The 72,089-nt window shown below is 36.7% G+C and overlaps 1 protein-coding gene across 1 annotated transcript; it reads right to left on the bottom strand.

Annotated features, from left to right (window-relative positions):
- Positions 1-51,182: 51,182 nt before the first annotated feature.
- LOC149545457 (RAN GTPase-activating protein 2-like) lies at positions 51,183-64,419 on the bottom strand. Its single transcript, XM_089790667.1, has 2 exons — positions 62,886-64,419; positions 51,183-52,470 (listed from the first exon to the last, which is right to left on the bottom strand). Exon 1 carries the CDS (start codon positions 64,417-64,419, stop codon positions 62,998-63,000), a length of 1,422 nt encoding a protein of 473 aa, XP_089646793.1. The 3' UTR covers positions 51,183-52,470; positions 62,886-62,997.
- Between the last annotated feature and the right edge of the window lie 7,670 nt (positions 64,420-72,089).

Here is a 72,089-nt window from a genome sequence, read left to right as displayed (position 1 = left end):
ACAAACCCCAAGCTCTGATACCACTTGATGCAAGGTGGGATAGGGAAAACTAGGGCCAATGGCACACCCAACTCTCTAAACCACCCTACAAGAGTTAACACAATAGAAGAAAACACAAATTATAGCAACCAAAGGAGGAAGAAGAGTGAAATATTTGCATTGATTCTTCAAATATTTAACATACATGGCTAGTTGTAAGGCCTTCTAGGTTACAGCTAGATACAAATACATTCAAATCCAAGATCTAGCAACAAATTTGCACTTTCTAGTTCTACTCTCAAATCATCTCTTCAAAATTGCCCTAAAATTATCCTAGCTCTAAGCCTAGATACTCTATTTATACTAGCCAAAATGGCTTATAGATCATTCTATAACATAGAGAAGCCACAAGTCAGCACTTAGTAAATATTAAATAAAAATAAACCTATCATTAAATTCTTGAAGAGCCACAAGTTGGCTTGCATCAGCAATTAAATGTCAAGAAATCAATGTCCAAGAAAAATTGCAATATCTCCTAGCTTTGATTGAGTTAGAACTTGTGCTTTGAATTGTGGGTAGATATTTAGGTCCTCTACAACTCTTTAATTTTTCAAAGGCTAATTCATCAAGGAAAAGTATGCATCCATCCTGAAAGTTGAGCCAAAAAATTGTCGTGCAGAATCGCCAAAAATTGATACTTTGAGAGAATTACCATATCTCCTAACTTATAAGGAGTTAGAACTTGCACCTTGGATCATAGATATTAATCTAGGCCCTCTTCAATACTTGAAGTGTGAAACCTTTTTTTAATTATGGAAAATTAGTTACATAGTATGTAATAGGTACCCAAAAACCAAAAATCACAGTTTCAGTAGAACACAATTTCATAGCAAGATAAAACTAGAAAAAGATGCAGGATAGCAGTGCAACCCAGGATGCTCCTGCATTAGTTGATTAGCTAGGCTGATTAAAAATTCTTATAGAACTATCATCAGATTAGGTACAATAAAATGAACAATTAGTTGTTCCTAGCTAGTAGGATCAAATACAGTTTTCCAAGGTGATAAAATTGCATATGCAGATGCATCACTTGAATTCCAAGCATGAACCACATTCCCCAATTTATAATGAATGGTTGAATATAAAGGCTCCATATATTGGCCCAAAAATGGAAGCCAAGGATGTAACCATGCATTTATTGGTAGATTTAATGTCATTGTTAATGGTTATTATATTTCTCACACACAAACACACACACACACACACACACACACACACACACACACACACACACACACACACACACACATATTGCCCATTAACTCTAGATTGTGCACGACCTTGAGCTAATTCACTTAGTATGGGTTGAGTGAGTTTTATTGTTTAATTATTTGCATTCTGGAATATGTATGCAGCTGGATCAATATTTCTATTGTGCTAAGATGTAATAAGCACCTTGAAAAAGATCTCTCTGTATAGATACATACATACATACATGTAAATGTATGTATGTATATATGTATGTATGTACATAGGTATATATATGTATGCATATATGTATGTATGTATGTATATGTATGTATATGTATGTATATATGTATGTTTGTATGTATGTATGTATGTATGTATGTATCGTGTGGAGATCTAGGATTTTTTTGTCATGCCCTTGTGATCATTGCATTTTGTTGTCATGCCCTTGTGATATATGCATCTTGTTCTCATGCACTTCTAATCTCTACATCTCATTCATTTTATTGTACCTAATATAATGATAGTTCTATAGAAATTTTTTGTCATACCCTTGTGATCTCTACATTCCAAGTATCTACTATTGTTGTTGATTTGGGCATCACTATATGATCTAGAATGTTATGAAGTTCTAAAGCTGGTAGTAACTTCTCCCGTGTCTCTAGAAAATGTAGCATAGGTTTAGGGTCCCTTGGCTCCCATGAATTTGTAGCAGTTATTCTCATTACTGGAAGAATAACTTCAATGAAGATTTGAGTGTAAGGAGTTGAAGAAGCAAGTTTTGCTTCTATGTAAATGCCATAGTCATGAGGCTCGTTCCCTTGTAGAAGTCATAACCCAGTTAAATATATGTATATATCAACCCAGCTAATTAGAAACTAGACCCATTTAACTAGGTTATGGCTTGTTTCTTTCTAAAAATATTTTTTATGATATGTCTTTGTAAAATTTCCTACGAACTCTACCCATTTTCCTAGTCTGCATTATTTTTGTGGAGGATCTTGAGGTAAGTCACTTAGCATCTTAAAAAGGATATCCTTTTATATACATACATACATACATACATAGATGTATGTATGTATGTATGTATGTATGTATGTATGTATGTATGTATGTATGTATGTATGTGTATATGTATGTATATATGTATATATGTGTGTATGTGTGTATGTATGTATGTATGTATGTGCCCTTTTGATTGTTGCATTTCATTGTTGTGCCCTTGCGATCTCTGCATCTCATTGTCATGCCCTTGTGATCTTTGCATCTTGTTGTTGTGTCCTTATGATATTTATATATGTATGTATGTATGTATGTATGTATGTATGTATGTATGTATGTACATATATACATATGTATATATGTGTGTATGTATGCATATATGTATGTATATAAATAGAGAGATCTTGGCACAACAAAATAATAATAAAACTCACTCAACAGGTAGGGCATGGCCACAAATGCGATGGCAACGCCTATTAGTAAGTAGATTCCTCTTTTTCTCTCTCATTGTTCATGTATTTATTTCACTTGAACTATTAATTTTTTAGGGGAGATTTTCTAATATTGGATTCATTTATGCAGGAGGTGATGAGGACATTCCTAGATGTACCTGTGTGATGAATTTCTTGTGAGCAATGAAGATGTTCAAATGCATGGACAGTAGGTGGAGCTGAAAAACACAACAAGTTTGCATTTTTGTTAGAGGTCTTTAATTAGGTATTAAATAACTATAATTGTGTTGTATTTTATTAGCTCCACCTACTGTCCATGCATTTGAACACAACATGCATTCTCAATTCAAAGTGGTAGAATCTTATTTTGGATGTGATGGAAAAATGGCATGCACTAGAAGATAGGAAAATAATCTCACTTTTGCAGGTATGGAACCTTTTTTTGTAATTTAAACATTGATCCTTTCTTAAAGATTTTAGATGTTAATGGGGAATTTAGATGTTCGGGGGGGAGGCAAATGAGCTTCCACCTTCATGTGGTTGGCCCTGATTAGTAGAGAATATTAAACTATTCTTGAAACCAAGTGAAGCTCAATATTAACCTATGATACTGTGTGAGTGAGCTATGAGAGCATCATAGCTATTCAATATTTGGTGTCAATTTTTTTTATTAATATAGCACTATGTCACAATTACAATGGCCACTTCAATGGGTAGATAGTATTCCTACCACCTTCTCATCTCTATTACAAGGGACATTTCTAATGGCTAGCTATGGGGTCCATGACATTACTGATACAAAGACGTCGCAATTGCAATGGTGTATTTGATAGAATTCCATTGCAATTGCGACAATGAAAATGAACTCTTTGTAAGAGATTTCAAGTCAATTTATGACAACTTTTTTCATTGCAATTGCAATGGTCTCCCTTTTGTGCAAATTGTGACAACAAAAGTTTGATGCCTGTTTTATAGGAACCAATTCCTCTTGATGTCGATTGGGCGAAAAGAGGATGCCATAATTGCAATAGCCTATCATCACAATTAGGGCCCAAATGTAGTAGTGTTGTGTCAAATAATTAATACTAGCACTTGCATCTGAAGGACAAAGGGGTACATTGATAGTGACAAAAGGTGCAAGTCGAGATAAGAAGGTTGGCCACATATTTTTTGTCAAATATTTAATATGATATTAAAGGAAATGTACAAGAGATAAATAAAATAAACATTAATAAAATGAAATAGTTAAATTCATATACATTTATTATATACAAAAAGAAATGTAGAAAAGGAAAACAAAAAACAAAGTTAGTTTAATTGGTATGTGCTTTGCCACAAAGTAAACTATTTTTGAAGCAAAATAATTTTGGCAACTACAAACATTTTTGTTTGTAAGTTTAATATAATATATATAGTACAAGGTAATGGATAGTTTATTTTTGGAACAAGAAGAAATGGATTTCAATAGCATGTTGTTGCACAAAAAGGAATGATTTTTTCCACAAAACCACCAAATAAAAAAAGTGGTCAATGACTAATTTCAAGTAGCAAAAGTTTGTCCCAAAAGAATTTCCCATTCCCCCAAGAAAATATCCCAAAACCTCCTAGAACACTGGCTATTAGCATAAATTTTCTTTGCACTATTATCTAAATTTTTTAAATGAATCTAAAAAATGAAAAGATGATTTTTGAATTGTTCAAGAAAGTAGCTATTGTTAGAATATATAGTCTACTGATATAACTAAGAGGAATTGTTCAAGAAAGTAGCTATTGTTAGAATATATAGTCTACTGATATAACTAAGAGGGGGGGTGAATCAGTTATCCAACTATTATCACATTTATCAACCTTGATAATCCTTAAGCATTTGATCAACATAACCATAAACCATAGCAATAAACTCATACACAATAACACCAAATATGTTAACTAGGGAAACCCTTGATTAGAAGGAAACCCCAGTGGCAATGGTACCCACAAGATGATGTACTAATATAAATGTTCCTTGTTATTGGATGGACCCTATTAGGAGTCTATTACAAAATTCAGTAAATATGAGTCCTTGTTAGGAGACTTGTGAATCCATGTTAGGAGATTTCAACCCTATTAGGAGTTGTGAAAGACAGTTGTACCCACTACCCAAATAGCTTCAAGGTTGATAGCAATGAACCCACTATCCAAATGATCTCTATATTATTCCTTGCAAAATAATAGAACTAAATTGTACTTTTTTCCTCTATCTCTATCTTTTCAACCAGACTTTTGCTCCTTCTAATCTTGTAACCAGATCACAAACTGCATGTCCAATAATCCCTTGGATCGCTTACACACATGTAGTCAACACTCTACTCCTTTTTGCACTTCGCAAGTTATACACTTGATACACACATCAAATACATTTACAATCAAGGAAAAAATCTTTCCTTTATACCATATCTTCATAATAATTCCTTGAGTTGACCTACAGGCTTTCCCAATTAATTTAAATAAGATATATAATTAATTACAATTATAATAGAATCGTCAGCTAACAGTCTATTGCAAAACTTCACACATGCGACTCTAGGTCTTGGCACTTGGTGATGTCACCACCTAACTATCCTCTATCATTGGTTGACTACACATCACCAAACATTAGAAGCTGCCAAACAAATGTTGTGTTTTTGCATTGCTCTCAGTAAATCAAACATAACTATCATACATCTTTGACTTAGACTTCATCCTCTTAACCATGTCATTAGGACACTCTAAAGAACATGTCCTTAATTGTGCATCACTTAACTCTTACTTAGTTACCATGCAACATAAGATATCTGACTTCTATTCCTCTAATCATCTATAGAAACCATACTATATTGTCATCAATGAAAAATACAGTCATGAATGCAACATTTCAATGCTCTCTAATGCTCAAGATACTCCCCAAATGTAGTATCATCAGCATTCATGCTAAAAATCTCCCCCTTTTGCATTGATGGCAACATAGATGAAAAACATCTAAGTTCCAAGAATACCAAATAGAACTCTTTTGTTGATGTTGCTCCTTATCTTCTTTAGGATCGGCAATAGTTGTTCACAGTAAACATCTTACAATACTTTCTAGCTACATATCTCCCCCATAAAGACATCCTTCTGTGAAGGCATATTTCTGTCTACACACTTATATTTCTTTCTACATACTTACATGAATCTTTATAAATCTCCCTAAAGAGATAACTCTAACCATTGACATCTCAACAAGTGCTTCTCTCACATTCTCTCTCCCCAATGCTCAGGATATATTTTCATGTACATAATCTCTCCCCCATTGACATTAATATCAAAGGTGTCAATACAAGTACAAAATACCAATTGTTATAATATACTTCTTCCAACTCTTCAATCAGCTCAAGAGTCCAAAGACACTATTCAATACCAAATACCAAATACCAAGAGTCTTCAATGACTCATCACATCATTGATACTCCCTTATATAGGAAGCATCAATATTATGTACAGTCTAACGATAGTGCTTTGTACCACTGGACTAATGCACTCTCTGCAACATCTACTTTGAAGTAGGCAGGGGCATAACCCCTTAGTATACCTCTCAAGTACTCAAAAGTATCTTTAGGCAAAGGCTTCATAACGATGTTTGCAATCTAATCTTTAGTACTCACATACTCTAATCTAATTTCCTTCTCTACTACCTTTTCTCTCAACACATGATATTTAATAGATATATGCTTAGTCTTAGAATGCAATATAGGATTCTTAGACACACTCACTATACTTGTGTTATCATAGTAAATGATAATAGGTTCCTCCATCTCAATCTTGATATCCATGAACATTTACTTCAACCACATAACTTGGTTACAGTTATTTGTTGTTGCAACATAATTTACCTCATCTATGCTCTGAGTGTTGTTTAGTGTGCAGCCTGATTAGTCCCCAAGTGGGAGATTGTTAGATTATGGTGACTGATTAGAAAATTATTGTACATACTTCATAAATAGTGGGGTTCGAGGCATGGCCCTGAAAAAAAAATTTGGGCCATGGCCAACATGGTAGCTGACATATTATGGCCAACATATGGCTAACATGTTGTAACCCTAAAATGAATAGAATACTTGTATAAAAGGGTTTAGGGTTAGGTATTTTTATTATGTTGTGATGCAAAATTGCTTCTTGCGATGGTATTGAGCTATAAGGGATTACAAATTGTAATCAATTGTAATCACTGGATTGTAATAAGATCGGACTTGCTATTTGCTAGATGTAGCCCAGGGATTGGGTGAACCACATTAAATCTTGGTGCCTTGTGTTCATTTCTGTTTGATCTATTATTTTTTGTTATTGATTATATTTTCATATAGTTTTTATTTCTGTCTGTGGTTTATCCTAACACTGAGATATACAATCTTTCTTCTTTCTTAACCAAGAAACCAATCTTTCTCCAAGAAAGAATGTTCCACCACTGGTGTTATTCATGTCATCCATACCACCTACCCAATCTGCATTAGTATATGCATACAAAGTAAAATCACTTGATTTGTCATACCAAATTCCATAATCAAATGTTCCCTTCAAAAATTTGATAGTTCTCTCCACTACTGCATAATGATACTCCTTAGGATCAGCTTGAAATATAGCTAAACTCCCAACTGCATTTTCTATATCTGGTCTGGTGTGAGTTAGATACTGCAATCCTCCAATCATGGATCCATACTTCTTCTAGTCAACTATAGGTGTCTTGTCTTTGCTAGATAACTTGTGACCAGTTATCGTAGGTGTACTAATAGGCTTGCAACTCTCTAATCCAAACCTCTTCAACAAATCTTTCAAGTACTTAGCTTGTGAAATGAAAATACCATCACTATTTTGTACAATCTACAATCCTAGGAAGAACTTCATATCTCCTATCACACTCATTTCAAACTCATTCTTCATCTTTACACTAGATTCATTCTCAACTCTATTCTTAAATATCTTAAACTTCTCAAAAGCTTTAGATGTCTCTTTAAGAAATTCTACCCGCATCATCCTAGTGAAATCATCAAAAAAATCATAAAGTACCTTTCACCATAGAATCCTCTGGTTCTTGTAGGACCACTCAGATCTATGTGAACAATCTCCATTTTTTCTATAGTAGAGAACTTCTTGCTAGGAAAAGAAACTTTCCTTTGCTTAGCCAAAATACATTCCTTGCAAATAACATTAGTAGGCTTAATAATATTAGATATATCTCTTACTGAAAATGTACTACTAACCTTCACAATATTATCAAAGTCTATATGACAAAATCTTCTATGCCACAACCAACTGTTATCAACCTTTGCTACCAAACATGTCATTTCAGTAGGATTCAACTAAAATACATTACCTCTAGATCTAGTTCCAGTTCTAATCATATTACCATCTTTGACTTTGATGATGCAAGTCTTCTCTGTGAATTGCAATAGATATCCCTTATCTACCAATTCTCCAACACTCAACAAATTATGCTTCAATCCATCAACAAAACAAACATCATCAGTGTCAATTTTACCATCAAGGGTAATGGATCCAATCCCTGTAATATGATAGCTTGCATTGCTACCAACTCTACAAATACCTCCATCATAATTTATGACTTAACAAATTTATTCATATCACTCATAACATGATGTGAACATCCACTGTTAATTATCCAATTAGATCTCTTCTCAACTTGGGTAACTATATCTCTTTCTTCTCTAATTTCTCTATCAAGATCATCTTCCTTGGTAGCCACAAATCCTAATTCATCATCACTCTCATTTTGAACTTTCACATCAAATTCTTCTTCTTCATTAGCATACAAACAATCTCTATCTCTTCTAGATTTGAACTTTCCCTTATATTGTTTCTCTCTTTTAGGACACTTAGATGCATATTGACCAAATTCATTACAAGTCCAACATTTAAAGATTTTCTTACCATCTTTTTCTCTTCTCACAAGAAGGGCTACAACTTCTTCAATCTTTCTATCCTCATCAAATATGTTGCTACAAGAAAAATCTATGCTAGTGCTTGTGCTCCTTGATAGGTTAGGTTGAACATTCAATGCACAGAAAGCTATCTCAACTCTAGCTAGACCTCCAAATTGTCTCAGATCTACTTTTGAAGACTCAAATCTTCCAAACAAAGTTTCCTTTGTAAAATCTTTAGTGTAGGGCATTACTAACTGAATCATCTAAGTGACTTGCTTGAATGTTGGTGTCAAACTTTTCAAGATCTTCCACATGACTTCATCATCTTTCTTAGTTCCACCAAGTGACCGAATACCTGCAACAATTTTTGATATTTTGTTAGTATATCTTCTTAAAAATTCATCTTCCATAATCTTAGCATCTTGAAATGCACATATCCAATTATGTAATCTCATACTCTTTGTATGTTTATGACCTTCATAAGTATCTTCTAATGATTTCCAAATTTCATGAGATTTTTGAAAATTCTTTACCTTATTGTACTCATTATCAAGAATTGCTCACAATAGTGCTTCTCTGACTCTCATGTTACACATGAACAAGTCTCTCTCTGCTTCACTACACTCCTTGATCTTCTCTTCATCTACAATTATCCTCTCACTCTTTGTCAAGATCTAGTAGCCTAGACCCACACACAATAGATGAGTCTTCATCTTCTCCTTCCCACTGTCATAGTTGGCCCCATCAAATCTAGGACTATCCTTTCTAAAAACATTCACCATTGATCTCCCAAAGTTGTAAAGTTTTTCCTTCAAGGACCTAAAGCTCTAATACCAATTGTTAGAACATATAGTCCACTAATATAACTGAGGGGGGGGGTGAATCAGTAATATAGCTATTATCACATTTATCAACCTTAATAATCCTTAACCATGTGATCAACATAAACATAGACCATAGAAATAAACTCATATACAATAACACTAGATATGTTAACTAGGGAAACCCTTGATCAAAGTGAAAACCCTAGTGGGGATGGTACCCACAAGATGATGTACTAATATAAATATTCCTTGTTAGAGGATGTACCGTTTTAGGAGTCTATTACAATATTCAGTACATATGAGTCCTTGTTAGGAGACTTTGAATCCCTGTTAGGTGTTGTGCCAATCCTATTAGGAGTTGTGGAAGACAACTAGACCCACTGCCCAAATAGCTTCAAGGTTAAGACCAATGAACCCACTATCTAAATGATCTCTATATTATTCCTTGTAGAATAATAGAACTAAATTGTGCTTCCTTCCTCTATATATGTCCTATTAACCAGACTTCTACTTCTTCTGATCTTGTAACCAAATTATGAACTACGCATCCAATGACCCCTTGGATCACTTACATGCATTCAATCAATACTCTACTCCTCTTCAAACTTTTCAAGTTATACACTTGATACACACATCAGTTACATTTACAATCAGGGAAAACATCTTTCCTTTATACCATATCTTCATAATAATTACTTGAGTCAACCTGTAGACTTTCCCAATTAATTACAATAAGATATATAATTAATTATAATTATAATAGCATTGTTTCCTTAACAGTCTATTGCAAAAATTCACACGTGTGACTCCAGGTCTTGTACACTTGCTAACATCACCACTTGACTATCCTCTATCACTCATTGACTACACATTACCTCATTATATCTTGGCTAAAACATATAGTGCAAACATTAGAAGTTGCCAAACAAATGCTTCATTTCTGTGCTACTCTTAGTAAATCAAACATAAATGTCATACATCTTTAACTCAGACTTGGTCCTCTTAACGATGTCATTAGGACACTCTCAAGAATATGTCCTTAACTGGCATCACTTAACTCTTACTCAGTTACTACACAACATAAGATCTCTGACTACTATTATTCCAGTCATCTATAGATACCATACTATGTTTTCATCAATGACAAACACAGTCATGAATGCAACATGTCAATGTTCTCCAATGCTCAAGATACTCCCCCAATGCAGTATCATCAGCATTCATGCTAATAGCTATAAGTTCCATCATTTATCCTCGGCCATGATATATAATATATTTGTTCACTGAGATGAAAATTGGTGATTGATCCCTAGCATATTTAGAACACTATATATGTCTAGAGCACTTTAATACTTTAATTATGAAGTAGAAGTTGTTGAACATAATTAAACATCAAGGTAAGAATAGTTTATAAGGTTGAAATATCTTTTATGCCTTCATTATTATTGTTGCTATATCAAGATACAAATATGATTTCATGTTACATTTTAACTTGGGTGCTAGTTAGCTTCTTTATTTCTTAAAATGAAAGGTTTTTCACTCTATTCCATCACCATTCATCTAAATCTCTTCTCCAATTTTTTAGTTGAACAATTATCTGAGCTCCATATTGAGGTTGTAGAGTGGCCATAGTGACAAGTTCATAAATAAAATATGGGGACACAAAAAATGAGAATTACTACAAAATCATTGCCAGGACTACCTTAGCTTAAATTATAGAAAAAAATTGGACTAAACAAGTTCTAGGTCCCAATCCAAATGGCATGAATGCCAATGGATTTTTAGAAGCCTTAGTAGCACCACCAACAAAGCATTGAGGCTTGAACTCCTCTACATCATTCCCCATAGTTGCAAGTCATTGTGGATTGCAAGAATTGGAACAAAAAGTTTTTTTCTGGTTAGAATATTGAAGTCTCCCAGCTTCATTTCCTTGTAAGTGTGCCTACTTATCTATATGGTGGGGGTATACAATATCAAATTAAAATTATTCACTTCTATCATTCCATGAATATATATCTTTTTCAAAAGGTGACAACCATTTATAGATTGTAATGATGTTGCAAGCATCTATGAATTTCATAATTCCATTTGAAGAGAGACATTTCTTTTGAATTTGACTTCCCAGTATCTATTATATAATTTGATTTCCCATACTTATTTTGAGAACTTTCAAAGAAATGTATATCTTCAAATATTGTAAACCATAGCTACTTGTAGAGTTAGCCAATTTTGTTTCAGATTACAAATAAAACTTGGTGCACTAATCTTGCAATTTTTAATTAGTTCACATTGCAAGTGTGGGGAACATCTTTTCCATAGATTTTGAAGACTTCTTTTCTAGATGCTTCTTGCCACTCTTGATGCATCCTAAGCAAAAAATGGTTCATGTTAAAAGTGAAGATGGTGTTTCATGGCCAATGAAGAAGAAAAATTTGCACTCCTCAATAATCTCTTCAACTAGCATGTATTCATTTTGGAGGCTTCCTATCTCCTCCTTAATTGTAACTACCATGGTACCCAATAGATCATTACCATATATTACAGAATGGCACCCAATTCCACTCCCACTTCTACTTTAGCCTCTACTCCCACTTCCACTTCTTCCTTATCTTTTTCTCCCACTTTGTCTAATCGCTTTGGTAGTGATGTTGTTGATTGTGTTTTATAGGCTTCTCTTGCCCTTTCTTAGGTAGTCTTTGATGCAAAGTTTGGCCCTTTGCCCATGGCGGGGGGCGGACCTTCTATAGCTTTATAGGATAGGGCTTCTCCTATTCCTGGGGGGGAGATTTGTTCCCTAGGAGTTGTGGGTGGTTCTGTCATTTCCTATGTAGATATGATAGCCTATGAGGCTAGTCATGGTGGTCAAGTTATGCGTTTGGGGCCCTGTGTTGTTGTGCTTGTTGTTGTAAGGGGCTTTTTCATTGTGAAATTTGCTACTACTGATGATCAAAATGCCAACCTTCAGCATGGTTTCTCTTGGGAGTAGAGGTTCCCCTTGATGGCTAAACCTTGGTATGTGGATTTTGATTCATTGATTGAATCCTTTAACATGATTCCCCTATGGGTAAGGTTTCCCAATATTCCCCTTCACTTATGGTTGGATTCTATCTTGGAGGCTATTGGGGAGGCCCTTGGGGACTTTTCACTAGTTGATACTACATCTTTCAATGTGTTTTGGATGACATATGCTTACATTCTTGTGGAGATAGAGGTCTCCAAGGGGCTCCCAAAAATGATTAACTTGGCCTCTCCTAATGGCTCTTGGATTCAACTTCTTGATTTTGAGGGTATTCCCTTGAGATGTAGGAAATTCCATAAGATTGGCCACCTCGCAGCGCATTTCTCCTCTAGAAAGGTTAGATCGAAGAAGTCACGTTCTTTGTGGGTGGGGGTTTTGGATGAACACTACACTGTTCTAAAAGCTCCCTCTATTGTGGATGGGTTGGTTGATTCTTCTCAAGATTCTTTGGTGGTAGATTCTATTGTTGTTCCTTAAGATTTAAATGTTTCCCCTATGGCAGTGACCAATACTGATGCCCCTCCTTCAAATTTTGCTATTGTTGATTTGATTGTTACTCCTCATGTGGCTCTATCTCTAGAGGCAGTTGTTGCACCTCTTTCATGTTGTGGTAGCACTTCTTATCCAACTAAGAAGGTTTTGTGGGTTCTTTTTGGTGTGGATGACTTTGTTTGGCAAAAGGCTGGTAGGAAGGTGGAGGATGGATGGACAATAGTAAAAGGAAAAAAGGTCAAGCCCTCCAATCCATCATTTGATATTTCTTTACATTCTCAAAAGATAGGACCCAAATGTAAATCTTGAGGCTCAAATTTCTCTAATAGCTCACCTAGTCTTTTTGAGGTTGTCCCTTTTTGTTTTGGTTCTCCTAGTCTCTTTGATCTATTGTATTGTAGTTTGACATGGTTTTGGATTAAATGTCTTCCTTTGTAACCATGGGGTTTCAGGATCTCGTTTAAAACCTATTTAGGTGGTAGTAGAGCATTGTGTTATCTATGAGGCCAGCTAGTCACCTTGTTTTGGTAGGCGACTTGTTTCACCTTAGGTTTTTTTTTAATTATGTTTTAGCTTCATTAAAAATTATTTGATCTGTAAAGGGTTTCAAGCACCCTTCAAAACCTATTTTCCTTAATCAAAAATAGATCATTACCATATATTTCATATTCACCCATGCTTAGTGTTTTCTCTCACCCTTTAATCAACCCTGTCAATGACCTATTTATCTATCTTTGTAGTTTCCAAAGTCATCTATTTTTCTTTATGGGAAAGAGTCTCAATCAATGCATGACCAAACGTGTTGTGATGTGAAGCCTAATTAGACTCAGAGGTTTATTTGGTGCATTTTTCTGGCCATATTATTTCTACAAGGGTTTGGGGGTAGCACCCTCAATATGGGGTCAAGGGGTAGCACCTCTGTGGGGTCTTGGGGCAGTGCCCTAGATGCACTCCCTATCATAGTATAGGGTGGGATCGAGGAGCAACCCCCCTGTGGGTCTTTTTGAAGGCAACTCCCTCAAAGCCAAAAATGACCTTATATTGTAAAATGTGTCAACTACTATTTTCCTATTATTTTGTAAGTGGCAAAAATATTTTATAAAAAGTCTTAGGGTTAGGAATTTTCATAATGTGTGATGTGAAAGTCAGTTCTTGCGATGGTATTCAGTTGTAAGGGATTACAGATTGTAATCAAGTTGTAATCACTGGATCATAATAATATTGGACTTTTTGTTGGTGGATGTAGACCAAGGATTGGGTGAACCATGTTAAACCTTGGTGTCTTGTGTTCTCTTTTATACGATCTACTATTTTTTGATATTGGTTATATTTGCATGTAACTATTATTTCTATATGTAGTTTAATCCTAACAAAAGGCCATTTAGATAAATGTATATTCATTCAATTTAGAGCTTAATTCAAGTACAAAATTGAGAATATACTCAGTAGGAATAGTTGGGTGTAAGGAAAACACAAAAATCCACAAAATGAGTTTATGGTGGTTGGTAATGGTTTCACTTCTACACTTGGAATTTTGAGTTTTTTAATATTCAAATGCAATATGGTCCATAATGTAATCATTTTGAAGGTAATAAACAACTCAAGTGGTTTGTGATAAAATGAAATACTCTCTAGTGTTAAAATTTTCAACTAATTTTAGCTGACACAAACATAATTTGGGGGCACTATTATAGGAAATAGGAAAGGTCATATCCATCATGTGGGAATTGTCAAGTGTTGAGTTCTATCCAAAGTGGCAAGATTTGGGGAAAACAACTAAAAACACTCGATAATATCCCAAACCACTCACCTCAAATTTCCGCACAAATTTTGTCTTATTGTGAACAATTCGAATGAGTGAAATGGGCAATGTATGCAAGATAAATTTACCATATTACAACAATAGGTTTTTAATAAAGGATGAACCAGGAGAAAACCCATATAGCTAATGATTAAATCCAATCTAAACAAAAAGAATATCTACAAAATTGAGTCTCTAGAGCTAATAAAATACCATATGCATGCAACAGAGATTTGGAAATATTAATTTTTATGTGATAAATTAGAAATTTGTTATGCACTTACTTGGTATAACCTATAGATATAGGAGGAATCACTAACAGTAACACATGTTGGATTCATAGCTAGAAACACTACGATTTTATGGGTTGAGTTGGATATTTTTCCCACATGATTAGGCATAAGGAAGTGAGCAATAAAGATGACCTGACTATGACCACATTTTATCTATGAAAAGAACAACAACCATGATAAATACAGTCTTGATAAAATCCATGGACATAAATAAATTATTAAATTCCTCTCTGTGATAATCAAACTCCTTTAAAAATTGCAAGAATGAGCGATGTGCTCTCCATATTTTGCCCTATTTGTATCCATGAAAGATATGATTTGGTTGCATATTTTCCTATTTCACGCTATTTGTATCTATCAAAGATTTGATTTGATTGCATTTAATTTAAAACTCTGATTTGATCCATATAAGATTTGGTCTGATAGGATTAAAAAAATTCTTGATCACTAAAAAAATTGGCTGATAACTGAAAACCACTAATCAACTTACCACCAGTATTCTCTATGTCGGACAAGTTTTAATTGAAGTTCCCACCTATAATAGCATATCGGCTAATAACAAATGTGGGGCAAAGTTGACAAGTAATCTGCCAAATGCTTCTCTTTCTATCGGTTGCCAAGACCCCTTAAGGATGCATAACAATTGAAACTAGCCCCTTCTTTAATTGTATCCATGGTGTGAAGGGAAAGTAAATGGGTAGGGAAGCTAGTCATCCATTTTAAATTTGAGTACCCAAATATTAATATCTTTTAACATTAAGAAATATAACTAATCTCATGGTAGATTAAATGAGTTGGAACAATGGATACAATGGATACACTAAATTTGGTATAATAACAAATGGTAATAAAAATTTAAAAGAGAATAATTTTCGAATGAAAAAAAAATTCTAGAAGTTTTATATGGTTGCAAAGTACATGGAAAATGTATCTGAGTTACAAGAAAAAGACATGCTCAAGGAATAAGTGGAATAGGTTCAGAGCTGGAAAGTACATGGAAATTTTTTCTCAATTACAAGGACAATGATGAAGCAAATCTAACTGGTTTTCTATGTTGTCAACCTAGACAATGATGCTAGCTTCTGGCAAAAAACATGTCTAGATTTGGTAAGGAGTTATTCAATCGTCACTGCTGCAAAAAGAATTGATAATCTTCTCAAATATACCTTTCCTATTCCTTCCTCTTTTTGAAACATGGGCTCTACTTTTCCATCTATTGTGCTGCTAACATTCTCAAATACTCCCATGCATCCCAACCCTATACTCATTGTTTACATTTTCTAAGAAATCCTCTCTTTCACTATCCATCTCAAATCAAGGTTTCTCTCAGTCTAATATCATTAATGGTAATGTGCAAATCTTAAGTCTTTATACATGAGACGTATGGCATACAATCCTATATCCCCAACCAACCCATTACCATACCATGTTGACTAGAAAAGTTGGAAATCCATTTCAAGAAAGAAACTAGACCATATCTATTGCATTGGGAAACATAAAAAAGACAATGTGTAGGCTACTAACATCAATGGACTTCACATAAGAAAAGATGGAACTTTTGCAAAAAAGAGTCAATCTCTTGGTGTTTTAGATTCAATGGCAGTAAAAGGACCAGCATATCCTTCAAAGCTAACAGAGAAACCAAAACCAGTAAGAGGACATCATTGAACAAGCAACAAATTTTTTTTATATAATTCAGCTACTCATTGTAATTGTGATGGCCTGTTATGATGGATAGTCATCATTCCCACTACACAATTGTTGCAAACCTATCACAATTGCAATGACCTATTCTGACGGATAGTCATTGCTCCCAAAACATAGTTGTCGCAATTGTGACGGAAGACTAGAAGATTAAGATGTAATTGTGATGGTCTACTATTGCAATTGTGGCAACATCAAGATGAACTCTTGCCACTTCCTTCTTCAAAGTTATGCTTCTCACAATTTGGGATAGCAAAAGTCTAACGCTTGTCTAATGAGAGCCAATTCATGGTATTGTTACTTGGGCGACAGGTGGTCATCACAATTTGGACCCAAATGTACTAGGGTGTGCTATTTGAGATAATTAGTTGTACAAAAATTCAATAGATGAAACATTTATAAGATGTGTGGATAATCCCTAGTAGGAGAGATTGCTTAGAGCATTCCATAATGAAGCTTGTGGAGGGCACTACTTTTCAATCATTACATTGTACAAAATTTTGAGGCAGTACTATTATTGGTCAGGTATGTTTAAGGATGCTTACAAATGGGTGGCCCAATGTGAGAAACACAAGATGCTTACTGGTAAATCACAACTGGCTGCACTACAATTAAGACCAGTGGTGACTAAAGGTCCATTTCAGCAGAGGGGAAATTACTTTATTGGTCCCATCATTTCTTCTTATGCTACTAGGAATTTGTGTTGGTAGTGGGCCAGCATCCCTTGTAGGGTTTGTGACATGGCTTAACTACCTCATGTGGTTCTATAAGACTATTGTTTGTATCGAGCATTAATAGGTCAATCTTTTGGTGCAACGACAACCCTATCCTTTATAACAATTGGTATCAGAGCTCGATCATAGGTTCAAAACCTACAAGTCATAGCGAGTGACGCTGGGAGGGGGATTATTGGCAGTGGGCTAGCATCCCTCACAAGGTTTGTGACATGGCTTAACCACCTCCTATGGTTCTATAAAACTTTTGGTTGTATCGAGCATTAACAGGTCAATCTTTTGGTGCAACGGCAATCCTATACTTTCTAACAATTTGTATATCATTACAACAACTTATTACTTCACAAAATTGGTGGAAGTAAATCCTACAAAGAAAAACACTTCTAAAGTAGTTTATGAATTTATCAAAGAGAACATTCTTGTTAGATTTGGTGTTCCACTAAAGCTAGTAATGGGCAATGCTACATATTTTTCTTCAATAGAAATTATTGATTTTTCCTATGATAATGGCATCCAGCTAAGTCATTCTCGCTATTTCTCTCAAGGAAACGGCCAGATAGAATCAAGCAATAAGAACCTAATTAACATCATGAGGAAGCTTGTTTTTGATAATCAAATAAATTGGCACAAGAAACTACATGAAGCACTATGGGCAGATAGGGCGACACCTAAAAGAGTTATTGGTATTTCGCCCTTTGAGCTAGTATATGGAGTTGAGGCCAATCTTCCACTTCTATTGGAGCTATCAGTATGTAAATTGCAATAGGCAGTTGAAGATCCAATTTTGTAAAATGGCCTAGAAAAGAGAATCCTATACCTTACCAAGCTAGAGGAAGAACATGAGAAGTTGGTAGATCACATCACTAAGCATCAGAAGCATGTGAAGAGCTTCTTTGATAAAAGGACAAGACCAAGAAAGTTTTTGGAGGATTATTTTGTCTTATTGTGGGACAAGAGACGAGAACCAAAAGGTATGCATCACAAGTTTGAGTCTCTCTATAAAGGGCCTTTTAAAATTGTCCAAGTCAATCAAAATAATTCATTCAAGATGGCCTATCCCACAAGAGAAGTCCTTCTATATTCCTACAATGGCCAAGACCTAAAATTGTATCAGTTTCATAATTGAAAGCAGGTGACCCCTGCATTGTTAGTGGTTAGTCTACATAGGATTTCTTCTCTGATGTGTGTGTGTTTTTTTAATATGTTTACTGCTTTCCTAGCTTAGTCGCTTTCCTTCTTTCTTAGTTTAGGTTTTTCTTTTTTTGTGTACTTAGTTTAGTTGTTTTTCATGTGTTTGTCATTCTAATTGTATAAAACCAAAGATATTAGGTCCCTACTTAGGCATTTGCACGCCTAAGTCCCTAGTTAGGAGCCAATTGTTGCTAGACTTTCATTCCACCCCTTTAAGCTCCTAGATTGGTGTATATTTATAGAAAATTTGGTCTAAGTTTATGTCTATTTATCCCCTAGGTGGTTCTCTTCTCATCAAACACTCTATGGCTTTCCTTATGCAAATTTTTGAGAATTCACTCCTTTGTTACCTCCCTAAGTCTTTGTGTGAAACTATTGTAAATCATGTGTGACATGGTCTTAGATGACTTAGGATTGGGTGGGTGTCTATTCAAGCATCTTTCTGATGAGAAGAAAGTCATTAAATTGGTTCTGCAGCATCAAGTTTCCTCCAAGCATTTGTTTCAATCGGAATCTTGTTATTTTTTTGTTCTCCCATTGCAGGGGAAGTTCACCAATTAAGTTCCTGAATATAACAACAAATATGACATCTACAAGTGTAATTTCAAGTTAAATCAAGGTGGAAATACTAGTGGAGTATGAAATCAAAGCAATAGAACACTCATATTATAGTGGCCAAGTGAAACATTTAATCTATACATGAAGATGGAGCCTCACCTATTTGCTTACTCTCCTTGTGGAAGCAAAAGCCTTTGAAAGTCTTTTGGGCTCATAAGAACGAGGAAGATAAAGATCATTTTGATCTTATGGCCCTTGTTGTGTGGTTGGGGATTTTGAGATTGTGAGAAGATGTCTCCATGAAGAGAGCATGGTGAAAGGGGCAGAGGTGTTCCCCCTAAGGTTAAAGCCCTCCAGAGACAAGTTTAGGCATTGCAAGAGGAGATCCATAGAGGGATGAATCTTTCCCATAAGGGATGAAAGTGAGGAGGAAAATTTAAAAATATGGAAATGTTGTTGAAGAAGGGGAAGAAGAATTGGATTTACTTTAGTGGCAAATATTCACCAAATGGCGAATCTTACTCATCAAGGACCCTAAATTTGGCAAAAAAAATTACACTTTTGGGGTGGCAATGTCACCTGCACTTTATGAAAACTGGGTCCCATGCTCAAACCAATCACCAATAATGATACATAATCATTTTTATTTTGACTATGACTTCATCAATGGATTGTAATCTTTCCACATGCTAAATTAAGTCTTTTCACCCATAATTTTTTAGGCTTGTCTCTTATTCGATGGTCACATTTACCAATATATGGTAAAACTTTAAGTTAGGTTAGATGATGAGTACATATACTTGGCACGTGTCTCTATTCTAGAGACTTCCCAAGTAAGTTTTTATCCTTTTAAGATTTGGCCTAAAATGGATTTGATTGTGGGCAGGTGTTATTACTCCAGAGATTTTGTCTAAAACTTGTAGTCCTTGAACATTTAGGCCTAAAATAGGATTTATACCATCGATTTGCAATCATCTACTGGTCATTAAAATGAGTTACTATGTTTTAGATGATATAAAATATGGTTTCTAGGTATTCAAACTTTTGGTCATGATTTTCTTCAATAATTAAAGATTCACGAAGGTTTTACAAAAATTTTATATGATGGAAAAAAATTCACCAATGAAATTTAAAATTTTCCAAGTTTGAAATAAACATTGCCAATAGAAATTTATTTTTTCACCCTAAAATAATGTTGGATTTGCCAAGATTTAACACTTTTTTTCCAAGGGGGGTTTCTTAAAGTTATTCTTGAAGAAGGAGAAATCCTGAACTAGGTAGAGGAGGATCTTTTGAGGGCCATTGCCAAGCTAGGCAAAAGACTTAAACTTGAGGTTGACACATTTTCAAGAAATCAAAACCCAGATGAGTTGATCAACTAGATCAACTTTCTAGAGGAATATTTTGAGTATGAGGATATTGCGGACCCTGATAGGGTTAAGTTTGAGAAGGCCAGAATGAAGGGTCATGCCAAAATTTGGTGGCAAGAGATTCAATTATAGAGAAATAAAAGAGAGATGGATAAAATCACAATATGGGATCTCATGGTAGACAAACTTAAGAAGTAGTTCATTCATGTTGACTACGAGGTTGATTTGTTCAAGAAGATGCAAAGGTTAAAGCAAACACGAAAATCGGTCCAGGAATATACAGAAAAGCTTTACTTATTCCTTATTAGGATGGGTATGTGGAAGCAAACAAGAAGGTTTCCCATTACCATAATGGGTTAAGACCTATCATTCAAGAGGAGCTTAGTCTAGTTAAAGGACCAGCATTGAAGATGCATACTAGTTTGCCTTGCAAGTTGAGAAGCTAAGCAAAAAAATTGATGGAAAGCAACGAGGGAGTAGTTAAGGATGAAGGGATGGTGGTAGGTCTTTCAGAGGTTGAAATGAGGACTAGAAGAAAAATGAAGATATGGATACAAGCCAAAATCAAAGGAATGAGTGTTTCAACCGCTCTCGTAGTCAAAACTTTGCAGACCAAAGAGGAAGAGAGGACATGGACAAGGTTTGGGAAGAGAAGGCTTTCGTGGTACATATTTTCACTGTAATGGAGAAGGCCATCGTGCCTATGAGTTCCCTCAATGTCAAGGAAGGAAAGATAAGAGAGATGATGGTCAAGCAAGGGTTGTTCATGTGGATGATGATGATAAGTCATTGTATTCAAATGATGTAGAAAGAGGAGAGGTTTTGGTTAATGAAAGTGTCTTGTTGAGCAATGAGACTGAACCTAGACAAAGGAGGAGTTTGTTTTGTACCAGATATAAGTGTAAGGGTAAATGTTGTGATGTGATTATTGATGGTGGGAGCACTGACAACTTAGTGTCAAAGGAGATAGTCTCAAAGCTAAAGCTCATGAGGGAGAAACACCCCAATCCATATTGAATTGTCAAGATGCAAGATGATCATAAGGTCCTGGTTAGTGAACAATGTTTACTAAATTTCAAGATTGGGAGTTACCATGATGGGGTTCTTTGTGACACCATCCTAATGGATGTATGTCATTTGTTGTTGGAAAGGTTGTGACCATATGATGGGCATGCTATACATGATGGTCATACAAACACCTATTCTCTGACAAAGGATGGAGTTCATCACAAGTTGAAGCCCTTGATAAAGGAGGATGAAAAGGTATGCAATACTGCTAGGGTATGTCTTGTTCATTGAAGAAAATTTTTGGATGGCATGAAACATTAGCATATGTGTTATGCTTTAATTCCCATAAGGGATAAGGAAGGTAGTAGTGAAGTTCCAATTGAAATCTCAGGTCTATTAAGTGACTATGGAAATATCATATCTGATAACGTCCTAGAATGTTTTCCGCCAATAAGGAAAATCAGTCATCAAATAGATTTAGTCCTTGGATCTAGTTTGCCTAACAAGGATACTAATAGAATGACTCCTACTAAGACTCAAGAGTTAAACAAACAAGTTTAGGAGTTGTTGAGGAAAGCTCTAATTTGAGAGAGTTTGAATCCATGTGCAGTACCTACAGTACTGACACCAAAGAAGGATGGAGAATGGAGGATGTGTAAAGACTCTTGGGCTATAAATAAAATAACCATCAAGTACCAATTTCATTTGCCAAGGATGGATGATCTTATGGACTACTTAAGTGGAGCTCAGTACTTACACAAAGATAAACCTCAAGAGTGGCTATCACCAAATATAGATAAGAGAGGGAGATGAGTGGAAGATTGCATTCAAGACCAAGGAGGGTCTATATGAGTGATTAGTCATGCCCTTTAGACTGACCAATGCGTCAAGCACCTTCATGTGGCTTATGAATGAGGTACTAAAGAAAATTCTAGGAAAATGTGTTATTGTCTATTTGAATCAAATATTAATTTTCAGTAAGTCTCTGGATGAACAATTGTTGCACATCCGCAGTGTCCTTGAGAGGTTGAGGGAAGAGAAATTGTTGATTAATTTAAAGAAGTATAGCTTTGTCACGAGTGAGTCTATTTGGGGTTTGTTGTATCAGTTGAAGGTCTCAAAATGGACTCCGAGAAGGTGAAGATCATCCTAGAATGGCCTACTCCAATGTTTGCCACTAAGGTGAGGTCATTCCATGGTTTCACTAGTTTTTAGAGGAATTTCATCAATAATTTCAGTAGTATACGTGCACCACTAATTGAAACAATAAGAAGGGATAGGAAAGAGTTCAAGTGGATTGAGCTGCAAGGATTTTTGAGCTGATAAAGAATAAGGTGACAGAGAAACCCATGTTTGCACTTATTGATTTTAACAAAGTTTTCCAAGTGGATTGTGATGCTAGTGGTAGTGTTATTGAGGCTATGTTGAGCCATGATGGAAAGTTTGTTGCCTATTTTATTGAAAATTTGAATGATACAAAGAAGAAGTATTATGTTGATGGTCAGGAGTTCTATGCAATAGTTCAAGCCTTAAAGAAATGGAGGCATTATTTGTTGCCAAAATAATTTGTCTTGTATATTGATCATCAGGCATTGTGGTACCTAAATAACCAAGAAAAATTGAATTAGGACATTTGAAATGGGTGGAGTTCTTGAAGAGCTATACATTTGTATTGAAACATAGAAGTGGGAGAACTAATAGAGTTGCAGATGCATTAAGTAGGAGACAATTGTTGCTGACAAAAATGCAGGTTGAATTGGTTTGGTTTGATGAACTCAAGAATCTATACCTTGAGGATATTGACTTTGTAGAGGTTTGGAAGGCTTGTAAAGATCATGTTACTCTACATAGGGCCAAGTGGTTGGATTGCATGATCCAAGATAGTATGTTGTTCAAAAGTATCCAACTGTATTATTTAAGGAGTTCCACAAGGGACAACTTGATAAAGGAGAAACATAGTGGAGAGATGGGATACTTTGGTCGAGATAAGACCATTTCCATTGTTAGTGAATATCATTTTTGGCCTCAGTTATCACTGGATGTGAATAATTTTATGCAGAGTTGTTGAGTATGTCAGACAACCAAAGGAGTTAGTCATAATACGGGACTCTATTAGCTGCTGCCTGTTCCATTAATTTTATGCAAAGTTATTGAGTATGTCAAACAACCAAAGGATTTAGTCATAATACAGGACTCTATTAGCCACTACCTGTTCCATTAAAGCCTTGAGAGGACATAAGTATGGATTTTTTAATTGAGTTGTCAAGGAGATTAAGGGGTAATGACTTAGTATTTGTGGTGGTTGATAGGTTCTCCAAGATTGTGCATTTTCTTCCATGTCGCAAGACTCATAATGTGGTGCCTATTGCAGATTTTTTTTCAAAGAAGTGGTGAGGCTATATGGTCTCCCAAAAAGTATGGTTTCTGACAAAGATACTAAATTTGTTGGATATTTCTAAAGGACTTTGTGGAAGAAGTTGAAGACAATCAAAATTCAATTTTGCACATCATCCATAGATTGGTGGACAAATAGAATTACTAAATAGTGTAACACCTAAATCTGATTATATCATTAAAACAATATTATTTAGTCATCTTCTAGGACATTATTGAATAAGTATTTAATATTTAATTAATTGATTGTCATCCCCTAATTAATTGATTTATTTAATTAACTATAGCCCAATTGATAAAATCAAAAGACAACCCAAAGTCTAATTATCAATTGAATCCCTATTCTTCTATTAAATTAAATAATTGCACTATGCCTTTTTTATTTAATTCCACATCCCCTTTTATTAAATAAATCATTTAATAAATCAATCCCCAACCCCTAACTATTCCTAAAACCCTATGATTAGCCAAATCCAACCCATTCACCCATGCTAACCTTGCTTAGCTAACTAATAAACCCACCTCAAAAGTGTTAACCCACTTGCATCCCTCTAACATGTCACTTGCATCCTAACCCCCTCCTAAGCTAAGCCTAAACCCTTCCTAAACATATGCACAACTTTAACCAAGGATTAAGACTTCCTAACCCAAAGTAGAGTCAAACTCTCATCCCATCCCCCTTACATTCCTACACAAGAGACTTTAAGGCTCTTACATGCATTAATGGCTCTTTAACGCCTCTTGCATCCCTCTTCCACACTCCTCTCTCATAACTCCCTTTGACCACCCATTTTGACCCTTCTCTCTCATCCAATCCCTTGTGACACTTGTCACAAGACTATGAATTTGAGAAAGCACAATCCATGTGCTTCCCTCTGATTCAATCCTAGCCTTCCCTCATCCTTCCTCCATCCTTGCATCCTGACCCTCCATCCTCACAGCCTTAGCCTATAAATTGGACCCTTCCCCTCTCACAAATCATCCACTTTCCCATGCAAACTTATAATGCTATTTTGAGAGCTCACAAACTATCAACATACCATCTATAATGGCAAAATCCACCCATGCCCCTATTGTTAAACACTTTACTCTCCCTCATACTTGACCATAATCCATCATTTGAAGCTTGAGCACGTTTGAGCACACATCTACCATAGTTTGGACACATCTAAGCACCAAGGTCACACTTGGGGAGCTCACCGTACTTGGTTTGCTTTCTCCTTATGTGTATCCTTTGTCCTTTCATACATTTGTTGTATTTCTTTAGTTTGTGAATGATAGATTTATATTAATGTTCTTAGCACACTAAGATACTACACCATACAAATAGAAGTCTAGGAAATTTGTTGAGGTGTTTAGTAGGAGATAAGCTCAAGAGGTGGTATTTGATTTTACTAGAAGCGAAATTTTCTTACAATAATTCTATGCATAGGAGTACTGGTAGATCACTATTCCAAATTGTGTATGAGTAGTCCAAGGAATGCACCAGAGTTGAGGAAGATGGAGCAAGGAGAGAAGACTAGTGTTAAGGCAGAATACTTTGTTGAACATGTCAAGAACCTACATGAGGAGGTATGAGCACACATTGCCAAGATGAACCTGTGATATAAGGCTAGTGAAGGTCAAAAGAGGAGACATAATAAGTTCCAAGTTGGAGATTTAGTTATGGTGTACTTGAGGAATGAATGATTTCCAATGGGAACCTACAACAAGCTACAGATGAAGAAATTTGATCCCTGCAAGATTTTGAAGAAACATGATTTAGGAAATGCATATTAAGTGAAGTTAAAAGATGGAATTCATATTTCCCTTGTTTTCAGTATTGCAGACTTAACAAAATATCATGAAGATGGTGCAAAGGAGAATTTGATACTGGATCCATGTCCCATTCCTACTTATGAGGAGATCAAAGAAATTCTAGATCGTCATGTAAGTCGGATCACTAGAAACATGTAGTATGAGGAGTACCTGGTGAAGTGGAAGGGACAATCATTGGAAGATTCAACTTGGTTATCCAAGATGGAGGTTACCCATTTGGGTTTTCCTCTACCACTTATAAAGTGATAGGGCCACTTTTTAATTTACCCTAGGTGTCTGATTTAGGAGCATCCAGTGGTGTAAGGGCAATCTTGTATCACCCAAAAATATGCATATAGTTAATTTCTATTTGATGTGTTTGTATTTATGGATACCCATTTGGGCCAAATAGAGATTCCAACTCTCATAGTTCCACTATTGGTTTTCTGGGTTAGTATTTTTTAACAACCCGGGATGTGTGCCAGTGTAAAAAATAGGTTATTTTGTAATTGAGCCATAATTATGATGAGTTAGAGGGTGTAAGTTGGAGGGATGATTGTACTTATAATTTAAAGTATTCCAAAAAAAGAATCAGGTCAAAAGGCTTTACGGTTTGAAATTTATTACAATTTTAAATTGTTTGGAGACCCCTTAAGAATGCTTCAAAGTCAGATTTGAGGTGTTGGACTAACTGCCAGCCTTCCCTTTTGGGATTCATGACAGTTTAACCACCTCCTATGTTCTATAAGTCTAGTGGTTGTATCGGGCATTAAAAGGTCGATCTTTTGGTGCAACAGCAACTGTAGCTTGTAACAAGTGCTATCAGAGCTTGGTCACAAGTTCGAATCCCCTCGAATAACGCTAAGGGGGGAATTGTTGGACTAACCACCAGCCTTCCCCTTCGAGATTCATGACATGGCCTATAAGTCTAGTGGTTGTATCGGGCATCAATAGGTTGATCTTTTGGTGCAACGACAACTCTAGATCGTAACATGAGGCTCTAAACAACCTTGTATGAGCACAAAAAAGGGGGAAATATCAAATCATCCAAAAGCCTATAGAGCACTTGAAGTGCTTTCCAAAAATGTAAACGGTTCGTCAATCAGAGTCCTGGATCAAAAGTTATGTCTCCCAAAAGTTGGACTACCATTTCTAGATTCTTCTAATAGGATTGGAATCTCCTAACAATGATTCAAAAGTCTCCTAACAGGGATCGATATATACTAAATGTATTTCATTGGCTCCTAATAGAGTTCATCCTCTTACAAGGAACTTTGAAAATTAGTATATCATTTTGTGGGTACCATCCCCACTGGGGTTTTTCCTCTAACAAGGGTTTCCCTAGTTAACATATCTAGTGTTATTGTTTATGGTATCTTCTTATAGTTGTTGGTTATATTGTTCACATGGTTAAGGATTAATAAGGTTGATAAAACTTATTAGCCACACACAAACCCCCCCCCCCCCCTCTTAGTTATGTTGGTGGACTTGACTTTCTAACACAATCAATACTGATGCTCAATCAAAACCAAAATTTTCTCAGCTTAAACTATTGCTCGATCAACTCTCGCATTGCTCAGCATAAACTTCAAGTTCCTTAATCTTCTCTTTTTCTCAATCAAACCTATGCATTTGGTCTTTCTTTGATTACTTCTTCTAGGCTACAGTCTAATTGTCTTCTCCACTTACGTTATGATAAACAATCAAATTATCTTGTCAAACTCTAACTAATCAAGTGATCATTGCAGTTCATCATAACTCAACCTTTCCTCTAAGTCCTTTTGTTATGTCCTCAAAACCTCTTCATCAATCATCTTGATACAGCACTCTACTTAGATGGAAATTGTCTTACCAATAAGATTTGACATTATTGACAACATAACAATTGTCTCAATTGTAGTTTCCAACACATTGTAGACATTTAGAAAAGATCTTTTTGAAAGCCTTGGAATATGGTATCTCTCTCAATCCAAAGAAGTGTGTTTGGGGTGATCGAGGGAAATCTTTTGGGTTATATTGTATCAAATGATGGGGTAAGAATGGATCATAAAATGGTTAATTCAATAAACAAAGTCCCCAGACCTAAAAATGTGAAAGGAATTTAGTCATTTTTTGGATAGGTAAATGTCTTAAGAAGGCTTGTGACTAATTTTTCAGAAATTAGTAGGCCCATATCCAAGACACTCAAGAAAGGAGCAGAAATTAAGTGGGATGGAGAACCAATTATTTATTTTTAATAAATTAGCAAGGAAATAAAAAATGCATCTATGCTAAGAACACCTAATTATGGAAAGCCTATGCACATATTTTCTTTTGCATCTTTCCACACAAAAGCAGCAATGTTACTTCAAAAAAATGAGGGAAGGTTTTGAACAACCAATAACCTTTTTCAAAAACTCCCTTCAAGTTGCAGAATTGAGGTATGATATTATTAAGAAATAAGCTTATGCTCTTGTTAAGGCAATAAAGACCTTATGTTATTTAGTAGGACAAATAGTGGTGGCTTTTGTGCCAAGTGTTGTTGTAAAGGATATATTTTCTCAATAGGAAGTGTCAGGCAAGAGGTGCAAATAGATTAATACAATCTTGGTATTTGATATTGATGTCAAATCACCAAGCTTCTTAGAGGTCAAAGACTAGCAAAGTAAATGGAACAGTCTAACTTCGATGCAAACTAGATAAATTGGGTAAGTGATGACCATAGGCCAAATGTCTATGATATGGATTCTTGTGACTAGTATGAAGATGGTATCCATTATTTGCAATTTATATTTGCTCCTCCTAAGATGAATGATAATGAAAAAAGAGCATTGAAGCTTCAAGTCATAAAATATATATCTGTTAGTAGTAAGTTATGGTGTAGTGCAGAGGGCGTGCTTTTGAAGTGTGTAGACCAAGAAGATTCAATAATGATCCTGAATGAGATGCATAATGGTACGTATGGAGGCCATTACATGGCTAAGACCAATGCCCACAAGGTAATAAGGATTGGGTTTTGGTGGCCACCCTATTTAGGGATGTTCATATACTAGTAAGGAAATGTGATCTATGTCAAAGGTTTGCAAGAAGACTATAGTTTTCTAGAAATTTACCCTCAAGACCAGTGGAGGTACAAGTGCCTTTCTAACAGTCGGGTATGGATTTTATAGGAGAAATTCTCTTAACCATCGTAATGTTGTGATGAGGGTTAAGGTCTTGAATCGCTATTTCGCAAGGGCAATGTCCAAACTGTATGGATTCATGCAGTTAGGGCATGCAGTTGCAAGGTTGTGATAGGGTTAGGATGATTAAAGGAAACAATTACAAATAAGAAGTCAGTAACTTTACTCTCCATTTTATAAAGCAAAGACTAATTAATATCTAAACTAAAATAAGAAAGCATAAAATAGTGATGTATAGAGACCATTGCTCAAACATGTAATGTTCTTTATGTTTTCCTAAAAATGACATTAGCAAGTGACTACAATAGTAGGCAAAACAATCTCAAAAGTTATAGGAGAGGTGGCGAGGTGCTTAATTTTCAATTGCTTAAAACTTCTATATGCTTTGTTCATAATGTCTACAAAATATGTTATTTCAAACAATTAGATAACACCACAAGTCCACTCCATAGAGAGGTTGACACCAACTCCTCATGAGTGCCAAACTCCAACATTCACACAAAGGACATCTAAGCTCAGCTCAATGACATATAATCTTAAAAGTAGAGTTTAATTATTATTTGAAAATTCTCTAAAATTTGTCCGTTATAGAGGTCTTATCTGAAAACATGATCTCAAGGTTCTTTATAATATTATATATAGTCCCCATAATTGTCTTAATAATCATTTAGATAAAGACAATTTCTGCAACATCCATAAGCATTATAAAACAAGAGATTTCTTATTCTTGGGAATAATAATTCAAGGGTTGGTAATTATATCTGTAGTCCCCATAGTTTTCAACACGAGGACAAGTTTCATTTATAGGAGTCATGTACAAAAAGTACTATATATGTGTCATAAGTACAAAATCAATAAGATGATTGTTTGTTATGGTATAAACAGACAAAAGCCCAAACTGGGCAACATGTTTTTGATAATGTGTTGTATTCATAACATTTTGCTAGGCAAGTATTTGAATAGTATAAGCTTTTTAATAACTATATGGTGTTCTTGTTGACTATTCTGAAGTCCTGTTTGAAAAGGTCTGGAAAATTCCTGATTAATCTACTTACAAAAACCTGCAGAGGCAAGCAAATTTGAGACAGGTTAGTGAGTTTGAAAAAAAGTGGCATGTACTTGTATACAGTAATACAAACCATGAGTTCAAAATCTTAGTTGAATGCAACCATATAAAATGAAGAGTACTTGAACAATATTGTATTAATAAAAGACCTAAGCACAATTGTAATAGCATGTTTCTCATAAGTACAAAATTGTAAAAAATGCTTGTTTCTTATGCTATAAGCAGAAATAAGATTGTTGAGAAGGTTTTAGAAGCTTTCAAGTAAATACAATTTGCAAATGTAAAGGCTGTGCAATGTGACTAAAAGAGAAGAGGAAGAGCCAAAAAAGCAATTTTCGAAATATCGATTAGATGATGACTAATTATTGAACTTGTTGCTCAATGTAAGCATTCACTATGCAAGATGCAACATTTTTCTTTTTTTGGTGTCTTAATATAATGATCCATGCTTCAAATTATTAATTTATTAGATGGATTAAGGAATCACTGAATTGTTATTTTAATTTAAGTATTTTGGATTTTTGTGTCTAATGTCTTGTACATTATAAATTATAATAATAGCAGCCATTCCCCATCATCCCCAAAACCTGGAATTTTGTTTGCCAACCTTGAGACTTGCCTGTCCCCACGGCTCCCTACCACTTAAACTTGAAGACCACTATGAATCTATAAATATTTTTAGTAATTTTTTACTCTATAATTCTGACAATCAGTTTTTAACCTTAGAACACATGCATTCCAATAAGTTGGTCTTTTGTCAATTTAATTAAGAAAATTATTTGTAATGCAATTTTGGTGTCAGAAGCAATGAGGGGCCTTACAGTGGGTGAATAAATTAATTGAGTTTCTGGCTTATTTTTGTTGTTGTTGATCGAGGTTATCATAAGTAATTGTAGCTCTCTATATTTATACCATTTCAGTTTGCACACAAAATCAGAAAATAAAAAATATCATAGACAGGGACATTACACAAATTGATATTGACCAACTCAATATCTCCTCTCTTCTATCTCTAACTATTCTCTCTAATACAAGACAAATCAGAAACTTTGCAGATGAATCAATAGTTGAATCCAAGAGAGTATTATAAAGTTGAAGAATGACTAAGTAGAGAGGGAGGTGCCAAGAAATTCCTATATACACAAGTCGTGGTTGAATTCTATCACTTTGAAACGTCATCTTCTCTTACCTAGTCTTACTTAAGGCTAGAATAATTCCTCACACGACTAAGGAGAAACTTCCAAGTCAGGTGTTAATTTCAATCCACATGGAGATTAATTAGGAGACAACTCTCCAGTTAAGTCAGGTGTTGATTTCCAGTCAGATAGGGGGCAATTAAGGGGAGGATTTCCCAGTTCAGAAGTTTTTAGGGGATAGGAGTCCATGTAGAAGGTTAGAGAGTTAGATGAGGGGTGCTGAATAAAAAGAAGAAGACTGTTAAGATTATGAGTCTATTAAACAGTGTAATTTTTTATAGACATGAATAAACAGAGGATGCTGCATAATACAGTCCCAAACTATTCAAAGGACTCATAAAGGTACCAAGCCAAGATATCAAATGATAAAATTTAAAAGACCTTATATTCTTGTTGCCTTGACCAAAATTTTAAAAGTCTCTTCCTGTCAACTCAGGTAGCTTATGGAATCATGGTACCTATGTTGTGGCTAATATTTCCCATGGTCAGCGAGGGTCAAACCTCCAGAAATTCATCATTTTGATTCAAAAGATGCCAAACTTTGAGCTTTGTAAGGGTCAATGGTTTATCAAATCTTTGGTAGTTTTATGATTCCAAAATCTCCAGCTCATTCCTAGCTTCTCCCAGCAGTTTGAATTTTTTAAATCGGAGCTCCGAGTTAAAAGTTATGTGAAGTTAATCAAGGCCTCCAAAATTTATCTTTTAGATTGATACATCAAAAAAAAAATCAAGGATGTCCCTGCCCTTTTTCCCAACGTTGAGACGGGATGCACCTGGGACAGCGGAACAGTGTTCCTGCATCCCCAGTGGTGCCACCATTGGGTCGCCATCATACCAAGGACAGGGGGGTGTCCTCGTGTCCCCTAAGGGGTGGGGAATAAGTCCCCTGAGATGGGGGGGCTGGAAGAAGTCCCTGACCCCTCAACAGCTAGGTGTGCCCTATCCAACCAAAAAAAAAAAAAATTGTTTAAAAAAACTAAACATGTTTTAATATTCTATTGGGCGTAATGAATATCATATCATGTTGCTCAATGTAATCATCCTATGATGAGATACTCATACGTTTGATATATATGATTATTATTACAAGATAGAAGTTAGAACTCTCATTTGCACAATGTATAGGATTGAAAATCCTGATTGAAGAATCAGTGGCAGCGACATGCTAGGTAAAATACCATAATAGAGAAAGTACGCTAATGTTTGAGAAAAAGCATTAGAGATTTGAAAGAAGTAGATTTCTTGAAGAAGCAAAGTGGCATTTCAAAGAGCCAATGGCATTAATGGTGAAATTCTTTTTCACATAATGATGGCTGACAACATGGTGGGTAGACAATGACAGAAGAGATGTTAAAAATAGATGAGCATCCATCCTTTGGTAAGGTCCAGCATACATGCATACTGAATCATACACACAAGTTCAAAACAAATTTGTTTAAAAGGCTTTAGAAATTTCTTTGCGAATGTAAGATAGAGGTGAATCATATGCAGCACAGGTGATATACTATTATACACCCAACTAGCTCGATATGACAACCTACATGACAGTCCATTACCTTTATATCTCCGCAGTGCCTCAGTCTATACAACACATGAGGAGTGTCTGAAAGAAACAACATTTAATCAAAGCTTTAAACATAGAGGATGCTTAGAAAATGTCGATCATTTGTTTGCCAGAATACCTTAAGATTAATGACCATTCTAAGGAAATGTTCTTTTATATAAAATGATAGTTACAGAATACACGATATGCATCACACCACGTAGCCAAATCGAAGTTGCCCAGAACAATATTCATAGATGTAAGTGCACGGGTGGAATGCAGTAATTAAAAGAGTGGATGGAGATATATCTAGGATGTGGCGATGTAGCCTCAGAAGACACCATATGTTCATAAGTTTGTAATATGTATAGTGTGTGTGGTTTGCAGAGGTGGTATTTTCAAGTTCTATGAAGTTTGGGTTTTCTCTATACAGTGATATTTGCATGCAAATTGAGAAACGGGCATAGTAATGCAAGGAATAACACTTTTCACCTATGATTGCTTGATCAAATTGATTGGAATGGAGGAGCTCCAGAACATTTGGTAGCATATTGTTCTGAGCTGGGACCACGCAACTCCAACAATGCGTTACCAAGCTGTGGCAAAACTTGGAATTTGGACAAAAGCACAGAGAAGCCACAAACTATTCAATCGAATCCCACAGAGATTCTCCCATCCTATGTGTCGGCTGATTCCGTGCTCGGCACAAATAGTTTTATAAAATTTGAGATTGAACTCGCAACCTTCTCCAACTATGTTATCCACCTGTACCATGATGGGAGTATTGGAACAACATATGGAATGATAAACAAATACCAGGGTTGTCAGTACAGTGTCTATGCATGGAGCACTGCTCGAATATTTGAACTAAACATTCAGTCAGAGATCAGTGCTCCAATGAATATATGTGCACTGCCCGTGATGAGTTGGCTATGCAGAATGATGATCCTACTGATGTTGGAGAAACCATTAATAAGAATGATAGTTTTTCATTTGACAGAGACAATTCGATTCATAATATTAAAGCATCTTGCCCTGAAGCTACTGTTGAGATAGTCAATTCTAAACCCTGTGTTTCCCTAACCATCAGTTTGCTACAATTGCAAAATAACTGGTGTGTAGAGATTGATACAATTTAGATATGTGGTCTACGTACTTCTGATGTTAAAGACATCGCAAAAACCATTAGTTTGGGCAAGTCTAGTCTTTAGGGTAGTCCATTTGGGGTCTCTTTACTGCCAATGCTTCTTCCAAGTGTGCTCCAAACATCAAGAGGTGGTTTGACTTAGTACCAGAGTGATATTTCAAATAACGGCCAGAGAAATAAGAGGATGCAACAACAGGAGTCTTCTGAAACAGAAATTTCTTGCTCTAGTCATTCCCCAATCATCGGCTCACCTTTCCCGGTAAAGGACATTGAAACTTCAACTGGAGATAAGTTATATTCTGAGACAGTACCAGGAAAGGTAGTTTCACCTGAATCAGTAACTGCTTCAAGAGATAAATTTCCCACATTTGGATAAAGCTGGAGAAAATAATGAACAAATTAAAAATAATCTAAACTCTACTCTGAAAAATGCTACCTTGTACAGGAACTACAGATGAAAGTATTTCTATTCTAATGGATGTGCAGCACATTGAAGAACCCAATAAGCGTTAGATATCTAAAAAGTCCGAAAGCAATAATACTGACAAGAGCTTATTCAAAATAATACTAACAAAGAAAACATATTGGAGTATATTTGCAAGCATATGGATAGAATATAGGCTGTGTGTTTGCTGATTGAGGATTATATACATGGGTCCTTTGAGAAGCTGGAAAGGAGACTTCATTTGTCGAGTTCTGTCAGATGCAGCAAAAAAAGAGACTAATAGTGTTTGTTCAGATTTGTCTGTTGTATCAAACACCTATTCAGAAATTTCCATTGCCAGCCTGGATACATCAAACAACGATAATTGAAAGCACATTGCTGAGGTGGGCTTACCATGCCTATTTGTTGATGAAAGGATCGATTAATCTAATCTATAACTTGTAATAGCACTAGTAGAAATTTTATGTGTTTTCCAAGTTATTATATGAATGAATATATATATGTGAAATAAAGAGGCATGTCTCTTGAAGAGACATGTCTCTTGAACATATTAACTTACATTAGTTATAACAAAAGTATTGTTGATGCGAGTTTTGTATCACTTACATAACATATTAGTAATTGAATATCTAATACGGAGTATCAAACATACAATTCCTCTCTTGAAAAGTTATTGCTCATGGGATACGAGAATAACTCCAACGTTCCTTACACTTGTGGATGCTCACTCAGTTTTATGTGATTCGCTAGTAATCACATAGGCGGCCTTACACAAATTGTTGAGGATGACTTGGACTTTGGTGGTATGATGGAGATGGTGGTTTGGTGTGAATGCTAGATGATGTTGATGGAAATTGATGGTGGTGGAGGGTGAATGGTTCTTAAGATTGGTGTCTTTCAAACTCTCTTCTCCTTAATTCTAAGTCCTAAATTACTTGCTATCCTACTCCTACTCCTATGGATGGAAGACTAGCAAATGGACTGGGATCGAACCTAATGAAAGCTAACCAATAGGCTCACTTCCACGGGTGCAATGATTCAAAGGAATAATAAACTAGTTTGCCACGCAAGGCTTCCCAACAAGCCACTAGGATGCTAGTGGTCTAGTATTGATCCCTATCAAACACCTACTAATGCTACCATTCAACTATCCATCTACTTTACTCCTACTTAGCAACTTGAGATGCAACCAACTTTAACAACTTGAAAAGAAATTTAACTCTAACTATTTGGAAGTAGAAAACATGCAATAATGCAAAAGGCTCTTAATCACCATGCAAGTCACAACAATGAGAAAGAAATTGCGAATTTTGGCATTATCTTAGCAACAATTTCTCCAACACTTTACAAATGAGAGCAAATAGCCTTATATAGGGGCCAAAAATACAATAGATGGTGGAGATCAAAACAAGATCAACGATCCAAATTGGATCCTCAAAACCCTAATTAGGGTTGCCACCCCATCGGCCAATGAGAAGTTGTCACCTCATCAATGGACCAATGAAAAAGTCTAAAAGTGGCAACCAATGAGGCAACCAATGAGAAGGCTCCAAAATGGTGACCAATCAAAAATAGACCCTTATCCTATTCTAAAAGAAAGAGAAATTGCCAATTGGGCTTACATCAAATGATCTTCTAATATAAATCTTCCCTTTTCTTTCATTTTCTTAACTACGGCAATGAACTTAACTAGCGTTTCGTTAATTTCTTCCATAGGAGGACAAGGTGTGTGCTTTGCCCTAAGTTTCGCTGACTTCACCACACTGCTTGCTACTCGTAGTATCTTTTCATGATCTTTCTCATATTCTTTTGCAAATCCAATAAAAGCATTGAGAGAGAAAAGGGTGCCCAAATGCTTTTCCTTGATAGCAACCTTTCCTAACTCGTCCAACCTCGATCCAAAATCTGTCTCATTGATATCCCCTTCTCTGATATCCTCAAAATCAAGTGCCATCCCAACGTCGCTCATCATGGTCAAAATGGAAGTGTCGACGATTGGGCTGTGTCGTGCAATCTCATTATGTATTTATTCAAGTGTTCTAAATCTGGTAGTCAATGCAACAAACCAAGATTCAACTGTACTCAATCCTCTCTCATTGACCAACTTGGCCCTCTCCAAATATGCTTCTGGTAGCCCAATGAATGCCTATAGCCTAGGAATAGCCAAATCTTTGATAGGAAGGAAACCTTTCCACTCCTCTTCAAATAACTTGAACTTGTCTCTAACAATCACTAATGACTGGAATGTCAAGATGAAGGAAGGCAAGAAATTTCACACATCTTGGATTGTATCATAGATCTAATTCCTGACTTCATGTAGCTGAGCTGATATCTCTTCTGAATTGCTCCTGTTGTCTTGAGGAAGGGCTGCCTGGTGCAGTTGTTGGATGGGTTGGCAATCTCTCCAATATTTGTTCTTGTCCTCCAACTTTACTATTATTTCATTTGCCTTCCTCAACCTTTCTCTGATTAATGCTATACCTTCCTGGATCTCCTCACATTCCATATCATCCGTATTTATTCCCAAGTTGTGTTCTACTATCTCATATTCTTGGACCGCAATTTCACCCACTGCCTTATTGACTGTTGGTATAGCAATCTGAACCTTTCGATGACCATCATTGTTGTTCATAATTACCTTTGCCACCATCTTTGCCATTTGTTTTTGGTTCTCACTATCACCTTTTTCTATTAATCCTTGGATGTCTTCAACTGTATGGGCAGTTACCACCTCGCCTCTTGGCATAAGCATTTACCTTAACCATAATGGTGCAGTGCATCTCCCCAAATTTGGATTTGATTCAACTAACAAAGCATCACCAACGGCCTTGGGTGCCTGACTTGTTGCCTCAATGTCGATTGGCCCATCTTCTTCTCTCCTAGTTTCTGCCATATCATTTCCTTGTTGGTTTTGTGAGAGAGGGGAGTATTCGGTGCTTTCACTATAACCACTTGATTCTGAATCAGAGCTCACCTCTACCACCACCCCTTTATCACTTGAATTGACCTCTTGGCTTCTAGCCTCAATTATACTCTCTTGACGGCACTGCGTGCTGTCTCTTGGCCAGAGGTTCCGAATGTTCTTTGCCCTTCTCTACCTCCAATGCTCTCTTCTTGACATTTCTAACCGTTTCCTGTTGCCGGCTACTTTCTTCATTCCTTTGTCCAACTGATTCTGTTCGTCTCTCTTTTGGCTTCATCATCTCATAGGTAAGGGGAATCTTTGTCTTTGTAGCTTCCTTAGTTTTTCATTATAACACAACTCAGTATGTAAATCTACTGCCCTTGTGACTGCCTCCAAGGAAGGATCCTGATGGTCATCCCAATCCACTGGATTCAATTATGTTCCTTCTACTGCATTATAATCTTCTCTTAGCACATTTCCATCATCCTCCAATTGATCCGAGATATCAAGGCCTCTTCGTTTGATATCGCTCATCATGTTCACCAACAGCCTTGAGAAAGCTAGCTTTCTCACATGAAATTCATCCTTGGCATTGGCCCAAAAATCTTCTATAGTGGGAACATGCTTGAATTCATTTCCATGAGATACCTTGCTAAGACAATTAGGATCAAATCCTTGCCTTGCTCTATACCATCCTAGATGGTACCATTCCAACTCCTCCTCCGCAGCTGCAAAGGAGGCCCAATTGGGGCAACTATCATTGCCAATTATGATTGAGAAGGTAACGTACGTTTTTCCTTCATTTATCATTATTCTATCATAGTGCTCAAGTTGCCTAGCCAATTCCATTAAAAATACCTTGTCAGGTGGGTACCTTGGGAGTCTCTTGGGACAAACTGTACTTCTTGCCACTCTAATGTATGTAAATTATGAAAATTGGATGAACCAACTCCCATAGTTCCTAATTCTTGCTTCTGCTTCCGGTGAAAGTCTCTTAGCAGGAATCCCTTGTAATACCCTTACTGTCTTCATGGCGAAGGCATCACAAAATATCTTGTAATCCTTGTAGTTGTGCAAATGGAGCTGCGAATAGCATTCATGCACCAAATATTCCCCCAGCCCACTACCAATTTCTCCTAAGGCCTCAAGTCCCAAACTCCTATACAATCTAGCAATTAAGTAAAACAGATAGGATCCCATGTAGAATTGCCTTTGGTTTTGTACGATTCTAAGTTACAATTCTAAGTTCTCGCTTATGATCCTAGCCCAATCAAATCTTCTTTTTCCCTTTTCAATTTCATCAATGAAGAAGTACATCCAGTTTCCGAATTGCATACCTTGAGCTAGGCCCATGATCCGGCTGAAAAGAACGACGAGATCACCATATTCCGGTTTGAAATCTGCCATTGTGAACCTTGATGATTTGTTAACTCCCTTCTTTCCCTCGTGAATCAAATTCTCCTTTAGATGCGTGAAATAGGCCTCTTGGTTATCTTGAAATGATTTGGCTACCTGATCCATCATCACAACTATCATGCTTTTGTGCTAGGGAATGTTGAATGTTTCTTCGATTGCTTGTCCGCCAATGTTGGTCAACACTCTCTTCCCTTCATCAAAAATGATGGATTTACTGTTTAAATCAAACCTGGATGCACACTCCATAATCAATTCTGGACACGGCAATGTAGGAGGAAAAGCCATTGCATGTACAATCCCGCTTCTGTATATCTTCTTTTCCAAGGGGGATTGTCCTTCCTTTAGTCTGTCCTTCAACAGTTTCACAATTTCAGCAAATGCAATTATGAACTTCCTCACAAAGTTGATCTTTCCAAAGAACAATTTGAGCTCTTTCTTGCTACCTGGTATGCCAAGCTTGGAAATTGCTTCCACCCTCTCTGGATCTATCATCATACCATTCCCTGAAATCACATGTCCCAAAAGCTTTCCTTCCGTAACTCCAAACATGCATTTCTTCGGATTTAAAGAGACTCCAAACCTTCTACATCTTGTGAAAACTTTCCTCTAGTCCATAATGTGATCCTCTCTATTCTTTGAAAATACAGTTATGTCATCCATGTAAATGATAATGCATTTGTCTTTTAAGTCCTTAAAGGCATAGTCCATAGCTCTTTAAAATGTTACGCCCACATTGATCAAGCTAAAAGGCATCCTTTTGTATGCAAAAGTTCCCCACTTTGTGGTGAAGGCCGTTTTCAATCTATCTTCCTCTTCGACTATCACTTGATTGTATCCCGAGTATCCATCCATAAATGACATCATTTTAGCTCCGTTCACAATTTGCAAAACCTCGTCCAGTGATGGCAATGGGTAATTGTCCATTTCTAATGCTCTATTCAGGTTTTTGAAATCAACACACAACCTTATCTCTCTGTTCTTCTTCCTGTGAAATAACCCCGACAAGTTATTGCCTCTTTAAACACCAAAATCTTAATCTTCAAGGGTTAGACATTTTGTCAAACAATTAGCGATCAGGCTCTGAAGTCTCTAATTCTGGGCTATGGAAGAATCATTAAATACTTATTATGTAACTGTTAACTCTTAGACAAATTCACCTTATTAAATGGCTATATGACGAACTTCAGTATTAGCAAAGTCTTACATTATTTGTACAATTGAAGATGAAGGATAATAGTGTCCATACACAGTTTTTGATCCTAGAAGCTTTGATCCCGTTGCTTCAATACTTTCTCAAAGCTTAAACTTGATTCTCATTTGAGATTTATAGGAATGCTTTTCTCTGCAACTCTGCGTGCTGATGCCCACCCAGTGATTATGGATTCTGGCCGTTCCTATTAAATGATCCAATATGGATTGCTCCTCGCCCTACTTGCCGAATTATCCAAATTTGCAATTTTCCTAATCTCCAACGGTGATGGACGCAAATGGCGTGGATTGTGACTAGATATCTTCTTGACCCGCTTCCCACTCCAACTGCCGCACGGTTCTTTGACGATTGTCACCACAGTCTCTAGTCGGAGCTGTTGACCCGCGATGGATTCCTACCCAAGTTTTGGCGTCCACTGATAATTGGATAATGCAGAGCTTGATCCAAAACCTTCTTCTTTCAAATGTTGGATCTGCAACAACTAGTTTGAGGCTGTACTGATACTTCCGAAACTAGCCGCTTGATGATTATGCATGTTAATGACAGATTTTACAACATTATTCCTTGTGGACAAATCACAAGCTGCACATGCATTTTCCAATATGGAAATCGCGGGTATCTGAGGTTTCTCCGTGTCCGGCTGATGTAGTAACTGACGGGTTTACCAAATCGTGCTGGACGCCCTTTCAAAGCCTCTCCAAATGATGACTAGTTGGCTGAGTTGGATGATGTCTGTGGGTTCGCCCAATATTGAATCACGATTTTCCGCTGAGTTCCCGAAAAAGTCTGCGACTAATCTCCAAACCCGCGGTATATTCTTGCGTTCTCTTTAAGTCCCAAACAGGTAACTGACGGTCGTGTTGTAGTACGAATCTCTCGAAGATGAGCAATGCCGAATGAGAGGACTCTGGTTTCAGCGAGTCTGTTCGTTGTTAATGGGATCTCATTCTGTGACGGGTAGGGTCTTGAAGTCCATCGACTCGTCCAAGCAACCCGTGTAATCCTCAATGATAGGTCATCCGAACCTGACCTGAGACTCGCATTCCAAACCTGATCCAGCCACTTGAATTTGCTTGCAAGTGAAATAAATTGATGCCTATAATATCTTCTACAAATTGCACCTTCTTGTCCTGTTGTTCTGGATCGAATTCCTGATTTGAAGTTAATTCCTCCCGAATTCTCTCCAATCTCTGCAACAATTTGTGGAATGATGACGAACTCTATCCTTGCTGCTTCCTAAATGAACAGTGATGCTTAAACCCTAAAGTTGGCCTTAAGCCACCAATAATCGACCTGATGAAATGACTGAATGTCACCTCCAATCAGCAATAATTCAGATGATATTTCACACCCTCAAAATTGCGCACCAATTGAGAGTTTTCGTTCTCAATGGCCAACTGTGACAATTGCAGAAACCCTAGGTTCCACAATGCACCTGTGATTGAATCACAATATGAAAACATGAGAGATAAACAACTGCTTGATTCGAATGGAGCCCCGGGGTGCCTATTTATTCTTTTCTCTCCATCTTCTCCAGAGACTTCTAGAACATTTTTTATCTTATCCCTCAAGTGACTTTATTAAATATTTTTATAATCCAAGTCACTTTATTAAATATAAAGTTATCTTTTAATATTTATTTATTTAATTAAAATAATTAATTAGTCGTCCTTAAAATATTCATTATTTTAGACAACCAGATTAATTAAATTAATTAAATCGAACTGTCACCAAAAATGGGGACATGACATCCTGACTAGGGCAAGATTGGCAACCCACATTGAGTATCTCACTGGGAAGATGATTCGCACATCGAGCAGCTTCTTCACTTCTTGATATATCAATGGTTCTAACAAAGGGTTGATTGGCCTTTGTTGCTGCCTGAATGGCTTACTCCCTTCCTTCAATGGAATCGTGTGTGTGATGATGGAAGGATCGTATGTCTTCAAATCTTCATATCCCCAAGCAATCACGTCAGGGAATTCCCTCATCAAATTTAATATGTCCGCCCTCTCTTTAGGTGTACAAACTTTCCCGATGTGGACAATTTTGGGACAATCTTCTGTTCCCAAATTAACCTTTTCACACTCATTGCCTCCTATAGGTTGATACTGCGTTTTGTGGAATTGGTCTGATGTAGAGATAAATTCAACGGAAGCAATATCAAAAAGGAACCAGCACCTGCAAGAAATATATATTGAAATTTCTTAATTAATTCTTCAAATGAATAGTAAATACATTTGCTCTCCTACAGATTTCTTCTCCCGTAATTTCATATTCCAAAGACTTGCCCCTAAACCTAAACCTAAACCTAAACCTAAAACTCTATTTATACTTGCTAAGACGGTCTAAGGAAAATTCTAGATTATTACAAAATAGGAAAACAGTCTATAGAATACTCTAGATTGATATAGAATGGGGAAGAATGACCTCACAATGATCTAAACAAATTCCAAGAAAAGATCTTATCCTACTGACAAAATCGGAATAAATTTCTCGAGTCGGCACGTGCATAAAACTTGACCTAAATACTTTATGTGGTTGCTCCTGCACCATACTCCCCAGGAAATTTGATCTCAAGCCCACTTGAGATGAGCTCTTGTAGAGTGGTACCTTGCTTCTTGATATCTTATTCAGTCATCCACACAGCATCTACATCCGAATAACCTTTGAGTTTTACCAAATACTACTTGGACTCCTTTCCTCTTCTCTGCTTAATGACTTTGCTGTCATGTATCCTTTCTAGTTGTGGTGTCTGCTTAAATGGTAGACGTTGAATGTCTTTTGTATTAGCAATCTATCCTGTATCAATTTCTTCAGTGGGTGCTTTGAATGGTGTGAGGTCTGCTATGTTGAAGATGGGAGAAATGCCAATCTCAGGTGGCAATTGAATCTCATAAGCATTTGGTCCAAACTTCTTTAATATTTGACAAGGACCTAGTTTTCTCAACATAAGTTTTATAGATTTATCTTTTGGTAGCCTCTCCTTCTTGAGATTTTCCCATACTAAATCTCCCACTTCAAATTCTAAGTGTCTCTCCATTTCTAATCTGCATACTTCTTATACTTGTCAGAGGTTTGTTGGAGTTGTGCTTTGACTTCATCATGGATTTCTTTTATGGCAGTAGCAAATTCTTCTCCTTGGGCACTAACTTGTTGCTGTGAACTCATATCTCTTAACTCAAAAATCCCTCTAAGATGAATTCCATATACCACTTGAAATGGTGACTTTCCTGTACTTCTATTGATGGAGTCATTATATGCAAATTCAGCTTGGGTAAGGATTACATCCCATTTTGCTGCATGTTGTCTTGTGAGTGTTCTTAAAAAATTGCCCAAAGTTCTATTAACAACCTCTGTTTGGCCATCAGTTTGAGGGTGGTAGGCTGATGAGAATGATAAATTGGTTCCAAGTTTCCTCCATAAAGTTCTCCAAAAGTGTCCTACAAACTTCACATCCCTATCTGAAACTATGTTGAGAGGTAGCCCGTGAATCCTTATGACTTCATTGAAAACGAGATCTGCTATATGAAAAGCATCATTGGTCGACTTACATGGTAAGAAGTGAGCCATTTTGTTGAACCTATCTACTACAACAAATACACTATCATGCCCCTTTTGTGTTCATGGCAGCCCATTACAAAATCAATCGTTATGCTTTCCCAAGGTCTAGATGGTATTGGCAAAGGTTGATAAAGCCCTACATTTGTAGTCCTTCCTTTGGCCCTTTGACAAATCATACATGTTTCCACAAAGTTTCTAACATCACTCTGAAGTTTAGGTCAATAGTAGTACCTTCTAACCAATTCTAAGGTTTTATCCAAACCAAAATATCCACCCATTGTTCCACTATGCTTCTCTTCGATAATGTTTGTTCTCATAGAACATCTGGGTACACATAGTTGTCCTCCTTTGAAAAAAAGTATATCTTGTATCAAAAACTCAGGAAAATCAGCATGGTACCTTTCACCAAACTCCATACATACCTTGTAGATGTCGCCAAAATCTGGATCTGCTACATACATGTCCTTGAGTGCTTCAATTCCTACACTTTCTAGCTGTATTTGGGAGACAGTTAGATTCCTTCTACTAAGAGCATCAGCAACCTTGTTTGATATGCCCTTCTTATGCTTGATGGTGAAGGTATATGCTTGTAAATATTCCATCCATTTCATGTGCCTATGACTTAATTTGTCTTGGCTATTCAAAAAACTAAGTGCTTGATTATCTGTATACAGAACAAACTCCTTTGGCAACAAGTAGTGTCTCCACCTTTTGAGAGCTTGAACCAATGCATACATTTCTAGGTCATTGGAAGAATATTTCTGCTTGGCTTCATTGAGTTTTTCACTTGAGAAAGCACTGGTTTTCCTTCTTGACTTAGAACTGCTCCTATAGCAACCTTGCTAGCATCATATTCTACTTGGAAAACTTTGTTAAAATCAGGTAAAGAAAGAATTGGCTACTCACTAACCTTTTTTTTAAGTAATTCAAAAGCTTCATTTTTTGATTGACTCCATGCAAACTTACACTTCCTTCCTCCTTTAATAGTTTCTAACATAGGAGCACATATATGACCAAAATTTCTTATGAATTTCCTATAAAATGTAGCAAGACCATGAAAGCTTCTAACATCTCCAATTGTTCTCTAGGGTGCCCAGGATAGTATAGCACTTACATTTTTTTTATCCATCTTCAAGCTACCTTGGGAGATCACAAAACCTAGATATGTCAGCTCCTCTTGCATAAACAAACACTTTTCCAAATTTATTACTAATTTCTCCTCATGAAACCTTCTCAAAACCATGTCAATGTGCTCTAGGTGTTCTTCCTTTGTCTTGTTGGAAATTAATATGTCATCTAAATATACTATGACGAACTTGCCATTGAAGTCTTTGAGTATTTCATTCATAAGTCTCATGAAGGTACTAGGAGCATTAGAGAGTCCAAATATCATTACCTTCCATTCATATAATCCATCATAGTTTTGAATGCTGTCTTCCACTCATCTCCAGCTCTTATCCTTATTTGATGGTACCCACTTTTTAAATCAATCTTGGAGAAATACTTTGCACCTCCCAAACAATCAAGCAAATCTTCAATTCTTGGCATTGGAAACCTATATCTGATTGTAATCTTATTAATGGCTCTAGAATCAATGCACAACCTCCAGATTCCTTCTTTCTTGGGTGCCAAAACAACAGGTACAGCGCATGGGCTTAAGCTTTTCGTAATCAAACCAGGATTGGGTAACTCCTTTACTTGTCTAGCAATCTCTTCATTCTGTTGTGGTGTCATCTTGTATGCAGCCTTATTGGGTAAAGTAGCTCCAAGAATGAAATCAATACAATGACTAATGTCTCGTATAGGTGGTAAAGATTTTGGCATACCTTCTGAAATCAAACCTTCATATTTATCCAAAAGTTCTTTCACTTCATTAGGAATTGCCTTCTTTGTTTCAGCCTCCTTTCTGTCATTTCCAACGAGTTCTTGTGGTTGTGGGTTAGGCATCAAAAGAAAACAAGGCTTAGGTTCATTCTTCATGTCCCATAAGGATTCTTTTTTATCAACCATCATAATTTTGGCTTCCCTCTATTTTATTCCACTTCCTCGTGATCAGCAAATGGAATCAATCTAATCACATTTCCATCCTTCTTGATGGTGTATATATTGAGTTTTCCATCATGTTGTGCCTGCAAATCATACTGCCAAGGCCTACCAAATAATAGGTGGCATGCATCCATGTTAACTATATCATACAAAATTCTGTCTTTATACTTTCCAATCTGAAAATCAACCCATGCTTGCTCATTTACAAGAGTTTATTGACCTTTTGTTAGCCATGAAACTTTATAAGGAAAAGGATGAGGTATTTTCCTAAGTTTTAACTTCTCAACCATCTCAAGAGAAACTAAATTCTCAGTAGATCTTGAATCAATAATGACTTTACATACCTTACCTCCAGATTTGCAAGCAGTCCTAAAGATAGCTTTTCTTTGTGATGGTTCCATGGTAGTAGGCACTTTCAAAAGTGTTCTTCTCATCATTAAACTTTCTCCTCTTTTAGGTACACTATTTGAGTCAATCATCTCCTTCTCTTGGTATTCATCATCTTGTACCAAATATGTTCTTCTTTCACCTTGTGAACTTGAACTAGCTCTCTCTGGACACCTAGATGCATAATGTCCCTCTTTATTGCAATTGAAACAAACAACTGGACTCGCCCTTCTGCCGCCAAATCCACCTCTTGAATTGTCTCTTCTACCTTTGAAGTTACCTCTAAAATTTCCTTCCCTTTGACTAGTTTCTTGCTTTATCTCCTTATGATCTTCCTGGTTTTGTCCTCTTCCTTGGAAATTTCCTCTTCCCCTTTGATTTCTTCCTCTTCCTCTGTTATTTTGTTCTTGCCTTCTTTTCAATTTGGCTTCCACCTTCAATGCTAGTTGATAACATTTCTGTATTGTATCTGGACATAATAAATTAAGTTCTTCTTGAATGTTCAACTTCAATCCATTGAGATATCTAGCAACTTTTACACTTTCACATTCACTCTGCTTTGCCCTTAGGCTTAGTTTTTGGAATTCTTCAATATAGGCAATGACATCTAGCTCCTTTTGTTTTAAACTTTATCTCCTTCAATGAAGTTGGATTTCATAATCCTCAAGTAAGTATGTTTCTCTCACCTTGACACACATCCTTTCCCATGAAGTTATCATGTTCTTACCTTCTTTGACCCTTTCTCCTTGAATGAAATTCCACCAAGTGAGGGCTGGTCCCTTCAACTTTGACTTGGCAATTTTTACCTTATCCTTCTCTGCTATATTTTCACATTCAAAATGGTTGTTCAAGGCTTCTATCCAATCCACAACAGCACCAGCATCCATCTTTCCTGAGAAGATGGGTAGGTCACCCTTGGCATCCTTCTTACCAACTCTTTCAAGGGCTTCTATAAAGTATCTCCAGTCTGCAGGTAAGTTAAGCACCTCCTGCTCAGGGGTATCCTCTTCTTCCCCTTCTTCCTCTTGCTCTGAGGAAACCTTTGCTTTCTTTTCCATCCGGCCCTTCATCTTCTCAAATTCATCTGATAACCACTTATTGATTTTCCCCTATTCTTGCATCTTCTTTGCCAGTTCAGCATTGGTGACCATGTTTGATGTTTCAGCTTCTAACTCCGATCCAGACGTAAAATCTAATTGCCTCGGGAGCTTCCCCCGAGCTCTGATACCAAAAATGATGTAGAGATAAATTCAACGGAAGCAATATCAAAAAGGAACCAGCACCAGCAAGAAATATATATTGAAATTTCTTCTTAATTAATTCTTCAAATGAATAGTAAATACATTTGCTCTCCTACAAATTTCTTCTCCCGTAATTTCATATTCCAAAGACTTGCCCCTAAACCTAAACCTAAACCTAAAACTCTATTTATACTTGCTAAGACGGTCTACGAAAAATTCTAGATTATTACAAAATAGGAAAAACAGTCTATAGAATACTCTAGATTGATATAAAATGGGGAAGAATGACCCCACAATGATCTAAACAAATTCCAAGAAAAGATCTTATCCTAATGACAAAATCAGAATAAATTTCTCGAGTCGACACGTGCATAAAACTTGACCTAAATACTTTATGTGGGTGCTCTTGCACCATGGTCCCTGTCAAATAGCCTTTCCAATTCAATCATTCCCTTTGGAATAGTGTTGGTCTTTAGGCTCATCACTCCTACGTCGATTTTTGCTTCTTCATCCACTTCACCATCAACGATTTGTGCAGTAAGACATCTGAATTGGTCAAGAATTTGAGAATATGCCTATCATCTTCTAACAACTGGAAATTCTTGACATTGTCTGGTACTAATGGAACCGATGCCAATTTAACCCTAAACTTCTTCAAGCCATCCAACTTAATTGGTGCTAGTGAGCTTGCAGTCTGTGCGGAGGCATTTGCCACTTGATTGTTTGCTCTATAGCTGAACTTGATGTTGAAGGTATCAAAGCTTTCTATCAAATCGCAGACTCGATTTCTATACCTCTTCAACCTTTTGTCATGGCAAGCGAACTTCTGCTTTATCTGCTCAATTACTAGATATGGGTCCCCAAGTACATGGAGTATTTTGGCACCTCTCTTGATAGCACACAACAAGCCTAGAATCAATGCTTCATATTCCGCCATATTGTTGGTGCATGGAAATTGTAATCTGTGTGTCTCCAAATATGTTGCCCCTGTTGGGCTGACTAACTCGAATCCAGCTCCGGCTCCTTGCTTAGTATTGGAACCATCGAACCTTAGAGTCCATACTCCATTGCTTTCTTGATACTTCATCTCTTGTAAATTCTTCGACTCATCTGTTTCCTTATCTTCTTTTATTTCTGCATTGGGTGGTGTAATTTGGTTCTTTATTTCACCCATCACGCTGCTTTTTGCTTCATCAACTCGTTGAATCTCAACCTTCTGTTTGCCATGTTGATCTTCTCATCTTAGAGCCCCTAGGATTCTCTTTTCCACTTGTTCTGAGGCCACTGTACACAAGGAGCAAGATAACTCCGAGTGGAATGCATTGTGAATTCTGCACCAGTTGGGCAATAATAAGTTCTTCACTGGTGTTCGGTTACCCGACTCCATTCCTTGCTGTACAGTTCTAGTCACAAAGTTCCTAAAGTTTTCAAACATGCCTTCACCCTCATCGGATTAAGCATCTGGATCTGACTCAATCAAGATCTTGGTGGAATCTTTTCCTTCCCTTATGATGTTCATGGTCAAAACTTCTGCCTTCTTTGGTCTGTAGGTGCTCATATTTGTTTCAACAAACAATATTTCGTTTGGTTCCTCATATTCCGCGATTGTCAATCTCAACCTTGGGGTGTTGTCGATTCTGATTTGATTAGCTAGTCTTTTCCATGGGAGCCACATGTGAGAGAAGTCTGTTGCCATATATCCATTCAATCTTCTAGCCCAATCTCTACCTAGGATCAATCCATAGGTATCGGCCACATCTCCCATGGAAATGTCTACCATGTGTTCCATTCTTGGATCAGATGCCAACTGCATGTGTATGTTGTGTAGCTCACCCACTACCGGCACTTCCGTCTTATCCAATTGAGTAACTCTTTTGTTGGAGCCCAAAGGTGTAATTCCTAATCTTCTGCAAATGTTCAAAGGCATGATGTTACTTGATGCTCCTGAATCTATCAAGCAATTGTGAAGCAACTTCCCGAACATCCTTACTGATAGCAAGAATGGGGCTAGTTCATCTTTTCCTTGATAATACACTATGGGTGTCTTATGCACTTGCTTTGGCTTCACTCCGAAATCTGTCAGTTGAGTGGCCTCTTCTTTCTTTGCCTTTTCTTTATCGTTTATCGTGTCTTGATTCCTTTGAGTTTGTTGCTCTGTTGGCATTGATCCTTAAGCCACGTAAACTAGTTGAGGTCTCGGCTTTCTGTTGAATTCACTGATATCGCTATATGCAATCTCTTATGTAGAACTTCCTACTTCTCCGTATGAGATGTCTTGAGACGAGTTTGTCATATTCGCTTCTAGAGCGTCTTGGATTACATGCACCGAATTAGGATGAGGCCTCCCTTAAGTCTGTGTTGTTGCACCTTGAGTGTGAGATCCTTGTGATTTATTATCTTTCAAATTGTCAAGGAACATGTCTCTACTCTTCGCTGGTTAACCTTCATTAGATTCGATCCCTGTCTATTTGCTAACCTTCCATTCATAGGAGTAGGAGTAGAATAGTGAGTAGCTGGGTAGTCTAAGTTTAGAGAAGGAAGTTAGAGAAGTAAGTCAAGTATCAAAACACACCCATTTGCCCTCCACCACCATAGCTTTCCCATTAACATCATCATTGGCAAACACATCCTCCATCATCACCACCATCAACATTATCTGCCACCTGCATATTTCACAAACCGAACTACCATCTCCATCATCCCACCAAAGCCCAAGTCATCCTTGAATGAACAGCGTAAGGCCGCCTACGTGATTACCAGCAAATCACATCGATAAAATTGAGCGAGTATCCACAAGTGTAAGGAATATTGGAGTTATTCTCATATCCCATGAGCAATAGCTTTTCAAGAGAGGAATTGTATGTTTGATACTCCGTATCGGACATTCAATTACTAATATGTTATGTAGTGACACAAAACTCGCATCAACAAAAGAGATATCTCATCTCAAATCTAACTTTGAAAGCTCATTCCTCATCAATCTCTACTTCAATTCAACCTTCCAATGAACCTCGATCAGGCCCTCCTTCTAGCACCAAATAATGTTGATGCAAGTTTTGTATCACTACATAACATATTAGTAATTGAATGTCCGATACGGAGTATCAAACATACAATTCCTCTCTTGAAAAGCTATTGCTCATGGGATATGAGAGTAACTCCAATGTTCCCTACACCTGTGGATACTCACTTAGTTTTATCGATGTGATTTGTTGGTAATCACGTAGGCGGCCTTACGCTGTTCATTCAAAGATGACTTAGGCTTTGGTGGGATAATGGAGATCGTAGTTCGGTTTGTGAAATATGCGGGTGGCAGATAATGTTGATGGTGGTGATGATGGAGGATGTGTCTACCAATGATGATGTTAATGGGAAAGCCATGGTGGTGAAGGGCAAATGGGTGTGTTCTGATACTTGACTTACTTCTCTAACTTCCTTCTCTCAACTTAGACTACCCAGCTACTCACTATTCTACTCCTACTCCTACTCCTATGAATGGAAGGCTAGCAAATGGATGGGGATCGAATCTAATGAAGGTTAACCAGCGGCCCCACCTCCATAGATGCAATGCTTCAAAGGAAAATGAACTAGTTTACCACACAAGGCTTCCCAAATAGCCGCTAAAATGCTAGTGGTCTAGTATTAATCCCTATCAAACATCTACCAATGCTACTATACTTTACCCTTGCTTAAACAACTTAAAATGCAACCAACTTTAACAACTTGAAAAGAAATCTAACTATGTGGAAGTAGAAACTATGCAATAACACCTAATGTTCTTAATCACCATGCAAGTCACAACAATGAAAAAAAGAGCGATTTTGGTATTATCTTAGCAACAATTTCTCCGACCCCTTTACAAATGAGAGCAAATGGCCTTATATAGGGGCCAAAAATACAACGAACGATGGAGATCAAAACAAGATCAACGATCCAAATTGGATCCTAAAAACCCTAATTAGGGTTGCCACCCTATCGGCCAATGAGAAGCTGCCACCTCATCAATGGGCTAATGAAAAAAGTCTAAAAGTTGCAACCAATGAGAAGACACCAAAATGGTGGCCAATCAAAAATAGACACTTGTCCTATTCTAAAAGAAAGAGAAATTGCCACTTGGGCTTACATCAAATGATCTTCTAATATAAATCTTCCCTTTTCTTTCATTTTCTTAGCTAAGACAATGAACTTAGCTAGCCTTTCGTTAACTTCTTCTATAGGAGGGCAAGGTGTGTGCTTCGCCCTAAGTTCCGCTAACTTCACCACGCTGCTTGCTACTTGTATCTTTTCATGATCCTTCTCATATTCTCTTGCAAATCCAATAAAAGCATTGAGAGAGGAAAGGGTGCCCAAATGCTTCTTCTTGATAGCAACCTTTCCTAACTCATCCAATTTCGATCCAAGTCCTGTCTCATTGATATCCTCTTCTCTGATATCTTCAAAATCAAGTGTTGCTTTGATGTCGCTCACCATGGTAGTAATGGAAGTATCAACACCTGGGCTGTGATGTGCAATCTCATTATGTATCTTCTTTGCCAAGGGGAATTGTCCTTCCTTCAGTCTGTCCTTCACCCGTATCATGTCCACTGTACCGATATCAGTGTCGGTTATTCGCTTCATTTTTGAGAAGAAAGGTGTTTTAGGCATCATATCCTCTTTGTCTTTCTTAGTGTTTGTCTGCTTGGGATTCTTACTTGCACTAACATCCTCCATCTTGTCGCCCTATTACGGGATGGTAGAGTGGTGGACCAAGGGGCTAGTAGAACCAAGGGAAACAATCCTTAGACTAGAACGAACGAAGGATGTCAACTTAAGGACCCCTTTCAACTCTAGATGATTAAAATTTACCTTAACCAATAGTTGGACAGCGACTTTTCGAAATTTAGAATCAGACCTTGAGAATTTCAAATCCACTTGCAAATCAGAAATTTATCATGTAATTCACCTTCAAATAAAATCGCCCAACCTAGGGCAAAAATCGCAGCTCCTTGCAAAAAATCAGAATTTGCAAAAAAAATTGCCAATACCATGAAAAATCTGCCTTCCCACCAAAAATACCCAAGACAAGGGCCAAATTTGCCCTTAAGAAAAATCGCCAATGGAAGAGAAATCTGCCCTCAAGACAAAAATCGCTAAAAATGGAAAAAAAACTGCCTTGCAAAAAAAATCGCTCAACACCAAAGAGCTGCTCCAAGAAGAAAATTTGCCCAAAAAATGGAGGAATCTGCCCTCAAAATAAAAATCGCCCAAAAGCAAGGAGGAGAAGATGAGAAGTGAGGAAAGAAGAGGAAGGGGTTTCCTCTTATAGCCAACTCCACAAACCCTCCCTAGCTGGCCGACTTGGACCCTGGGAGAAAGAAAAACAAATAATTAATTCCAAATCTGGCCCAACAATTAAATACTTAACCAAAATTAATTTTTCCATGATGAAAATTAACTTTTTAAATTGTCAATTAGTTCCAAATTGCAAAACGAAATTAAATATTGCCTTTGGGGTGTTAAATATTTCCATTTAATGAGGATTTAGTAATTAATACGTCATTAAAATTGGATTTTGGCTAACCAAAAGTCATTTTTCAATATTAAATTACCAATCATTAAAGGCTAAAAAGTTTTCAAGGCAATTTTAACCCATTTAAAGCCAAATTTTGCAATTTTAATTCCAATCAATTTAGCTAAGCAATTTTAGCATTTTAACACAAATAAATCATTTCTCTTAGAGCCTAAAAATCGATTTTGCAATTTGATTTCATCATCACAAAAATTAATCTCTCTTCACCAAAAATTGAAGATTTTCCAAAAGACCAGATTTAACAAAAAATTTCATTTTTGAAAATTATTCCAAATTTACACAATTATATCCGAATTTTCAAAAGAAAACATGTAAGTACAAAATTTACAATTTTATCCTACCAAGTTGGAATTAACTTTGAAATTTGTTCGGCCTAATGATAGAACTGGTGGCTCTGGAAAATCAAGTTAAAAAAAATCAGGTGAAAATAAGCTAAGTCCCTCCCACTGGCCTGAAGGTGTCCAAGGCTCAAAACTTTCAAAACTCAAAAAAAACTATTGCCGAGGCGATCAAAAAAAAGGGGGGTCCCAAAAGAATTTTGGGGCGATGGTGTGAAAACCTCACAACACTCCCTTTTAATGATGAAGGATAAAACACATAGATATAGCACCATAGGTAATATTTCAAGAGTAATACACATGAAATCTTTGATCAAAAGATTTCTAGTATATGATATCATATAAGTATTGACCTATCAGAATATCAACGTGTGCTATTCATCAATTACTATTTGAAATCATATTAGGTAACATGAGCATTGACCTATCAGAACATTAATCAAATGATATTCACCAAGTACGCTGAGTAATGGCCTATTAGAACATCAACTAAATGGTATTCACCAAGTACTCAATGCGGTAATGGCCTATCAGAATATCAAGGCAAGATATTCACCAAGTACCTAAAATATATCTATACAAACAACTCGTAGATAGTTAAATTAATAACATCTAACGCCTAGTTGTTGATTTATAAGATAAAGCCTTTCATGATTTATTTCAACATTTACAAAAAATGTATATCATGATACAAGTTACTGTAAGGTCGTCATCTTTCAATAACTTCTCCTAATACAAGTGATAATCATTTAAAAGTCATCACTTCTTCATGATGTACACAGGGGACAGGCTCATACATGTATGACATCAAAAGTTCGCATGAAGTCTCCACGAATACTGTCATGTGGTGTTGTCACAACATCCACCATAAAACATATCAGAGAATAAAGTTTTCCACTTCAAGCTTATCTCTCATAGACAAGAATGCAATATAAAGGATTTCACTTGAAAATTCTTCTTCATGAAGAAACACTTAACCTTTTCATCTTCTTGTCAAGGTTACTAATAAAGTGCCAAAGCTCCCTCTTATTTTGATATCAACTTTTTTGACCTCTTAGCACAAGGTTCTCTCCGATGAATTGTCAGACTTCCTCTGAATCTGTTATCATCCTTCTAACCTCTTGGTAGCAAGTCATGTCATGCTTCCCTAGTTCAATGGGTACCCTGATAGCATAAGGCCTTCCAGCCTACATACATGAGACTTCATCCCATTAATCATTAGTCCTTTAGCTGTTATAGTTTATGACTAGTGTTGAATCCATCAACAAGGCCTACTCCTTTTGAACCAAGATCATCAAAAGTTCGATTGAAGCATTTTTTTTTTCTACTCCCTCTCTTTCTCCAAGGTTGCCTCTAATGAACTGTCAGACTCCCTCTCATAATCATAATCATCAAGGATATTCACTTCAAAATCCTCACATTATCTAGTATCATCATCAGATGACTAACAAATTTGAGATTAAAAACTTCTTTGAAGCTACTGTCATAAGGTAGAGTTTTGCACAATATTTAGTAGCATGCCTAAAGCTTCTTTTCCTGGTAGAACATCCTTGATGGTGTCTCCTCTTTGACATATCCCTTTTGAGGATAGTTCAAAATGGGAATGAAACATTATTTATTTCCCCCCCTACAACGTGAAATTCTCACTCTTATATCGTAGAGTAATTTTGCATCACAGCACATATGGAAAACTTCTCTGTGTTCTTCTTTTTCTTCATTTCAAAGAAATTATACAAGAGCAACTAGAACAAGCTTTCAACATTAGCAGAGAATCACATCATTATAGTAATCAGAGTCCCTAAGGCATCCCATAGAACTCAAGAACTCATATACTACATAGTCAATTGCTACATCATTCATCTTCCTTCTGCAAAAATGACACCCAAAGTCCTCCAAGAACACAAAAAAATGTTCTAAGGGTCAGGAATCTTCAAATGGATGCTCAGACTTGCCTTCCACAAATCAATATAAACTCGAGCTTGAAGTTCCAACAACATTCTTTTGATTAGACTTGCTTCTCAACATAGCAACTCTTGGAAGCCACCTTTGTTAATAGTTCAACTTTTCTAAAGATTATCACCATGGTCACAAACCCAACATAATACTACATCCAGACAACAATCAAATGTTGAACACTAATCAGTCACCCTAATGCTTTTATCATCTCTCTAAAAGACACTTGATGATTGCCTCAATTAATAGTGATGGCATCAATCTAGGAAGCTACTTGTCTATGTCAATCTGACTTCTGAGATGAAATATCGATTCAGAGATCTCTTTGTTACCTAGTTGATGTTGTGACTTCTTTCCTTGCCAAAGTCTGATAAATTTGTAGTAACATTACCTCCAAAATAATAAGAAGGCTCTAATAACTCCATACGCTCAACATTTGTTAACTGCCAACAAATGTAATTATATGTGCATTGCAGTTGGTAAACCCTGCAAAATGTTTTCACATCCAATTCCTACTCTAAAAGTTTGGTAGAGCATCCTTCATGCCAAATATCACAGGGACTAAACCAATGCCAGCTTGAATAAGTAATGATGCTCACTTAGATTAAAACTGTTCATATCCACGATAGTCTTCAAGTTGGCTTCTTCATTGACAACAGAAGGCATCTACAAAAAAACTTCATGGTGAGAAGTTCACATGATCAATCCTAAGGTATGATGTTTCATCAATAATTTGATGCCCTCCTCAATTTAGCTCGACCAAAATTCTTTGAACACACAACATTAAACTATTGTTGAAGTCCTTGATTCATTGAACTTATGTTCAAATATTTATCTTTGAATTACTTTTCTACCTCCAAACAAAGTTTCTGTAGACACCATATTATATAGTTTTTTGTCGCACTTTGTTTCTCAATCATGTGACTTCACCACCACAATCCTTTGTTTTATTGCATGTACATACTAGACCGATACAAGCAACTTAATCCTTAATATCATGCCAATCAAACTTCTCACCTATACAACAAGATACATCCATACGGGGCCTTGATTAATTTGACCAACTCGGAATGGAGTCTCCATTTGTTATTTTGTACCATAATTTGCAAGCATGACCCGAATGATGGATCTTCCATATGTCTCATAGTATTTATTGTTGAAGGTTCCGTGATGAATAAGTCTATGCAATCTCCTATAGATACTTGCCGATCAAATTAGCAAGTCTGCATATATGTGATCAGATTGTTTGAGAACACAGTGAACAACCCTCTTGCAATTTGCTGAGAAGGTAGATTTCAATCCTAGCCTATTCCATGATAATACTTGTTGAGCCACAAACCATAATTTGTCCACAACGAGTATCTAACCTGAATGTTAGTGGGTAGTTGTTTGATCGATACCTAGGCCAATTAGAAAGACTGTTTAATTTACGATTCAGACTACTACTACTCCATCCGCTCTTCTATGAATGGCATACAACTCATAGTTATCATGCTATATATGGTATGGATCAATAGTCTTTCACCATGAAGGAATTCCTATAACACTGCAATGAGCCTCATTGTGAATATCAAGCGCTCAACTCTTGCATTTATTATGTAAAGATATTGCGCCCAAAACTCACGACGCTACATCTGGTATTAATTATTTTGTGCACCAACTTCAATACCAATGACATATGCCGAGGACAGGCTTTACCAACCACAATTTCTGCTGCGGGTGAACTCAAAATGCTAGTCATAAAATCTTCAAAGGAATGGGCCACTAGTTTCAAAGATAGTCAAGACCGAAATGGATTGACACTTAGATAGGCCTCCATTTATCATGCACCACATTGAATGAAGGAATATTTCCTACCGTCAGGTTCAACTTGTGTGTTATCCCACAAAACATTTTGCCCAATAGACCACTCACCACGCACAATGATTTGGTTCTGCCATCTCCCCACCTTCTCTACATTTGCTTCTCCATCTACTTCTGCATCCGGAAACAACATTGCCCTCTCTTTCTCTCCCCCTTTCTCCTAGCACCCAATCTACGTGGGAGTATTCCTTTCGATGCAAAGTATAAAGGATGTGATTCTCTCCCAACCTTAAATGGAGGAGTCCAAGCATATTAACAACGCCTATATTTTAATTCTTCTATCTGTTGACTGTTCAATTGAATCGTCTCTAAGACTCTTCGTTTTAACCATATCTCTATCAAAGTAAAAAGTTGTTTCTCTATCAAAGTATTCAGGTCTTTAGGATCTTTCTTAAGCAGTAAAGCTTTCTTCAAAGGAACATAGCTCAGACACCATGTTGATGATAGGATCCATTAATTTGATCTATAACTTGTAATAGCACTTGTAGAAATTTTATGAGTTTTCCAAGTTATTATACAAATGAATATATATGTGAAATAAAGAGGCATGTCTTTTGAAGAGACATGTCTTTTTAACATATTAACTTACATTAGTTATAGTTATAACACAAGTATATATATATATCTATATATATATATATATATATATATATATATATATACGCTCTTAACATAAGTTAATTATTCCATATATAATATTTGTCATATATTATTTATATATCTCATATATATAATATAATTTATCCGACAGAATTATAACATTAACACTATTAAATGCCAAAATTCCATCCTCAATTTGAAAGCCAAAGTCTTGTTCAGCATCATCACTAGAATATTCACCTCCTTTTGCCATTGAAAGTCCTACAACCTTCCTTCCAGATGCTTCATGTGAGGATAATTCCAAGGAATTGCTTTCAGAGAATACAGATTTATTATGTCATAATAAGGAGATGTTAAATGCCAGTCTTGACACACCACCAAAGCTTGAACTGGATTACTCAGGATCCAGAAGTTTTGATAGACAGATCAGTTGCCTATGGAGTTTGTTGATGGTGTGAATATTGGAAGGAAAAGAGGTAGGCCAGCTCTCCTCAGTGATAATTGTAAGCCTTCCAAAACCCCACGAAATAAGCTTCCAGATTGTTTTAAGAGCTCTCAGACTCCCATGGAGACAGATGAGCAAGCTAATATACAAATGAAGCTTAATTGTGCCTCCTGGAATGTCAGAGGACTGGAGTTCTCTGATAGGAAATATGTTGTGAAGAGGCTCTTGATATCCTTATGCTGCAAGAGGTTAAAGAAGTTGGCTTTGCCCTTGACATTGCTCTGAAATGCATCAGGAAAACTGAAATTGCCTTTCCAACCAAACACCAGAGAGGTAAAGGAGGGACTTCTGTTCTTCTTGGCCCTGAATGGAAGAGAGTTGTCTAGTCTTGGGGGTGTTCTCCCTGCAGTAAAGTCATCTGAGTGAGATCCTTGTTGATAGCAATAAATTTAGGGTTTGCTTAGTTTACGCCCCCAACGATTATAACAAGGGGAATGATCTATAAAAATCGATGACAGATGTGGATAACATACCTTGAGTCATCGTTGGTGATTTTATCATGGTAGAGAGACCCCAAGACAAGTGTGGGGAACTTAGATTTAAATGGAAAGGCAATGAGCTATTCTTCTAGAGCAGAATGGTTAGCAAGCTGAATCTCTAACGCCTTAGCAAACAAAAAGAGTAAACCCAAAGGAGTTTGGTTTACTTGGTCTAGTTTCCAAATTGGAGACGAGGATTTACTGCAGGCTAGATAAGTTTTATGTGAACAACTTGCTTTTCAGTTGTCCCCCGCCCCCAGATGACAATTGTGTGAGGGTGCATCCTTTTACACTCTCAGATCACCACCCTATCTTCTCCTGTATTCACTTCGTCCCTGACCTTAGAGATAGGCCCATCAAAAAGAAAGGATCTCTTCTAAAGGATGAAAATGTGTTGACGGCAGCAAAACTCACTGCCTGGTATAAAATCATATTGCCCAGCAAAAGACTGAAGTTGCTAGATGGGTGCAAACTACAGAATCTCGGCAGAACATGATGAAAGCTCTTTGTAGGAAAAGAGCCAAAGATGCTAGGGGGGCTAAAGGTAAGTTAGTGGAAGCTCTTCAGAATGCTGAGTTACAGGTCCAGAATAACCCCTCAAACCCAAACCTGGTTAGCAATGTGATGAATTGTAGAGATTCCCTCAGGAGGATCAGAACAAGAAAATAAAGGGGGTCAGAGTAAGAGCCATGATCAACTGGCTTACTTTGGGAGATAGAGGTTCTAATTTTTTCTTCCATACAGTTTCTTGCATCTGTGAGAAGGCTAATACTATCACAGCTCAGGAGGAGATTGTTACAACCTTTTCAAGATGGTATTGTAAGTTGTTCCAACTAAGGATCTTGGGAAGCCCATGGAGATTGCTAGGAAGAAGACTTAAGGGGATCATTCCTAAGAAGGTGTTAGTGGAAGACACAACAGTGATAGATAGGGAGCTTACAGAGGCTGAAATTAAGAATTCCATTCTAATGATGGCCAATGATAAGGCCCCAGGACCAGACGGACTTTCAATGACGAGTCTAGCAATGAATGAGTGAGTAGAGACTTGCTCAACATAAACAATGAAGCTATTGGGGAAGGAACTCAGAAACTAGTTATTAATGTTGGACTCATCAAGTTGGGGACAAATTTCTAATTAAAACCTGGAGACCCATAACCCTCCTTACTGTTGTGTATAAAATCCTTGCTAATGCCCTATCCCTTACAATTGAAAATGTACTAGCAAAGATAGTCAACCACACTCAAATTGGTTTTGGTAAGGGGAGATACATCCTGGAGAATCTTATCACCAGTTTGGAAACCATAGAATGCGCCAAGGTATCCAGACAACAGGGAGGAATGTTGCTTATTGACTACAAAAAAGCCTATGATAGGATAGAATGGAAGTACATTCTTATGATGTTGGAAGCTCTTGGATTACCCTTTTTAGGATGGTTTCAATTCTTCTGCATGGTGTCATGGCAGCTGTTGAGGTCAATTGGGTTAGATCGGAGTTCTCTCAGTTAACCAAATCTATCAGAGAAGGATGTCAGTTGGCCCCCTCCTTTTATGTCATTGCTGCAGACTCCCTGCATTACTTCCTTAGGGATGATTCGTTATCTCCTAGGTTTGAAGGTTCTTAGGGATGATTCCTTATCTCCTAGGGTGAAGGTTATCAGTCTCCCTAACAAGGATGCGGTTTCCAATATTCAATCTGTTGATGACACCTCTATTCTCTTGCATCTTGAAAAATACAACTTAGATTGCCTCATGAATAAACTGGACCTGTTCTGTGTAGCCTCTGGTAGCAAAATTACTATCCAAGTCTATTATGTTGAGCTGGGATATCAATCCTCCAAATTGGTGGAGCAAATATGAATTTGAAGGGGGAGGTCCGGACCATATTGTCATATATTTGAGAATGTCGTTTGTTGTTAACCCCAACATCAATGAGATGTGGAACTGGGCTAAAGAGAGGATTGTAAAGAAATTAAAAGGGTGGAACAACAGTTACCTCTCTTTTGCAGGCAAGGTCCAAGTGTGTCAGAAGATTCTCTCCTCATACTCCAGCTAGTTCTCCTCTGCTTCGTTATTTAACCAGCACCAATTCAGTTTCATTTAGAAGATCATTAGGGACTTCCTCTTGTCAGATGGTAAAGGCAACAAAAAGATACGTGTTTTGTCCTGGGAATGGTGTGCCAGAGACAAAAGGATAGGAGGTCTAGGCCTTAAGGATCTCAGAACACAACATATTGCATTAGCAGTTAAATGCATTGCAAAAGTAGCCACAGGCAGAGAACCCTGGAAAGTATTGATTAGGCATAACCTATCCCGGGCACATCTTAGTAGATCCAAGGGTTGGAGTGAACTTGACTACACAGATATACTAGCCACGGAAACCAATATCGTGGTGCAGGTTCCAATGTATTCAAATCTATCTGGAAAAGCTGGAAATGTGTTAGGCAACTTTTTTCTGAGGCTGGCCCAACAAAAGGAAAAAGGTTAGTATGTGGTAAGAAGTCGGTGTGGCAAAATCTCAGGCATGGAGGCAAACCCCTTGCACTGCTTCAGGGGTGCTCAGCTAGGAAGTGGGCTGAAAAAGTTATCAATACCTTTCATGATATCTTCCCTCAATGTAAGCTGATCCCATGTGACAAAGTTAATTCGGATCTGGATATCCCAAATTCTCAACAGAGAACATATTCCATCCTTTCAACCTCCCTTAACTGTCTTGGCCTTCATGATGGTTGTTGCTCCCTTGAGAGTTTCTCTTTCCTGCAATTTTGGTCTGACAACACTCCTCTCCACCTTGTTAAATCCCAGGTACATATAATACTCGCTTACTTTCAACCTAGACATCATCTTGCACGTCAATTTTAAATGGCTCCTTGATGCTCAGCAGTCTGATTGAAACAAATATTTTTCCAACATTTGGACCAGACCTGTTGAACCCAAAATTTCTTGTTTCCTGTGGAAATTCCTGCTATATAAACTGCCCTTTAAAAAGCTCAGGGGTGATCCTAATCCATGCTCAGTCTACAGATACCCTGAAACAGTGATGCATTTTTTTTAATTGCTTAATTGCCTCTGAAATTTGGAAGATTTTTGGTCTCACCTTTAATAAAAACTTCACAGCTTTAAATATTATCTCTAGACACATTAATAGCAGCAAATTCCACATTCTGATCCATCCGTTATTTTCCTATATTGTGGATTATTTGGAAGGCTCAGAAAAATGATGCACTTGCCTTCCAACCTTACTGAGTCCCTCAGTAAGCTCGTTCATGTCGATGTTGCCTTGTGGGTTACTACGGTGATTAAGATGAAGGAAGCAAATTCTTGCAGGTCCTGCAGTAAGGAAAGAATACAATTGAGAAGGGAGACATTGCTTACAGATACAGCACAACGAAAGCTAAGGAGGAATTTGAGGTCACACTTGCAGAATTCATTCAGCAGATGAAACAGCCAGGCCAATGGAGACAAAATGCTGAAACTTCTACTCTGAATACTAAGCAGGGATATAGAGATGATGAAGGCATTGACTTCAAAACCATTTCTCCCGACTCCAATGATACAGATACCGATCAGAGTTTACCCTCGGATTTTGATAAGAATAATCTAGATGCTGTTGCATTTAAATAGCCTTAAAAGTGATGTAATTTTTTAGCCCAATATACTGCTTTGGGACAGTGAAACACTCGAAGATACTATCATAATTTTTTGATCTTTGAACTCTGATGTAACACCTGGTAGGTTATCAATTGATATGCAATAGAAGAAGAAAAATGATGTAGAGCTCAGTCATTAGAAAGCTAAAAGTATAAGGCAAGCTGAAATGTATGAAGCAAGTCATCTAGCAGTCGGTGCTCCTCTAAACCTTTGTAGAATCCAGAAGACAATTAAAGCAATGATTTTCCAAATTATAAAGCTTGTTTCTAAATCATTGTGTACACAAATATGCAGAGAATTTTAGGGTAATTCATCACCATTTTACTGATTTTTGAAAAGTGAGGCAGCTCGATCAATCATGTACATTATTTTTTCCTAGATAGGTATCATATATTTTCATTTGAATCGACTGATCGAAAACTACTGCCCAGATGGTTAATTGTAATACCTAAGCTGAATGACATATAACTAAAAATGAAGACCGGACATGGACGGAGATTCACAACAGCTGGGGAACAGGAGATGATGGTCTCATTTCAGCAAAACATATGAAAATGAAATGTACTTTTATCTGATATTGAAAGTGCAAAGCAGATTTTAGGCCTGAGTACAGTTCTACAAACACCAAAAGAAAAATTAGTAATTCGACTTCAAATTCGTTTGCCTCAGCTCACCGTTCACCAATTTGTTAATAGTGTGATCAATTGAAGAAGCAAAAACTGGGAATTCTCAAGTTCATGTGGTAAGCTCGTAAATTTAGATTAAAGTTGGCTTCTTAAGACTGTGAAGCGAATGTGAAACTACCTGTGCTTGCTATAACTGCGGAGATGCTTGACGGGTTTCAGAGCGGGATTAAGGGCATCTGAGATCGCCCTAATATGTCATGATGCCATACGTCACTCTTGATTTACCACTGTCATGCTCCAGGTTCCTTTTTTTCCGGATGCCTCACTTTCAGTTTTATCAGTTTCTCCTTAAACTCACCGTTGCTGTATGGGTTCCGGTATGATGTCCAACAAACCATCGTGGCAAGCACAGAATCACCCTTGATACCTTTTCTCAGCACATCGTGAATGGGCTCAACTCCTCTTCCATCAATTGGATTGCAATCAAGGTCAAGCCGACTGAAATTGGATTTGTTTGTAACAGCTTCCGCAGCGGCCTTGGCCCCAGTAACAGTCATACAATTATCAATCAAATCAAGTTCTTTAAGTTGCTCATGACCTTCCGAAATGGCTCTGCATATTACAACTGATCCATCATCCCGGAGTATATTGTCTGCTCCATTAAATATAGTTAGCAAGTTCTTTACAGAAAGGCATTTTGCCAAAGCTGGAGCTGCCATTGACGTGATATAATTTCCCCCAACGCTAAAAACTCTTAGAGATGGAGCTGCATCCTTGAGGCTGTCGGCAATGGCAATGGCCCCTTCATCCTCTAGATGCATGTTGTCAAAGATAACATCTGTAAGACTTAGATGGTTAGGTATGACTTCGCTGAGAGCAACCCCACCAATTGGCCCAAACATGTTCTTGTGTAGATCGAGCTTTTTCAATCCGCTGCTTTGCCTCAAAGCTCTTGCTAAAGCTTTAGCACCTCGGCTACCTACCCAACTTCCGAAGAAATCGAAATTCTCCAAAGCAATGCATTTCTCAACCAGCACTGAAAGTCTCTCTGCTGCATCATCCCCTATAACGTTGTTACAGAAATGCAAATGCTTAATAGTTTTAACGGATGGAAAAAACTCACAAATGTCTGTAGCAGATTGTACGGAAATGGCAGTACACCAGAATCCCAATTCTTCTAGCATCTTCTGAGACTTCAAGAGCGGCCCACAAGTATAGATGCCCTTCTCTCCCAGTCGAACTAGCGCAACACACAAGGATCTCAGCACGCAGCCTTCCAAAGCAGATGAAATTATTCGCACAACCTCAAGTGCCTCAGCCTCGGACCTCTCAAAGTAAAAACGAAAAAGTTCCACATCTTTTAAAGTTTTCCGAACAGCCTGCAAAGCTCTTTTTGCAACATGGGCTGCGTCCACTCCAAAGCTTTTGTTGCCAAAGACTATCTTGGTGTAAGAATTCCCAGGTTCTTCTAATGGCCTGAAGAGCTCCCTGGCCGAATCGTAATCAAGAAGTTCGTTTTCCTCTGTCGACATATCAAAAACAGTTTCTTTATCTTCAATAATTTCAGGGAATGCTTCCCTGACGTTAGAGTCTTTTGTCTCGGCAAGGGGTTCTCGCTCAAGGGCATCCATCAGGTTGGATCTGAACAGAAACAGAGGCGGAACGTTATAGTTTATGATGCGGCAAGCATCATCCAGAGGTATAAGGGTCATCATGTGTCACCCAAAAAAATGTACTTAGACTTAGTTTCTATTTTATATCTTTATATTTTTGGATACCCATTTGGCTCAAATAAAGGTTCCAACTCTCATAGTTCAACTATCAGTGTATTTGAAAATTTCGAAAAAATAGGAGCATGCAATTTGACCATCATTTTGGTGACCTAGAAGGTGCAACTTGGCCAGATGAATGTAATTGAGATTTAGAGCATTCCAAAAAAAGAATCAGGTCAAAAGGCCCCACGGTTTGAAAGTTATTGCAGTTTTTCGAATTTTGGAGACCTCCTAAGAATGCTTCAAAGTCAGGTTTGGGGCATTAAATGACCTCGAAAAAGGTCGAAAAATGGGAGACGAGCGAAGTTGTCCATAGGGCTATAGAGCGCTTCGAGAGCTTTCCGAAAATGTTAACGGTTCGTCAATCGGAGCTACGGTTCAAAAGTTATGCCTCCCGGAAGTTCGGCTACCGTTTCTGGATTCTTCTAGATTTGCACCGACTTCTAACGCGGCTTCTGGAACCTTCTATTTTGTCGGTGGATGCCTACTAGCACTTTCTAAAATGTACTCCTAGTCCTTAACCCTCCGGGGTCTATTTAAGGAGATTTTTGGCATTGTAAAAGGCAGTTCGGATTGAAGCTTGAGAGGAGGTGCTAAAAGGAGAAATATTCTCCAGATTTATGCTATTGTAAGCCCGCAGGGCATGTTTTGAAGTTTATTTTCTCTGCACTGTTTGTACTGGCATATTTTCTCAGTTAATATAATTCCCCTTTCTATTGTGTCTATTATGTTGCTGGGTCCTGTTCCCATCAGTTTAGGTTTTAGTTTCGAGGGCTTGCGAAGGATCCAAACAGAAACAGAAGCGGAACCCTTGTGAAAACGTACGAGTTGAACGCGCAGGTTGTGTGATCAAACCCTAGCAACTTCAATCCCAATTGAGTCCGCTAAGGCTGACCCTAGGTTCCTAGGAGCTGCGTTGGGTGTTTTCCAATAAAAGGACAGTAACGAGGGCACTAGCCTTTTATTTGGAAGGTCTTGAGATTGAATCTATTCCAGTTTAACACATAATAATAACTAACAGTTCCATGCTTTTGTGCTTTATGATACAGATATTGTATTTTTAATAATAAAAAATAGAATTAAAAGTCCTTTTGTGCAATGATAAGTCAATAGATGTTCGATAATAAAATTATTTTTTAAAATATAATTTTTGCACACAAATTAATTTATTAATAATTTTCAATTTAAATAGCATAATATTCACTAAAATCTTTAAATAGATTAATAAATATTATTTATTTAAATTCAATTTATCAAATATGAAAAAAAAATTATTTAAAATTAATAAGAAAAATACAAAAAAATAATATGAAAAAATAACATAGGGCGGGGGCCCTATCTCGGTTGGCTAAATCTTCCCTGTTGCAGGGGGTTGGTCACGGGTTCTAGTCTCCCCCGTCCTTGTGGTACTGGTGGGCGTGTCACGCTAGCGCTATCGGCACGTTAAAAAGTTTACCAGACGCACTACAATTTATAGGGGGGCCGTGTTGCACCGATTCCTGCTGTCTAAATATATATATATATATATATATATATATGAAAAAATAACATGTTTAACAAATAATATATTGACTAAATAAATTATATAAACTAAAAAATAATATTTAAAAAAAAACTAAACTAATATAAAAAAAATTTAAAAACTAAAACCTAAATTAGTTTTAAAAATCAAAAATTAAATAAATAGAGATCAAAACATGATCTAATGTGGAGATGAAGTAATTTTTTTAAAAATAAATAGAAAAAGAAAAGCAATAGTTAAAAATAGAGATTTAAAATATAATATAAATTAGATTATTAATAATTTTCAATTTAAATAACATAATATTTACTAAAATATTTTAAATATGTTAATAAATATTATTTATTTAAATTCAATTTATCAAATATGAAAAAAAAATCATTTAAAAATAAAAATCACAACATGAGCTAATGTGGAGATCACAAGTGGAGATAACAACTAATAAATATCAAAACAAGAGGTAAAAGTGGAGTGAGATAAAAATTGGCTGGTAAATAATTAACAGGGAGGATTTAAAATTTTCTGGCCAAACTGACAACTTTCTCGGCCAACTGACAATTTTTCCAACCTATAGACAATTTTTTCGTCAAAAATTCAATTTTAATAGCCTATCAGCTAAAATATATAATTCAATTTTTAAATTAAAAATAATAATAAATTTTTTTTAAAAAATTATATATATATATATATATATATATATATATATATATATATATTACTCTATTATTTTCTTTATTACAAAAACAATTGTCACTAGTGGCAAGTAACGATTGTGATAGTCCAATGAGAGCTTTTGTTTAATATAAATTGTAACTAACATTTGCATGCTTTTGTGCATGCAACAATGAGCCGATAGGGAAAGTGCCAATTTAATTTGGATGAAACCTTACAATATTTTGTTAGAAATAACAATAGGAAAGTAAGTTCTTGAGGGGGGAGGGGTAGTGAATCATATTTCAAAACTTTAACTATTAAACTTTCACTACACAACCATCTCATAATTAAGCATGTAAACTGAAATAGCTAACTACATCATAGCATCCATGAAATAAATTCAACACATGACACAGTGAATTTGGTTACCCAAAAACCCTCCAATGAGAAGGTAAAACTAGGGTGAGGATGACACCCACAAATCTTCACTATTGTAGTTGTAAAGTGTACCTAATTAAGGTTACAATTGTTTTATCATAATCTATGATCTACCCTATTAAAGTTATGCCTTGTCAAAAACTTCAAAGCCTATCAAGTCTCACCTAGTTAAAGGATTTTGACATACTTCATTAAGGGATTCACTTTGCATCACTTGTTAAAATGATTTGGCACCATGATCCTTCAGTTAGCCCTCTAATGCTACATATTAGATCTTCTCTTTCCAAGTAAATCCTTGATCCTCCTAATCAAATATGTCTCCTCTGTCCTTTGACTTCTCTACTATGTTCTCTCTAACTGATTCTGCAATTCAATTCAATGTCATAATCTCCATAGTCACCTTGAATGCTCTCTCTACTCTTAGCATTCGTCCTTCACACATACGCACATACAAATCTCTCTCTTCTCAAAACTCTTTAGGTTTTGTCTCCTTAAGTAGCCATAGGTGGACTAGGGTTAGGTAGGAATCAACAATTGTGATTCATCCATATTGTCGCTCAATTCATCCCTTAAGTTGATTGGTTGTATGCACTACATAAAGATTCTCAATATACATTCGTACTTATCTTTTAAAATCGTAAAATAATCATTAAGTCGACCCAAAAATAGTTTGCATAGGAGTTTGTGCCATTACAAACAACTATGTCCACAACTATTTACTCAACACCTTAATTCTCTAATGTTCGGCATTCACTATATCTTCAATGTTGTAACTCGGCTTCTGAATGACTCAACATGCATTGTTTGACTCGTCACTTGAATCACTCGACATGTATAGACTTATGATATTGCTATCAGGAGTTAACTGTGTGATTTTGAGTCGAACTCATTGACCCATGCTTCATGAGTAGTGATTCAACATGAATCCATCTCTCATGAGAATAAATGGAACACTTAACACTCATTAGATCTAGGTGATGCTCATAGGGGTGAAGCATCGGGACTTCCCAAGAGGTCACCCATACTAGTACTACTCCAACCTAAGTGCACTTAACTATGGAGTTTCCTTTATGGTTAAACCCAAAGCTTGCCACCCCATTTGCTTGCTATGGAGGAAACTCCATAGTTAAACACGTTCAAGCTTGGGTTTAACCATGGAGGAAACTCCGCAGTTAAGTGCGCTCAAGCTAGAGTAGTATTGGGATGGGTGACCTCCCGAGAAGTCCCAATGCTTCACCCCTATGAGCATCACCCATATCCAATGAGTGTTAAGTGTTCCATTTATTCTCATGAGAGATGGATTCATGTTGAATCACTACTCATGAAGCATGGGTCAATGAGTTTGACTCAAAATCACACAGTTAAATCCTGATAGCAATATCACAATTTGACTTGTTGTGGAAATTATCTCCTACTTATCAATTGATGAGCTTAAGGGGCTTTCTAATGAATGGTTCATAAGGCACTTCACTTGGTGAAGGTTTTGCAAATGGGGTTGCAAGCTTTGGGTTTAACCATGGAGGAAACTTTGTAGTTAAGTGTGCTCAAGCTGGAGTAGTACTAGGATGGGTGACCTCCCAGGAAGTATCGGTGCTTTACCCTTGTGAGCATCACCTAGATCCAATGAGTGTTAAGTGTTCCATTTATTCTCATGAGAAATGGGTTCATGTTGAATCACTACTTGTGAAGCATGGGTCAATGAGTTTGACTCAAAATCACATAGTTAAATCTTGATAGCAATATTACAATTTGACTTACAGTAGAAATTATCTCCTACTTATCAATGTATAGACTTGCTTGTCACTTGAGTGACTCGGCACATACTATCTGCTCGACACATACTGGTGCTCAATAATAACCAAGTATATTGTTCAGCATGTATTATCTGTCCACTGATGTTAAACATGCTTTGATCGCTCGGCTCGCACTGATTGCTTAGCTTGTTCTGATCACTCAGCATACATTGGGTTTCTACTAATATAACTTAAGTGTGGTGTCACTCATTTGTCAAAACCAAAATGAGATCAACAATCTCCCCCTCTGACAGGAGTGTCAAAAACACTTATTTCATGCATATATATACTCAATATAAGCATAACTCAAATAATGTGTATACAATATTTGGCTCTCATGCAAAATTTCAAAATTTGCAAAGTTTTGCAAAATTGATGACTTAATTGTCATACCTTATTTCATCAAAACTTCATAACTCCCCCTGAGTGGATATTACCTTTCTGTAGCTAACTTTTATACTCTTGTTGAGTAAATGTGTGTTCTTTTGTTATACCCTATTTTTGCAATAGTACTCCCCCTTACTCAAAATTGTACTATGTATGTGTTTCCTCATTTGACATTATTATCCCAATTTCATTTGTTCTTTTGTTCTCTTTTCCATCTACTTGTCTCATTCCCCCTTGACATATTATCCCCCTTTTTTGACACTTATGTCCTGGGTGGTACACTTATAGTGTGTTTATCCAAGAATGATTTCTGGATCTCCATGATTATTTGCAAAATTGCATCCCAAGTATTGCATGCTACCTCTAGAGATTGGTATTAGACATCTAGTTGGGCAACAAGGTCAACTAAGCCATCATGTATTCAAAGTTGATTATCTTTCTTCATCAATGTTTCAACGAATGCTAGTTCCTTATGCAATACTTCCATGTGTGGGGTCAACATGGACTGGATGTTGATCAAGGTAGCCCTTATGTTTGCATCTCGTTTTTGTAGCTCGGCTAGCATACCTCAAGTAGATAATAGTCTTTGAAAATGAGACTAACTTTGACCAGGAGATAGTTTCAATGTTGTACCAGTTAACAATTAACTATAGATCTCCTTGTAAATGATCAATTGCCCTTTGTACTTCTTGTGTCAATAAATTCACATCACAAAGCTTGGTGTAAAGAGAGAATATGTTCTCCAACACCTTCTTTACATACTCCATTTTGGTTGCTAAGTCAACTTGTCGTAGTGCAATAGCACTATAAATCTTTTCAAGAACTTTGGATTGAAACTTTTTCTGAAACCATTCTAGAAGTTTTACATTGTAATCTAGGTCTTCATCTTTGAATTTTATCAACAATATTCACTAGTTGCTCAACGATTTGTTTCTCCTCATTTGGCTCTAGGATATTGAAAGCATCAAGAAATATATCCTTTATATCATGAAGCACTTGTTTTTGCTTATGCTCCCTTCTAAGCAACTCTTGTTGTTTCTTTCTTTGAAGAGCTTCCTATAAATTGCTCATTTGTTTTATGGTGATTGTTGTAAGATCAAACTTAGGTAGTTCAATCATCTCATCTAAATTTATATCTCCATAAGATGTATCTTTAACTTATTGAGATGTGCTAGGACTCGACCTTGATATTTGTAGGGGTGTAACATTCGTGCTTGGTCGTTGAAGAGTTTGACTAGCAAGAGAGATACATAAGTTGGTAGAGTAACCAAGGTTTGTATACTAGTTTGTTCCTTTGGCTCAGTAGTCAAAGCTAACTCTTCAATCCTATTTTTCTCCTTGTCTTCTTTCTCACCTTCACCTTGTACTTGTGAGATAGGTGTAGGATTGGCTTCCTGACCTGTGTGGAACTCTGTCCCATCCTTCTCAATAGTTAATATTGCTTGCAATGTTGAATTGTTTGGCACTAATGTGCTAACATCTGGTGTCACTATATCCTTTACCTAATATATCACAACACATGCATTGTACCTTGTATGTCAGTGGTGACACTTCCTAGTTCAATATGTGAACTTTGATCTTCTTTCTCTTTGTCTTATGTAGATTGAGGGGGCACACTAGATACTTCTTGTGGTTTCTCCCCTACAAATGTCAATTATGCCTTCTTAATCTCATCTACCCTCGCCAATACAAGATTGTTGCATAATTTTTCTACTATGGAAAAGTTTGTCAAAAGTTTCTTCAAATCTTCTTTTATAAAAGGATTGATTTTTTGAGCAGAGGTATCAAAAACATCCTTTATTTGTATTGAGTCATGTTGACTCACTTGGTCTACATGTGGAGGACTAATACTTGATACTTGTACCTCTAATACATTCTGATCATCCTGTTGCTCTTCATCAGCTATGGCCTCTACTACTATTGTCTGTTCAGTACCTCCCACATGACCTTCCTTGACTTGTTCATCTTTTTCATCTCCAACTTCCTCAGGTTCTTGATCATTTTTCTTCTCTATTGTCAACCCATAAATGACTTTCCATATTTGAGTGCTTTGTTTAACAACCTCTTGAGCTTGATTTTGCAAAATAGTGAAGGCTCTATATTTGGGGGCAAATCTGCCCTTATATTTATCCATGGCTTTTGCCATCATTTCCTTATCCAAAATAGGCATTACTCTAGCTAATGTAACCTCCTTGATATGTCTTTCTATTGTTAGGCTATATTGTCATTTTTGTTCAACTCGATCATATTAGTCTTTCCTAACTTATCAAACTCAACATGTGTAAAACTAGACAAATATGCATTATGCTTAATATTGTCACAAAAGTTGTCTAAATCTAATGAGGGATTGTGGCTTACCACCTAAAATTGACTTATGTCATCTAATTTTGTCTTCTCTTCATTTGACTCAGCTACGGCAATATACTTCCTCTTCAACCTCTTGTATGTTATCTTTTTTGGCTTATTCTCCTCTATGGTAGCAACAGTTATTTTGCCCTTTGGCTTCTCAACTTCTTTGGTTTTCTTTGCAGTAGCCCTTGTGCTAGACCTAGTAACAGGTATTGCTAGCTTTTGATGTACATGTTTTACAACTTTCTTAGGTTTCTCTATTGTAAGCTCTTTTGCCTTCCTCTTTTTCTTTTCTGTTGGTTGAGGTGCTTCCTCGACTTCTTCTTCCTCGACACCTTCTGCATTTTCCTCTTGGTCTTCTCCTTGACCTCGTGTGAGTGCCAATGGGGCATGAGTTGTTCTTCCTCTTCCTCATCTCCATCATCATCTTCCTCTACTACCCCTTCACCAAATGTCTCTTTTAGCTT

The sequence above is a fragment of the Cupressus sempervirens genome, chromosome 7, assembly GCF_028749045.1.
Source record: "Cupressus sempervirens isolate cs-2001-9-10 chromosome 7, ASM2874904v1, whole genome shotgun sequence".
Classification (NCBI taxonomy): Eukaryota; Viridiplantae; Streptophyta; class Pinopsida; order Cupressales; family Cupressaceae; genus Cupressus; species Cupressus sempervirens.
The sequence above is the reverse complement of the archived record's forward strand: the minus strand, read 5'-3'. Positions and strand labels throughout refer to the sequence as shown.

What these genes read in the sequence shown, in the direction of transcription:
- LOC149545457 (XM_089790667.1), bottom strand. Translation starts at nt 64,419, where the DNA reads ATGACCCTTATACCTCTGGATGATGCTTGCCGCATCATAAACTATAAC.